The sequence below is a fragment of the Panonychus citri genome, unplaced genomic scaffold, assembly GCF_014898815.1.
Source record: "Panonychus citri isolate SS breed McGregor unplaced genomic scaffold, ASM1489881v1 Contig00005, whole genome shotgun sequence".
In the NCBI taxonomy this organism is placed as follows: Eukaryota; Metazoa; Arthropoda; class Arachnida; order Trombidiformes; family Tetranychidae; genus Panonychus; species Panonychus citri.
In genome coordinates, this window is record NW_026515410.1 from 1 (window position 1) to 72089 (window position 72089).

The window sequence follows — 72089 nt, forward strand, 5'->3', positions numbered from 1 at the left end:
AATTGAGTTAACACAATTAAGGTGGAAAATAAGATTAATCACTTACCTGCCGAATCAACGTCATCAATAACAATGGTGATATTTTCGCCCTCCGGGGCCGATGCTCGTCTCTGAGGCTGATCAGTGTTCGGTAAATCAAGTGAATGTGTACTAAGGGTTCGTCCTGGGGTAATTCGAGTAAACTTCGAGACTAGAATAGTATATATTTAAGTGACGAGAAAAAGAAACAATATTAAATAATTAATTATCTCCATCTAATTATTATTATTATTATTATTATATTATGATAGATATAAAAATCAGACTAGAAACTGAAATGATTATTAGACAATCTTTACAATTATCACTTGGAAGGGAACAGAAAAAATTATAATGAATATTATAATCACTTGATTAATTATAATAAATACATGATAATCATTATGATTAATCTGATTGAGACTCAATTATAATTAAAGTTAATTGATATTTGTAAACGTAATACCAATTACATTTAATTTTAGCCTTAATCATTTTAATCACTAGATTATAGTCATGATTAAATCTCGATTGTGTATAATAATATTAAATTTGGAATCACAAATTATCATGTAATCATATTTTTCTCTCATTTTGATATATCATATCATCATCATCATCTCTCTCTCTTCTATGAGTATCATGATAATAATAGGATTTTGTTCACACCCAACTGCTTGAACAACAATAATAATCAACAAATCATGTTGATAATATTAGATTCAAATCAATAATTGGTTTAGTTTGTGATAAAATTGATTGGATACTTTTAGATTTTTTTTCTTCATGATTTTCTTGTAGATGATAAAGATTAGGATGACAACGATGATAATGATGATAATTCCTGATCCTTTATCTGTTTCAATGGTTAATGGTGGGAAAAATAATGAACGATAATGGTGATATCATGTTAAGAACTTTTTGTTTTCTTATTCGAAATTATTATCAGTTCTGAGTTCGAGAGAAAAATCTCTCTCTCTCTCTCTCTCTCTCTCTCTCTCTCTCTCTCTCTCTTTATTAGATTTATTTCTCCTTTATATCATCATCATTATTCGAATTAAATCAACAACAATCATGGAAAAATGATCATGATGATAATTGTAACCTTCCACAATTCATTCAACGTTGATTGTTAATATATTATTGTGACAAATCAAAGTTAATCACGAGATAGATATCATTAGAATAAGGTGAAATTAGGAATCGTATATACTTTTCCTAACGTGATAAAGTTCAATATCATATGAACAATATATGAATAATACGATAATTTGAGAGAGAGAGAGAGAGAGAGAGAGAAAACAATTTATAACAAAGTTCTAAACATATTCGATGAGATGTTCGAAATGATTATCATTATTATCTAATCTAATTCAATTTACTTTAATTCTAACAGTTTGACTTTTCTAATATTTATTGATTCTTAAACAAATTAAGAAGTTAATCTTGACCAATGGTCAGTGGAATAGTGTAGGTGGATAGTTGATTCATGGAACGTAATGAAGAAAAGAAAAGTTATCTTTAGATTATATTTTTTTCTGCTTCTTTTTTCTTCAGAATTCCAAGAATTTTTCTCCACCATGAAAACTTTTCCACCACAAACTTGTCAATCTTTTTCTCAGCCTTCTATTAATATCAATCCTATTACCAATCAAATGTTCATCCTGATCATCATGAAGAAAAAAGGTAATTTAATATAAACAATTTACGATTAAATAACAATCATAAGTGTATAAGTAATAATCATCATGATCAATCAATGTAATCATTACTTATTTCATTGGTTCATTTTTACAATAATTCAATTACAAATATATAAATTGAGGCTACAATTAAATCAATAAATCGGATATTGTATTATAATGATAATACCTGATGAGCAATTGAAAAAGTTTTAAATAAAAGTATACAAGGTGATTAAGTATATATAAGGTGGGAAAAAAAGTTCTGATCCAGATTAATGTAGTTCTGTTGTCGTTAATATTATTGTTGTTATCGTTGTTGCTGTGATAATCATTTTCTATTACAATTGGTTTAACCAATCACTTACACCAGGATGAAGATGAGTAAATTTGATTCCAATGTTGAATATATATAAAGAAAAGGATTCAATGAATTCAATGATGAAGATACAAGTATTAGCAGGGAGAGACTATGATTTATAAGAGAGTGAGAAACATTTACAGAGTGTGTAAGTTATTTAAAGTATTACGAATATAATATAAGACATGTACTAAAATTCATTGGGAGGGTATTCACAGTTTTGTTCACAGAATTTTCAATTTTCTCTCCCTGTAGAATGTAAAACAAGGTAAAGAAAAGGAAAGAATAAGAAAAGCAAAATGATTGACTCATTTAACTTATACACAACCAATTGAATCTGTTATAAATTGCTCACTGAACAACACTGAATATCAATTGTCTCTCTCTCTCTCTCCAACAAGTATCATCTTCACGAAATTCAACATGATTCAATTCATGAAACTCATTATGATTTACCTGGTTGTCTCTTTTACATGTTTACCTTTTTTTTCATGATAGTTTTTTACATTCTAACGGTAAAATTGAATATGAATTTTATAAGAAAAAGTCATTGGAACCTTTTCATCTCGGTCACACGATCAAAACAATACTTTTCACTGACCAGTGTAATTAATATTCTCAAATAATGACCAAGCACATTAACATTTGGTCCATTTTATTTTTTGTCTTCTTTTTTTTGGTTCATCCTTTCAACTGGTCAACAGATTGGTCATAAGTATTGTTTACTATTATCTCTACAAATGATTCACAAGATTGATAGAAAAAAAAGAGTTCCATCATCGCCATCATGATGACGATGATGATGGTCAACATTGGTCATTGATTTCATTGGGTGGTTGTAGGGTTGATGATGTGTCTGTCAAAGACTCAAAGAAGAGAGAGAGAGAGAGAGAGAGAGAGAGAGAAAGGTGTGTGAAAGTAGGTGGAAATGATTTTTTGATTCATTTTGATCGAATTCATTTGTGATTCATTTCTTGTCTTTCCCATGAGTGGTCACCTTGTGTATGTGTGTGTGTCCACTACCAATGTGAGTAACTCAATCAATCCTTTTTATATTAACAATACACATTCACATGTACACATGATTGAATCACTTGCCTTTCATCATTCTCATCATCATCATCATCACCATCGACATCAACAACAACATCAACTGACCAGGTTTCAAATCTAAATTGTATAATAATAATTTTCCTCATGAGTCAAATTATTATTTCTCAACACAACAATTTACTGACGATTACAATAACCTGGTCAATGCTGTTTTTATGTTTTTATTCAAATTGCATTTACTTTATCCCATCATACATATTAACATTTGGCTACTGTATATTATAATGTATATATACACATATATTAATATCATTGAAATTCAGTTTCCTCGTCATCATCATTCTGAATATATTTCAAGATATTCACCATTATCATGGGATCAATTTTCAATGAAACATAATGGTCAAGATACATTATAATAGTTAAGATGTTGTTGATTGACCTTTTATTGTCTTGATGTTGTTTTTAACTTTTTTTTTTCTTTGCTTCTGTTGGTGACTGATGAATCCACACACACATACACACAGGAAGAAATCAAGGAAACAGATTAATGATTTTGTTTGAATGATTAAATGGCTAATTAGGAATCAGGGTGGGGTAAAGTGGGTGGACATTTGGAAAGTGAATCTAATCAGGTTAATCAGTTTACCAGAAACTTCCGGACTTGAATTGCGTGTATGTCCAATTCGGGCAGGGTCATTGTTGGACTTGACCAGTTTTTCATTCATGTATAAAAATATTATCAACTTGAAACTTTTTTTTTTCTCTTCTTTTTGAGTGAATGGTCAATATGTATTATTAATCTACAGATTATTTTTATTCAATAACAATAATTATAATCTAAATAGAAAGAGAAAAGACTAAAATTCATTGATCCATTCAGTTCAATTTATATTACTTATCATCGTGATTGGAAAATGATTAACGAAAGATTAACCAATTACCTCAGAAACTAATCTCTGTCTCTCTCTCTCTGCTTTATTTTTAATTAGTTTAAGTTGATTAAAAGATAATCCGAAATGGATTATGTATCTTTAACAGTTATTTTTATCTTGATCCAATTGTTTTTATCTCAATTGATTATAACAATTAGAATCCGAATGTATTAATTATATTTGAATTGATATGTAAGGTTTTTGTTAATATCCTCTGTTTGTTTGTGGGAAAATCTTTACCATTTATCTTGATCGATTGAACAAGATAATCCTCATCTTCATTTTAATCATCATGATCCATAGGAAGTTCTAGTATATATATTATTTGGTGGAAGTTTAAGACTTTTTTTTTCTTTTCTCGAATTTCAGCTTTACGCTCGAAGCTACTGAGTTCTAACGATTTTCTGTCAACCTTTGACGATGAATCAAGTTAAGATGAAAAAAAAGACGAAAGAAGTGAAAAAAGTTGAAAAAGTTTTTGAAATTGTCAATGTATCACCCTTTCTATCAAGTGAATGAGTGAGATGAAAGTTCAGCAGGGAAGGAGGTAAGAGAGATGAAAGTAATATTGAATGAGAAGAAAATTCTGCGAGAGAGAGAGAGAGAGAGAGAGATAAAGTATCACAGAATAGAAATGACAGTTTTTTTGAGTTTAGAAGAAAAAAACTGTTGATTTCATCGCTCCCAAGAGATCAAGAAGAGAAAGTGAGAGAATCAGAGAGAGAAAGAGAGAGAGAGAGAGGAAATGGGAATGGAGAGGAGGTAAAAGGTGTAAAGTGGGTGCTGGCGGTGTCAATGAAGATGGAAAAGTGATGAAGTACAAGAAGAGAGTTAGAAGTGAAAATGAAATTGATTAATGTTTACCATTGGAGGTAAAATGATGTTCATCTTATCAAGTTGTTTTTTACTCATCATTTCATGGTGATTCTGAATCTACAGTGTTATTTTTTTCTGCCTTCTTTGGAATCAAAGTCAGGGTGGGAGGTGGAAAGAGAGAGAGAGAGAGAGAGAGAGAGAGAGAGAAACGGGAAAAGGAAAACGGAAAAAAGGTATAAATTGAGTGAGTAAGTGAGGGAGAAAAGGAGAGAAAGATGGTGAGATGTTAATATTAGTTTGTTATAATATTAATAATATTAAAAGGTTACTCATGCTCTTATCTAAAAGTCAGCATGTTTGTAGTTGATGATGATCATGATGAGGATGAAAATGAAGATGATGAGGGAGGTAAAGATTCAGGAATAAATATATGAAAGGATAATAAAAAATACATTCAATCCTCAAAACTACAACTACTACTCACCCACCTACCCACAGTCTCTCTCTCTCTCTTTCTTTCTTTCTTCTTTTCTCCTTTTCTTTCCACTTTCTATCTACCTGAGATTCTGATGCTTCTGAGTATTATTATTACAAGAATTACTACCTTCCTCTGAGAATGCGTGACTTTGGAACTTATCGATTTACTATTCTTATCCGGTTTCAATGTTATCACATTTCATTTTTACTAATAATTTTCTTCTTCTTTATCATCATTCTCATCCTTTGTTCAGTTGTTATCTGAATTATCATCCTCATCAACCTTGTTGTTGTGTTGCCTTTGTGTTACTCTTGTATTACCCTGAATTCACACACTCAAATGTTGGCATGTTAATATGATTTTTTCTCTCAATTCTATCCACCCTGTATTATAATATTATTACTTTTACTGTTGTTACGTTTATATAATATACATACACTTTCAACCCATTGTTCAGTGTTCATTCATTCAGAATTTGAAATTATCATCATTTATTATCATGCAGCATCATGGTAACTCTTGTTGTTTGGTAATAAAAAGGAGGAGGATGTTGTATATTATATATGGTTATAAATGAATTTGTGTTAACTAAACGTATTCATAATTTCAATTGTGTGCTAATTTTTATCTTTAATTTAAATTCAGTTGATTAAATTTATCATCAAAATTCACGAAAATCTATCCTGATAATTATTAATAAAATCCCTTCTTTTGGTATCTATTCAATGAATACATATTTATGTTAACCCTGAATCATGTATCATGAACTTTTGGTTAGCTTATTATTTGAACTTTTCTAATTATTTCCTTTAAGATAACATGATGTTTAAGTAAAGTTCCAAGAGGAAATTTTCAGGAGAAAAATTTTCTCAACTTGTAACATGAACTTATTTTCTTACTTGAAATGGTAAAGATGAAAAAAACTCTCAAGTTTTCATGGAAAGTTTCAAAATTATAAGCTGATTACTTGGTGACGGTTCTATTCATTGAATATTGCTGATTGTTGTGATATTAATTATGAAATTGAGCAAATATTCATTTGATTATTAATGAAAATGAACTAATCAATTGTTAACTTTCCACCATCATCATGGTTGATGATTTCTCATGTCTCATATGATTTATTCAGAATCGATAGAAAAATAAACCAGTCAAATAATAACTGAACCAAATCAAATTGTTATCATGTAATGTTCAATAAATTGTTAATTATCATGATACTAATCATCACCCTCATGATGATCATGAACCCAGATCTAATTGTTGTTGAAAGTTGAGCCTAAAATTTAGGAGTGAATTTGGAGTGAGGGTTTTGACAGAATAACAAAATTTTTATTATATGAACATATCATCATCTTTATCATCACCATCATGAATCAAGGTTTTAGTAAAATAATTTATCATCATGATGATTATTCAGTCAACTTGGAATTTAGGGGGAAAAATTATTATGTGCTTACAGCAAGGTGAGTTTTCAGGTGAGTAGAGCTATGAAGATGACCCAGTTTACCATGATGATGAGACTTTTGTTGTTCTAATAGATTTCAATGAGATACTCGAGCAGAAAACTGAAAGTAACAGGTAAACATTTTCGAGAGAGAATGAAAATTTATATTCTCTTCTTATCCTCCACCCACTACTCACCTTTCTTGATTCTCTACCTGATACTGGTTCTCTCTCTCTCTCTTCAATGATATTATCTTTATATATCATTACTCATTCTGACGAAACAATTATCATTTTTATCATGTGAAATTCATTCAAAATATCAACCAGAATAAATGAGTTTCCAGAATCTTTGCCATTCTCTTTTACCCTCCCTGAGTATTTATCATTATTTTCTCCTGTAAATATTACCATGAAGCTGGAATAAAAACTTTTCAAACACCTTGAAGCATTTTAAATATTAGAAAAAGAGAAAAGAGAAGAAAATTTTCTGTTCTTTTCTTCTTCCTCACCAAATTCAATTAAATCATAATTAAAATCATCATGTTTATCAATATTCTCACTTTAATAATCATCTCATGCATCAATTGGATTCTCTGAAATTCTGGAGCTTAAAAATATCTTGATAAAACCAGAAACTAAGAGAAATTATCAAATCTGTTGGGAAAATTATTCTTTCACCAAAAACTAAAGGAAAGAGAAAAAAACTTTCATCATTAACGTTGAACTTTTGACCATTACTGATGGAAAACTTCATCTGAGTTTCAATCATAATCATCAAGAAATTCATGAATTCTTGTTTCTTTTTTATTCTCACTTTTCCACTCGAGCAAAATTTATTCGTACCTAAACTCAGAGTCAAAATGTCTCACTCTCACTCTCTCTCTCCCTCTATCCGTTAATGTTGATTAATTAGTTTTAATTTGATCAAAAGCTCATTTAATTAATGATTTTGATCAAATAATTAGTGCAACTACAAAGGTAAAAGATTATATAGATTGATCTCAATTAGCTTGTAATTAAAAAGCGATTCATCATAATCAGAACTTTTTTTTACCACTCTTTTTATCTCACCACCGTCACCACCAACTACTCCAAACTTTTTGACTTGAATCTTGAGCTTTTTTCCTTGTTCAGTTTTCATAATTATTATGATGGTGAACAATAAGATGAAAATTCTTTCAAGATGTAAGATTGCTAAAGATTATTGCCTGAAGAGCTGAATGTTCATGGTATAAGCTTGAAGAAAGCAAAGAAAAAAATTAAGAGTCGTTTCAAGAGTAAAAAATTGAAAAGGAAGAAGTGAAGAAAAAAAAAGGAATGAGAGAGAGAGAGAGAGAGAGAGAAATAAATGTGCCAAGATGATGAGAAGAGAAATGATCTACCTAATCATCCTCATCATCGTCATTATAATTTTCATCATCATTTTCCACCCCGAAACCGTAGTGGTTTTTGAGAGAAGGTAAATTGTATAACAAGTATGTAACCACAGTTTACTTTTTCCACCTCCATGAAACATGATGAATTGAACAATATACAAAAAAATCTTCCACCAGTTTACACATCCCTATCTCCCTCTCTCTCTCTCTCTCAGCTAATGATGTTAATATCAAGGGATGAAGATGAAAAGATAAACCTTTGGGTGTGGATAATGATGAGGTAGAAAGATACTTTTGAGAGATAAACATTTGGATTTAGATTTGCAAAGATAACCAGAAATCAAGGAGCTAAAGTTTGTTGTTGTCTTTATTGAAAGTTCATCGTTCATCATTTCTGTTTTTTTTGTGTACTATTAAAACTGAATTGGATTAGGAATAGTAAATGGAATTGAGAATAAGAAAACAAAAGGAAAACTTTAAACAATTGGATATAATGTTCTGAAGCTCATGAAGATGAGAAATACAAAGTAATATGTACAAGATGATGATGAATGAAAGAGTAAGAGTGTCAAGAGTGATGATGATTTTTTTTGCTTTGAAAGGTGGAAAAGTACATGTATATATTATATGCAATGTGAAAGTATATTAAAGGTTAAAAGGAAAAATGAATAAAAGAAACATTAGAAGATGAAGATGAAGATGAAAAGGACGAAGAGATGAAGATGGAAAATGTTTACATTTAGAGAGAAAAAGTGATAGAGTAGAGAGAGAGAGAGAGAGAGAGAGAGAGAGAGAGAGAGAGATGAAATGATTTTCCTTCAATTGGAATATGTAAGATGGAAAATGATTGTAACTAATAGCAACAGGTAACTCGATTTCTGCCATTTTCATGGTGATTTTTATCTGTAGATGGCGCAGATTTTATCATCTTTATGTCATCATCATTTCTTATTATATAATGATATTAAATTTCTTCATCATGTTTACCCTCATCATTTCAATCATTTGGATTCTAAGTTCTAACCAGTGTTCAGTTTACCTTATTCCATAAATTCTTAGCAGGATTTTGTTTTCATTCCTCTTACCTTATTGATAATCTTTTCATTTTGTTCTTCATCATTTTTACCATCATCATCATTCAAAATGCTCATTTTCTCAAAAATTCTCATATTCATTCAGAACATTCTTCATGTTTTTTTATCTTTCTATGTTATTGAATAAACAGAAGGGATAATAAAAAATCTTTCTCTCAATTTTTGGATTCTACTCTTACCTTTTACTTTCTACCTACGCAAATTCAATGATCAAAGAGCATGAAAATGATGATATTATGATGATGATGATGTTGGTGGTAGTGGTGATGGTAATGCTGTAATATGATAAAAGTATATGAGTGAGAAATGAAGTAGGATTGAGTGAGAGAGAGAGAGAGAGAGAGAGAGAGAGAGAGAGAGAGAGAGAGATGAAGATAGTTCTTATTCATTGAAATGTGAAAGTAGAATTATAAAGAAATTGCAACGTGACCTACAACCCCACTGGACCTTTTACATGAGGGAAAAGATGAGATGATAAAGATAATGATGATGATATAAGAGGAAGAAAGGGGAGAGGTAGAGAGCATCATCATCACAGAAAGAAAGAAAATGTAAAAGTAAGAGGAAAAGACTTTTCTTCATCTGATCGATAATATTAACTTTTCAACATTAAGTCAATATCATTTTTCCAGTTAAGTATATAAGATGAAGATGAAGATGATAGAAAGATGAAAAAGGAAAAGAGAGAAAAGGAAACAGGTAACCTTTTATTGCTTTTAAGTATTTTTACCTTTTAGCATCTTTAACACCCATCTATCTATTTCTCTCTCTCTCTCTTCTCTCTCTCTCTCTCTCTCTCTCTCTCTCTCTCTCTCTCTCTCTCTCTCTCCTTCCACCCACTTTTCATCATCATCATTATCATTCTCATCGTATGGACAAGCATTAAACATGGTAAAAGCCTTTTCTCTTTTATATTCTCATCCTTTCTTTTTCTTTCTCTTCCTCTTCTTCTACATTTTATCTCATTATCAGAAATCCTCTGAATTCACCGATATCCGGTTCTTATACTAACTTCCTTTTCCAAGTAACTACTTCTCTAACTGTAAGTTTCACTCTTATATATTATGATAGAAGATTAAATAATATGAGATTGCTGTAATATCAATATTAACCTTGTAATTTGACCAGAAAATGAAAACAAATTAACTACTGGAGATAAACAACTGACCGAGACTAGAAAAAGGTATGAAAACCAAAAGGATAAACTGATTAACATCATGACCAAGGAAACTTGTAGCTCAATCAGGTAAATGGCCAATAATAAGAAGGTGGTAAGTGGAAGAGAGAGAGAGAGAGAGAGAGAGGTATCAAGGTAGGAAAAATACTCAACTACCTGTGTAACTAAACTGATACCCTGGTAACCTGGTAACATGTAAATTAGATGAAGAGAGAGAGAGAGAGAGAGAGAGAGAAAAGTTCTAACAATTTAATTCCTCGAAAAGTACAGTTAGAGTAGTTGATTCACATGCTAAACAGATTAACTTAATTGTTGATTTAACTTTTGCATTATAATTACTTTCTCTTGGCAAGATAATAATATATATAAATGTTGGACATTGGATTAAAGTGAACTGACCATTTCTGTCCAGTTGATTGGTTTTACTCCCTTCTATCACCAGTAAATACAACATGAGATTAATTTACTCAATCAATTGAAAACTTTTTTTTCATTTCACTAAAGTGTGTTGGTCAGTTTGTAGATATTTATTGTATTACAACTAATGGACAGTTCTAATAGTGAGATACTCAGGGTTATAATGAACAAACTAAATTGAACCAGTTCAAACAATTAGTTTCTATTTAATCAACTCTAATTAATATTAAATAAGAATCAATTTAAACCGATAATAATTAAGTTAATGGTCAATTATATATTAGTTTACATAATTATAATCATTATTTTCAGCATCAGTTTGCTTAATGATGGTTCATCATTTAGGTTAATCTGTGAACAATTTATCTTAACTCACCTTAATGGTTTACCCTTATTATTTACTAAATTTGGACAATTAACTGACCAAAGAAATGAAAACAATAACAAACAAACAAACAATTACAAGGGAAAAGATTATAATCATTATAAGGTTAAATCATTTTGCACATTGATGATTATCTTCATGATGATGATAATATTACCGTTAACTCCCACTGGATATGATGATGAAAATAATAATAGCTATACAATGATTAACTTGATTAGTGATAATATGTCAACATCATAATCATAGTGTTAATTGTTATGAAACACAGTTGACAACAATTAACTTATTGGAGCGACGATTAATCCTTGTAGGTGAATTTTCTTTAATACTTTTGCTTGTTCAATTTTCTCGTTAAATTATTCCGATTGGAATTAAATTTTATCTCTGGTTCTGATTGATTATCGTATTGTGATCATATTATTATTAACCTTTGAAAGTTATCATTTTGTGTCTAGACTTTTTTTCATGTTCATATTTCCATCCAAACTTTCATGATCTTTTTATTACTATTATGATTATCGGAATTCTGGTTGAATTATGAGAAAGAATTGATTCTCTGGTATTGGGATTAGAATTTATTATTATTTTCAACTACATTGATTGTGACCTTAATCTGTTGATTGTTAGTCTTTCGCAACCTTTGGTAAAGTTAATCTGATCAGATTGTTTCTGATGCTTATTATTATTATGATGATGATGGTGATGATCTGAGTGATGATAATGATTGATGATTGAAGATGAAATAACTATGATTTCGAGAGTATATCAAAAAAAAATGATGTTCAGTAGATGATATAAGTTATTACCATCATTATCTACTAAAAGGTACTAAGGTCAATAATTACGGCGATTTATGAGTTTCTATGAAAATGTACACATAAGATATTAGTTGTCTATTTATTAAAAAAGATGACCAAGAGGATAGAAAAGTATTAAGAGAGAGAGAGAGAGAAGATGAAAAGGAGTTGAGTGGGTAGTTTTATGTATTGTTCATTAAACCGAAAGAGAAAAGAGTGAGGGAGAGAGTAATGGTCAGTCCATTGTAGTTTATCAATTGACCAGAATCTCATACCACCATTTTCGAGTACAATATGATTTTAGGTAATAATGAAAATAATATAACTTGACATGAAAAGATGAATGAAATGTTTAAGGTGAAGAGGTAAAAATAAGCAGAGAGAGAGAGAGAGAGAGATAAAGATGAGGCATAAAGATTTTGTGGTCAATAAATGGGTGATAAATGATTACTGGTCATGATGATACTGACCAGTACAACTTTACTAGCAAATAAAGATACAACGAATAGTAAAAGAGTGAGAGAGAAAATCTGAAAAAGATGATGAGAAGGCTAAAGATGAAACGATTTCAAAATGATAAAGATAAAGTGTACTTTCATGATGATGGTGATGGTGAACATGATGATAATCATTTTCTTTATCTTCATTGAGTTCTTTAAAGATTCTTATCATACGTTAAGAATCCCTGGAGACATTAAAAACTTTTTTTTCTAACAACCTGAATAACCATGATGGTGGAAAGACATGATAGAATGAGGAAAAATAAGACATTTCATGAAATCACCATGAAAAGAGTAAAAGAAAGACCATGAAGATGATGACTAAAGGTGGATGATAATGATGTGAAAGAAGAAGCAGAAGAAGAAGGAAAAAGATGAAGAGATTGATTTCATGTGATTAAATAGCTTTCAATCGATTTTTCTACCTTTCCAACTTTGTCTCTCTCTCTCTCACTCACTCACTCACTTCATTTGCTCATCTTCATGAAATGAATCACCACCGATGAATATTTATCCATCATAGAAACGATAATCATAATGAACAATCAATTAACCAATTGAGATTCTGACTGAATTCATGATTTATCGTTGATGTTGTTTAATAGTCAAATTATAATCAATAAAATTGATTTAACCAGCAAGAGGTTAATATGATTATTATCATGAATGAAAATTTATCTCACACAGAATCTATTAACCTATTATAATAGTTGCACTCAAACAGAGATAATTTCAAATTCCTAATGAACTCGAAAATCATTAACTAAATTCAAATGATCATCATGAAAACTTTTTTTTTATATTAATACAAATAAAAAAAGATACAAAATTGAAAGTTAATCTTTCACATGATTCAGTTGTTCATCTTGATGGAAAGTGTTATGAAATTATCACGATTAAATGATATGTGATGATAATCGTTCTTATTGTTTATTTATATCGACGAAAGAACAACAAAAAAAAAGTTTCTTGTTATCACTCAGGTAAAAGATCTGAATGATTATTACTAAGAGAAATGATGAAGATGATGAAAGAAGAAGAGAGAAAAGAAAGAGAACAAATAAATCGTAATATTTGCCTCTTCATCTCTCAACCACTCCTTCTCCATCCTCATCATTTTTTTCCACCTCCACTTGACTGACATGATTGTCAGGAGAAATTGGAAGAAGCAAGAAAAGTAGAAGGAAAAAAAATTCTTTTTTTTTCTCTACTTTCATTTTCTTTTACAATATGTTATCAACAATTTCTTCCCATTATTAGGTATTGATACATTTTTCCTTTTATCTTCTTCATCATCATCAGCATCATATTAGTTTATCATGTCTACCTGTGGAAAGAGTGATGAAATTTCCTCTTCTAATGATGAAGATAAAATGATTATCATCATCATCATGATGACATAATCAAATTGTCATAGGTAATAAAATGAAAACTATACCAGAGGGTAAATTAGTTTTGTTTGTGAGACTATCATGATGATACTGATGATGAAAGAGACAAGGGAGTTGAAGGATGACACAGGTAAGAGGGTGGGGCTGGTTATCTGATATTGCATACTTTGAGTTTATTACAGATAATATTTGATAACTTTGAATAAATTGACTTGTAAATATTGATAACTTTTACCTCCTTTTCATATGAAACTGTAACTCTCTGAGGACAGAATTGAAAATTACATGGTAAGTATACATTGAGTTACATATGAATGAAAATTTATGTATTCAGAGAAAGAAACAAAAAAACTTTCTTTTTTGTTCTTTTAACAAGTTCGAGAAGAAAATATCAAGTTCGAAAAGTTTTTAATAATTTATGGTTTTTCTCCGTCTTGTTATTAATATTATTTTCGTCGTTAATATTATATTTATATATTGAGCAGAAATTTGGGTTTTGGAAACTTTGACTCTTGGATTCTCAGAAATTTTCTACTTTTTGTCTGAAAAGAAGAGAAGTCAAAGACTCATCTTACCTGTTCTGATGGTATTCTTGGTAATGCTCGTCCAGTGCTTGACCGGCGGGGGAAACAATCCTTGAGGGTTAAATGGTGATTATCGACAGCACCATTGTCCACCAATACTGAAGGTATGGATCGCCTTTGGGTTGGTAAAGGTCCAATTGTTGCTGGTGTAAAGAGAGAAAGGAAAATGTTTAAATATTTTCTGATGAGATTGATGATCAATATTATGGTGGAAAGAAATCAGAATGAACAAAAAAAAGAATTGATGATTGAAAGGAGGAAATTATTTCATCATCTTCATGATCAACTTTAGCTATTTATCGATAGATCGAACTGCAAGTGAAAAAAAAAGAAAAAAAAAGTTTTCAAATTTTGGGAGAAGAAAAAATTGTAATAATAATATTCTTGCTGGTGATGATATAACCATAGAGAAAAGTTTGTGAACCATGATGATAATTTAACATGGAAACATAAATAATACACATGATTTAGAATGAAATAAAATCGTTGATAATCATGATAAATAACATGATGATGAAGGTAAAGGTAAATAAAATGTGTGACATTCAAGAAACCAGAAAATGCAAAAAGGTAATAAGATGAAGACAGAAAAGTTTGATGATGTAAATGCAAGGATGATGATAACGAATGGAAGAGTGAGAGCGAGAGAGAGAGAGATGAAGATAAGAATGTAAATATCAATCAATATATATTCACAACCAGGAAAACTAGGTAACTAGTGATAAACATAATCATTTGGTGGTAAAAAAAACTAGGTGACAATGGATTTACCTATTGGAACTGAATCAATTCAGTGTAAATATTAATACATCTGAACAAATTATCAGAATCAATAAGAAGTGGGAATGATTTGATTCACTTTAACTTGGTATCATTTTACAGCTACATTGATGATAATGATGATAAATATATTAATATAACATTGATTATGATGATTAACTTGAAAGGTTGAGTTGCAATTTTAGTGTATTAATATATCAATTATAGTAATAAACATTTCATTGTTTGTGACTCATTAAAAAGGTAAGTATATTATCATCATTATTATTATTATCAAATCAACGGTGGCTATCATCATGTGTCTCATTGTGAGTATATAACATGATGTTGATTAATACATTGAATTGATAGACTGAACCTCATCATCTTTTAGATGATGATGATTGTAGGAGTTATAATGATAAGTGATAGTGAGTTAAAGTTATATTGATAAAATTATCTCTATTATTGATATAATAATAATAATAATTGTGATGATAATGAGGGTGAAAATGATGATGATTCTTATATTATTGTGTCATCATCTTCTTCATCAGTTTAGTTGATGATGATGATTAAAACTGGAAAGGAAACAGAATCATTATCATCATTACAAATACTTGATAATGATAATAATGAGTTATCATCTTTATATTTCTACCTTATATATTGATTGAGTTATAATATGCCGAGTAGATGAAGGATGAAGATGATAACGGTTTTCTGGATGATGGTTCTGTTGATAATTTAGTATTGATAATGAGGATGGAGAAGGTGATAAATGTGTCAAGATGATGATGATTGGAAGAGGGAGAAAAGGATAAGGTTGATTGTCGAGGTAAGTAAAAGGTATCACAAAGTTTACACTTTCTGATGGCTTAATGTCAACATGAGCTACGCTTGGTGGTTGATTATGACCTGGAAAATGAATAAAAATTAGGCGAAGGGGAATAAAAAAAGTTCCAGAGAGAAAGAGAGAGAGGAAGAGAGGAAGAGTTCGAGGAGAAAAAGTTCTTTGGTTCATTTTCGTAATTTTTTCACCATAATAATAATCTCATGAGGGTGGTAAGTTTTTTTTTCATTCTTTCAACTATTTTTCTCTTGCTGTTTCTTCATCATCATTATACAATATAATGATTCTGAGAAAGACATCACGGAAGTGGAAATCTAATCATCGTTATTGTGACTATTATTAATTATTTGCTTCAAGAAAAGAGAGTGAGTGAGTGAGTGAGTGAGTGTGTGTGTGCATGAGGAGTAAAAGTATAAATTGTGAGGTGGAGTTTTGAGTTTGATTGTTTTGCTTTTTGTTTCTGTTTTTGATTGAGTAAAATGTTATGTACTCACGTAATCCAAGCATATCTGAATCTGCTGATTCTCTTGGTGATCTTGAAAATCGGGTGATGAGGGTGACATTGATTCCTGAGGTGGGAGGGTATACGAATATCTGAAAATTCTGAAGACTGTGAATCACTTTTACGTCTGTTAAGGTCAGTTGTTGATGGAGTATACAAAGCAACATCAGAGGCAATATGACGTAAACCATTAAGATTACTGTTAGTATTTGATGAATTTAGTCCTCCCCCACCATTACCACTGCTTCCACTGTTAATTAAATTGTTCATATTATGATGATAGTTAGCATTATTCTCATTATAAATAATTGGTAAATTGTAAATGTTATTATTATTATTTTGATTGTTTCGCTTTGTTATTCCTACTCCTCCAATCCTACCACCAGGTTCCCATGATGATGAACTTTCTGAACTATTGATTGCACCATAAGAAGCACAGATTAATGGATTAGTTGAGCCTAACATATTGTTGTTGTTCGTGTTGCTGTTGGGATTATAATGAGAGGAAATTACTGAGGGTGGGGTTGGTGTATTAGTTAAACTGCCGCCGGGGTTATACTGAAGGTGATTATGTGGATTTTGTTGTTGATTATGTAAATTTGATGGATCACAGAGTTCATCTGGATTAACCAGCTTACGAGCACTTTGATGAACTGACCGTGACCGTTGAGATCGACGTCTTTTCAATGTACTAAGATCACTATTGGCTCCAAATTGTTGTGAACTGTCCAATGTTGTAGAGTCCATAATGTAATCTTCGAGTGAACTATCTGAGGCTGAAAACGATTTTCCTAAAACTCGACCTGAAGATTGAATAGTCTCGTTTGGTAGAGCAGAATGATTTGGGTTGATCATCATATTGTTACCTGTCAACGGTTGATTACCAATAATGGGTAATAGTCCATCACGAGATCGAAATTGATCAATTTCGTTACGCTTTAGACCATCGCTCATTGCGGAGACACTTCGAATAGCCTCATCAGAGGTTCTTCTTTCATCTAAACCTTCAGCTGAAGAATATCGAGTTTTAGACACTACGATTGAAGAGTAACGTCTCTGAGGCTGTTGTCCGGTCGTTAATCCTCCCGAAGTGGACATAAAGTTGCGCCCTGATGTAGCATCATATCGACCCGTTAATGTTGCATTAATTGAATACCCTGTTGATGGTTTAAACCTGGAGCTCTAAGAGTGAGTTCACTTTTCAAGTCAACAACCGCTGAACGATCAGTTGTGGTCTCAATGTTTGAAGGCCGTCTCTGATTCTATGTAATTCAAAGTTCGAAGGTACAGTTAAACTTTTGTGCAACAAAAACGACAGACAATTTTCTTCTTACCTGAAATGAGTCTTTCATGGTAACGATGGTTGATCGTCGACGTCCAGTTACAAGAGAGGAAGGAATTGTTAGTCCAAGTTCGGTTAAAGTTGCGACTGCAGGTTGAGTTCCTCTTCGACGACAAAATGAACACATCCAAAGCTATAAAGAAGCAAAATCGACAATAGAACATGAAAGACATACAAAGAATTCGAAGGAAAAAGAAGAATAAAAAACATCTCAAGGATAATGTAAATTCCATGCATATTTTATGTATTTCTATTCCCTGAGCACAATAATATTAAAGTGAATTCAATTTACGATAAAAATTACGAAACAAAAATCAGAGTAATTTTAATTTCTTTATGAATATTTAAGTTTGTTTGTTGGTTTTTCGTCTTATTCCAATTTGTTGGACTTTTATTGTTTTTATTTTCCAAATTTCGAAAATGAAAAAAAAAATTATTTGCTAACCTTTTCCTTTGATTTATCAGAATAAGATGAACAATCTTCACAAATCGGCTCAGAACAAGTATCGCAATAATTGCAAACCTCAGTGGTCAGTATTTTCTTTCTACAGGTTCGACAATTACCAATAAGTTGAGCACTTGCTGAAGGTGATTGAGCTGTTGGTGAACTAATTGTGAGTCCATCTTTCTTGTCACTTGAATTAGTTTTCATTTGCCTTAGTTATCCATAGTTATGGTCAAGCAGAGCAAAAAAAAGAAAGCAAGTAAAAGTAAACATGAAGGACAAAATAATATTTGAAGAAATAGACAGAGAGAGAGAGAGAGAAAATCCAAGTAAAGATAAAATAAAAAAGAGTTCAGTTCAATTCAATTTACAAACAGAAAATAAAATCAGCAGTTATCACAAAAGAAAAGCAATATTATATTAATAACAAACAATCAAGTTGTATGAGAGATGTTGAGAGAGTTCGGGAGGGGTGGCCAGTAGAAAATTAAATTTAGGTTAGGTTTCCATTGTTAGAAGTGACCAAACATAAGATTCAGTTGAAGTTGGTCAAGTTGTTTGGTCAAGTTTGTTGCGAGGATTTAAGTTATTATTACCATTGTTATTGTATTTGATTGATAATATTAGTGATGAACAAAAATTGGGGAAGAAGAGAAAATTATAAATCAACAACATGGTTATTGTTAAATAGTGAATCAGTGAGGTGGTCAATAGGTTGACCAGGTAGTGGAAAATAAGAGGAAGAGGAAAAGAGGGAGAGAGATAAAGTAGAAATCATTATATTGAACATAGTAGATTTAATGAGATGGTAACAGAATTTTCCATCAGAGTTTATGATCCATTGTCATCAGTAATTTTCCACCATCATCATCAAGTGATTATAATGATCCAGTGATAGTTTGATAATAATTTTTCCACAATTGATTATCATGATGACGATAATTAAAGGTGTCACATGGAATTGTGGATGTGTTAAATTTTAGAGAGAGAGAGAGAGAGAGAGAGAGAAAATATTGATCAGAACTTTTTATTCTGTATCAGAATCGATGAATAGTAGAGCAGAAAAGTAAACAATTTCGAAACTTTTTCGTATTTTCCTCATTCTTTTAGAACTTTTATTTAAATTTCTCTTTCCCTGTTTTTTTTGGTCGAATTTACCTAATCGTCATGATTACTGAAGAGTTAATTAACCATTCATCATGATTAATTGATAATTAGAATTAAAATTATGTTAATTAGTTTGATTTTAATAATTATCTTTTTTTTCCCTCTTCAATTCTTTCCATTCAAAATTCGAGAAAAATTTTACATTACAAAAAGAGAGAAGAGAGAAAGAGAAAAACTTTTTTTACTTTCCGAGTTTCGATTGAATTAGTGTGCTGAACTTTTCTTGCTTTCATAGTGATAATTTGTCATCCTCATTAACATCATCATGTTTAACTGTTACAATATTTTTCTCTCCAAATTAGAACTTGAATCAATTTCCATTTGTCTAGAGATGCGAGTAGATTGAACATAGAGAGAGAGAGAGATCGAGTATATGATTTATTCAGATAATCATTAATATCGTATACATGGAGCATACAATTCATGATATTAGTTGGTTATTATGCTTAGTGTGTTCAGGGAATAAATTCACTCCCACTCAGTGAGTGTGTATATGTGTTTGTATAACTGAATAACCTCCTACTCATTTTGAAGAAATTGAAACAGAATTCAAATGAAAAAAAGAAGAAACTTTTTTTTCTATTACTTTTCTAACTCTTTATCCTCTTATTGATATTGATTATTAATTCAATCCGCATCCTCATCTTCAACTTATCCCTTTTAACTTGTTACTTTCATGAGTTCATATTGAAGATTGAGAGTAAGAGTAAGAGAGAGAGAAAGAGAGAGAGAGAGAGAAGATAGGAAAGAAAGAGGATGAGAAGCTGAGAGTAGGAACAGTAAAGATTATCTCCTGAAAGAAACTTTTGTTTCAATATATTGGATATTTTCCCGATTTCTGGTTGATTTTTTTTTTCGAAATAGAAAACTAATCAATCCAGAAAAACTTTATCATTTATCGTTTTTATCTTCAGGCTCATCTTTTATTTGCTTTCTCTTAGTAAGCTCTTCACACCAACAATATCACCACCATCATGAACACAGTAACAACCATTGAGACAAAAGTTGATTTTTAGATAGCACACAATTTGGTGTTTATTTTACCTTAAGAGATGCAGAAAAAAAGATGCTCAAGATGATAACGAAAAGATAAGCAGAGAGAGAGAGAACTGAAGGAAGATAGAATTTTTTGTATGCTCATTACCTCTCGCTCTCCCTTTTCCCCTATTGATCTTCCCTCTTCATGATTTTGGAATTTCATTAATAATTCTCATCTTAAGAACTCAGACTTTCGATATATCTTTCATTCATCTCTCTCTCTCTCTCTCTCTCTCTCTCTCTCACCTTGTAACTCCTATTCTCCAATCATTTATATTATATAAAGATAAACCTGAGTGAGTTTGATAATATCTCACATAGAAAAAAAGATGAAGATGAAAAGGTTTGATGCTAAGGAAGAGAACAGATCAATATTCAACCTTAATCTGATTTGATGCTTCACCAAATTTACTATTCTATCTACAACTTTATCTTCATCTTTAGCTTTACCTTCCCCATTTTCTTAAGAGTCTCCCCTGTATTCTAGATACAAGAAAAATAATACTCTACACATTTTCCACCCTCCACACTCAGCATAAACTCCTCGTTCCCCCTTCACTGTGTGTATCTATTCAATTCAATAATACTTGTGAATACTCTTTATATTTTTCTCCATGGAAAAGATTATGTTAGAACTAAATTTTCTTTTCTCCTTCTCTTTTTACCTTAGGTCAATGTTCATATGGATGAAAAAGTAAAATTTTCATCATATTCAGATTTAATTCATTCCTCATGAGCTCAGATTCCAGTTCAATATATATTTTATCATTTCCTCTTTCTCATTCGGAATTCTCTCCCTCTTACTCTTTCTCGAGAAAATAATAATAATAATATTTATTTTATGCTTAGAACTTGAAAATTTATGGAAAATAAAATGATTTCATGATGATGATTAGAATGAAATGAAATGAAATCAAATCAAAGAACTGATAAACTTTCAATCTTTTTTTCCATGAGTTTGAGTTGAGAAAAAAACTGAGAGAAAGAACAAAAAATAATAAGAAAACTGTTCGATTGATAATAATAGTTTTATTAATGTTGAATTTGATTCCTCATGATTTAATGTTATCATGAACTTTTATTTCTTGACTCACTCACTCACTCTCTCTCTCTTTCTCTATCAAAAAAAGCAAAAAACAGTTTCCATGAATCAACCAGGGGATACATGGATAGAATTTTGAAAAATGAATGAATGATACATCTAATGAAAAGATTGATTAATTGTATTGTATATTCAATGATGTTCATTAAGAAATTACTTATAATTCAACCATGATGATGATGACGGATAAAAGTTTCAAGTTTATTTTCATTTTTCTTTCCAAAAGTTTGATAATCATGATAATAGGAAATTCTTTGTTTTTTTCATCTTTCTCACTCTACTTTTCACTTGGATGATTATTCAACATATGGAACTAAATGAAATTAACTCATGAAATGTTTACCTTTTCGATGAAGCTTCTCGGTGAAACTCTTCCTCTTTTGGAAAACTTTTGTAATATGTTTTCCTCTTCCGTTAGGTGAGCGGTAAGTTGATCATTAGTAAGTGATGATTGGGATTTTAATTTTGGAAAAACGGAATTCTGATCATTTGGCCGACCATTTAATTGTACACTATTATTACGATGGCCACTTACACTTGAACGTCCACTGTTGGCACTTGTATTACCTCCTGGACCGAGTAGATTACTTGTTGACTGTGAATGAGATGAAAAATGAGGTGGTTCATTTTCACTGTTTCCATTTCCAGCTTTAAATCCTAACATTCTAGAGGCAACTTTATCACGAAGTTTATTAATTAAAGGTGAACTATCATCAGAATTGTGAAGTTTATTTAAGGTGGAAAGTGGATATGAATCATTGGACAGGGAGGATGATGATCTTCCTCTATCAGAACGATATCTTGATGAACTACGAAACGAGGAAGCACTTGATGGACGTTGTATCCTTGATGGACTATTATTGTACGATGAGACACCTGATGATGAAGTAGCATTTCGATTTCCCATAATTTTCCAGAATTTTGGTCTTTTCTCTCACTTTCTCGCTCTCTTTCTCTTAACCAAAATTGAGTTAAAATGATCAACTTATATTCTAGTTTCACTTTTTTCCCCTGTTTCTTAAAGAAATAAAGGTATAAAATTCAAGTTAGAGAAGAAAAAAGAACTTTTTTTATATAAAAAAGAAAAAACTTGAAAAGGGAAAAAAATATTCCTTCGAACTACCAAAAAAAAGAAACTAAATTGTTCTAATAGCTAAAAATGTACAACAGGTAATTCACTTTGCAACACTTGGTTTCCAACATTTTGCTAACAAATAAATGGCAAATTCATGGGTCACATGAATACTCTTGAGAAGCTCTGGATTCTGTCTGAAAAAATTTCGAAAACATCTTGGTGACACCTAGCGAACTCTCTTTGAGTTACAAGTTCGATTAGAATTATGAAACATTTCATATTATCAAGTTTATTAATATGTTGTTGCTCACATGTTGGATTTTATTGCTTGTTCACCAACACTCTCACCTACCTGTTCACCTCTGCATCTTGGATAATATCCAATGTTCCAAATGTTCTGCTTGGTGTTGCCATCTGGTGAAGCATTTATCAACTACTTCATTGATAACAGTTTTTCTTGTTTTTTCACACATTATTTCCCGATTAACACGATAGAGGGCTCGAACTTTCGAGTTTAACCTCAACAGCTCCTTTCATATGTTCAAGCGCTCTTTGTGATGTCCTCTCTCTCTCTCTCTCTCTCTCTCTCTCTCTTCTTTCTCTCTGTCTTTCCTTCTATTAGGGTAACAACCATTTCCAAATTTACCATCACAATGTTAATGTTATAAGTTCTACACGAAGAAGAAAAAAACTCATTCCAAGTTTTTTTTATCGAACTCTAGATCAGTTTAGCATCGAATTTAAAATTCCATGTTTATTAACAGATTAAAAGTTCATTTTAAACATAATGTGATTCTTAATAGTTAAATAAAGAAACTCAATAGATTTATCGACAATATACAAAAACAGCGAAAAAAAGATTCCAAAGATTAATCAGTTTGATTTTTTCTTTTCTCTTTTCAAGTTTAATCTCCATGTGATTCGTGTTCTAAGTGATACTTTATTACATACTCTCTCTCTCTCTCTCTCTCTCTCTCTCTCTCTCTCTCTCTCTCTCTTAAGTGTTTATCTGTGTTTGCGAAAAAAATAATTATATAACTAAAGGAGCGTTTTCTTCCCGTTAACATAACCACCATGTCCTCGTTTCACCAACAATTTACATGGAAAGTTTTAACTGTCTACCTTTTCCTTTGTGTAAATGTTTCACTTTGCCTCGAGATTGATTGTAATCGTACTTATACCGGAACAATTGGTACAAAGTACCCTCTTTATCTTAAAGAGCCCATTCAAAAGTTTGCCGCTTTCAACTGTCAGGTTACATTTTCAGCACTTGGGTCAACTCATGGAGATATTATTGAACTTTCAATTCTTTCATTTCAAGTTGGCTATTTTCCAGTAACGAAGTAAGTTCACTTTGTAAATAATGATTTCTTTTTTTCCTTCACGATACGAACTCAGTGGGATTTATGAATTTTCATTACTTCATGATTGCTACAATCAGCAACTGATTGGTCACTTTGATAAATTTCTTGGATTCCTTTTCTCTTTGATTTGGATAATAATACTCTTATCATCTAAATCATCATCATTATTAACTAGCGAGGCTTTTATCATCATGAAATAATCAGAAAATGAGGGTTAATATTTTCATTCTGTAATCAATCAAGTCTCTACTCTCTCTCGCTCTCTTTCTCTATCATTTATGTAATATTATGGATATTGTAACTTTTACTTTAGTTTATCATCATTATTAATGTTTGACAGACTTTCGATTCCAATGAATTCAACAGATTCATGGTGATGATAATGAACACATGATAACAGATGATGAGAATCATATTCTGATATCATAAGGATAACAAGATGTAATGTCAAAGAAAAGAAGAAGAGAAAAGAAAAGCAAAAAAGCAAAGAGTTGTCATAATCTTCATTTATCACTAATATCACATGGAAATTAATCAAGAGCTTTAGATTATCATGATAATAAACATGATGATGACCAGTCGATGGGTAAAAAAAAAGAAAAGTGAACAAAAGAAAATTTCAAGCAAGTTCATGATGAAAATTCGATAACAAATGATAAGAAGATTTTAGATTATTTATCATCAAACAACTACAAGAATTTCAAGTTATCATATTTATTTCATGTTTCATTTATTTCTTGTTTTCTTTGCTTAGTATTTATAAGTTATGGTCACTTGAAGATGAAGATGATGATGATGATAAAGATAAGAGTTGGATTGGTCACTTTTCTTTTACACAATCGAAGAGAAATTGTCATACAGCTTATGATGAATGTTACTTATATTCCTTAATGTTTAGAATCTGTGTCGATATCAATTCATATCTATGGAAGTTCTGAGATATTGAGTTTGTGTGTCTCTTCATTCAGTTGAAAATTGTCAAACTCTAAGCTCAAGTTCAAATTGAATAGAAACATAAATAAACAGAAAGTTCATTGATAAAGATGAGTGAGAGAGAGAGAGAGAAATATACAATCCTTTTATTATCATTTATCTTTTCATTCTTCATGATAAATTCATCCGAGTAACGAAATCACTTTATTAAACTTAGAATGCGATGAAAGAATCATACACAAATGAATCGCAATGAGTTTCGAGCAAATGAAAAATTGAACTTTTCCAATCTAAGGAATTCAATTTTTCCTTCATAAAATTTCCTTCATCACTTTTTCAATCTTGAGCTTACTCATCTTACTCTAACCTATTCAATCACTTCAATAGTTACATGGAAAAAGAGAATAAAAGACAAAAAGGAAAATCAATTGACATGATAAGAAAATAGATTCTAAATGTAGATAAACAATCCAATTGAACTTTGAATTATTTATCCAACTTGTTCATCCAATGAATCAGAATCAATTGTTATTGTTTTTTTCCCACTTCTAAGATTATATTCACCTTGTTATCATGTTAGATTTTTTCACTAATCATGGAGAAAGCAAATAAACATCAACATCATGAGAAAAACAAGTAAGGTGATAAAATGATAATTTTCTCAATCTCATGTAATATTCAGATGAAATAAACAACAGAAATTCATGTAATTCAGTGATTATTATCAATTCTCTGACAAACAGAAAGTTAATGATATTTAATTTAATCATTCGATCATTAATTATAATGATAAATAAAACATCCCAATTACAATTGATATATCATAATATTAGCATTTGATATTGTCCTAATTTAATTAGTAAAATCATCTAATTATTATCAGTGTTCATTGAGAAAATTTTTAGCTTTTTGTTTGCTAATCACGAAAATGGTTAATTATTATTACGTCAATTAAATTTAATTGGTGAAACTTTTGTTGTCTTTTTTATTCTTCACACTTTTCTCTACAACAATTAGGCCTAGTAATTAAATTTAATTGTCTTATTCAACAGATTAAACTTAAATTTATCTTCTATTAAATCTTTATGATGTGATTAAGGAAAACTTTTGATGATAATAAACTTTAATGGCTACACAAAAATGACCAAATTACCGAGAGCAATCAATTGATTCATGGAAATTTAATTAATCGTTAAAAATTATTCCAAAATAATTACCTTCCTCTCTTAGTGAACATTATATTCATTTCACTAAAAAAAAGGAGACAGACAAATAGACAAAAGCATGGACAGTAAATGTCGAAAGAGAGAAAATAATATTTTCAAACTGTCTTTCAGTTTTAGAATAAAAAAACTATCATTACATTAGATAGATATAAATAACATTGACTTTAAATCTCAGTGGGATATCATCATGATGTTCATGGGATAATATTTATATATAGAGACTGAACTTTTGTTCAGGTTTGAAAGAGAGAGAGAGAGAGAGAGGCAGAGAGAGAGATAAATGAAGATAACAGAACCTCAAAAAAAGTTCAGTTCAGTAGTACGTTCATGTACACAAAGAAACCAGAGATGAAGTAAAAAATCAGCTAATATGATAAAAAGTACAAAAGGATAAACAGTAATATATTTCAACTCCCACACCACATTACCCACTCCCACCTCCTACTAAATCACCATTATCCTTCACGATGCCTCCCAGTATCCATTGTTTATCATCTCTCTCCATTTAGTTTTCTTTTATCATCACCAACCATTATCATTATTGTCATCAAATTCAATCGGCTAAAAGAGTAATAAAAAAAGACAGAATTGATAATTTCTGCTCTTTCCTGTATCTTGGTGAGGTTTTTTACTCCATCCACCCTGCCATAAGTTTCCTGTTATAAAGGTTTTAAATTTCATTTTTCAATTTCTAATTCAATGGTTAACACAATCAAATTTTGGATGACGATGATGATAATTTCTCTATCCCTCCCTCACTTATACCTATTATTTAATCTTTACACTCGGCAGTGGGTTTTAAATTTTACATATTTTCCTCCTTCAACCAAATCCATTTCCCATTCTCTCTCCTTAATATTATTTGTCATAATCTTTTACACGGTTATGATCATTATTTATTTTACCGTTTGTTTGATTTGTCGCACAATATTATTAATAATGTATGTATTCATGGAGAATTGCAATTAGTTTGTAAATACAGCATCATTCAAACCGCTCGAACCTTTAATGTTAGAAAAAAAGTTTCAATTTATCATTTCTCTAGGTTTCCGTTTCAGTGGGTGGGTAGTTGAATTGTTACAATTGTGATTTATATTAAATTTTGTGATAAATTTGATTCTAATATTTAATGTGAAACAAATTATCAAATGACAGACACACAAATTATCATAGTGATTGATTGATAAATTGGTTTAAAATTATATGTATTGAGTTAAATTTAAAGAGCTGATATTAATAAATATCAGTTTTATTTTCTTCAGGTAAAATTAGCTATTTGTTATCATGGCTTGTTAGTAGTTGGTCAGACACGATCAGGACCGATAGTCGATAGTAGCATAAAATGTATACCTCAAATATCAATGTCACTTCCACTCCACCCCATTTAAAATAGCGCACACGCATCATTTGACTCGGCTGTTTATTGTCTGGAAGTTTATTTGATATGCTTAAAACAGCTAATTTATAGTCTTTTATTTAAAAAATTACTACGTAAGACATACTTGTTACTTTAATCTTTAATGTGATTGGTTAAAACTTGTTTGTTTAATTTGAACATTTATAACATAAGATATTATCGTTATCCAAACAACTATCCGTTTTGCACAGAGCTATTCGGCTATTTTACCGATGATTTTTGCGATATTCTCAGTAACTAAGAGTTGAAGAGACTCGAGACTTGAGTGGTACAAGTTTGAGCGATATTCAATTTTCATATTGAAAGATCAAGGTCATTCAGGTCATTGTTTAAAGAGAGCGTTTCAAGGTCATCTGAAGGTAATTCAACAAAAAAGAATGTTCAGAGCTACTAATGGCAATTAAACTGTAAAATCTCAAGAACTGTGACAACAGGAATCTCTCAACTCATTTCCAAGGGCTGAAAATGTGCAGAATAGCACCTTCAGATGACCTTGAAACAATTTTCTTGGACTTCAACTTTCTGGGATGGAAGTGGCATTGATATTGAAGTTAAGATTTAATTTTATTCTAAGATATCAATACTGGACCAGCTTTATGGGTCAAATGTTTTTGGTGACTTTTTTAGCGCCAAAGCCAGCTCATTGTTCATCTGTCAAAGGTTAATCAGCTATTTTTCTTGACAGTCATTTGCTATGAGCCATAACAATGATGAAACAATAGCTTTATCCTCTTGCAACACTCTCTCTGGTATTGATTCAATAGTGTATCAATATTCATAGATCTTGAATTGTCATGACATTTAATATAATCTTTATTGTTGGATTAATCTCAATATCTTAAGTAGGAGTTTTTTTCTGATGATAATTCACTTCAACTTTGATGAAATTCTGAGTTTTTATGGGTCCAGTTATACTATCCAATCGGTAGATGGGGTTTAATGGTAGTTTTAAAGTTGATTGGAAGTTGGAAAGTGTTGGTGTATAAGTGAATCTGTCTTCATAATCGTGTAGAGGATCAAATTGATCCCTCTCAAAATTTTGAAATCGGATTAAATCTTCCAACATCATATCTCATTCTGTTTTTTTACTTCTCGATCTTCAATCATCATCATCATCATCTCTTCTTTTAATCCTCTCCTTTTATCTCCCTTGTTCCTCTGGTGTATGTTCATCATCATCATCGTGAGAAGAGATAGTTTTAGAATAGAAATATAAAATTGGAAACCTTTAGACTTTTAGAAATAGTAATGATGCTAAATGAAAGGTTTTCTTTTCACTCCCAATTTCCACTCTCTCATTCTCTCTGAAAGGAGGATAAAAAGATGAAGAAATGATGATGATGATGATGACCATGTATTAGAACCTAATCTGATTCTAATAAGCTCAATTCTAAGGACTAAGAAGCATAAAGGATAATATCTAACTATGAATTCTTTATACCATCATCATGAATAAGAAGATGAAGATATAAATATCTAAGCTTTATTATTGTTTCCTCATGATGAGAAAACTTTGAAATTCAAATGACTATCATAACGATATTGATTTTAACTTATGATGACCAATGGTCATGATTAAAATACAAAATCTAAATCATTGAATTACCATAAAGCAAGTAAAATGCTGTTGATTAAATAGCTAACCAACTTATAAAAGTAACTAATTAACTTACATGTATAATCACTAATCAATAGACTAATCAAGCTTTTCTGTTTGTTTTCTTGTTTTGTTTTACAATTATTTACTTAAATTTAATATATTTAACTAATTATTATCAACATGAAATCTCATTCAAACAAAATTAAAACAATAAAAAAGGATCATAAATTCAAAATGATGAATTATCTGTTCAAATTTTAACCTCCCTGTAAATGTATACCTTTAATAATATGCTAATTGTTTCAACTTCAATTATGTGTACACATTTGATTAACTGAAATGGAAAGACAAAGATGAAATTTCAAAAGTTCTGACGTATCATTGTAATAATTAAAATAATTATCATGGTAACATGATAATGAAATTGCCTCGGGGAGTTTTGAACAAACAAAAAATCATAATTCACAAAGTTTATTATTCAAATTATCTAACACTGTTATTATATTATTTAATTTTATTCATTTTCATGGTGATAATTAGTTGGTGACTCATTGATTTTCATGATATGATGACAATTTTCAACTTATATTACATATTTAAAAGTGAACTTTATTTTATTAGTAAACATTAAAGTTTTTTTTATTTCAATTTCAAAGAGTAATCAGAAAATAATTCAACGGTTTTCAATGGTAATCGGTTTATCCTGGTGTATCTAACACTCTGTTCATTATCACCATGAATAGTTTATGATTTTCAGGTACGGAAATCAGTTCTGAAATCATTGATAATGTTAGTATTATTATTATCAGCATCATCATCATGGTGAAAATGATTATATAAATAAAATCACATAACCATAATCATGAAGTATAATAGGAAATTCATTCCCACTGAGTTCATGTATCTGAATAAATATATACTTTTATTATCCATTATTGAGACTGAATTTTCATTCAGAATCATATAAATACAGAATTTTTCAATTCTTTTGTAAAGGTAAAAGAAAAAGTCTCTAATCACAGTTTATTTTCAATCTTCTCTTTTCAACTTACAGGGAGTTTCCAGTCTGCGAATATGGTTATGTAAGAATTCATGAGAAACAGATCAAGAAACCTGCCAATGTATCATCATCTTCATCTTCCCCACTTTCTGAAGCTTCATCATCACAACCATCATCATCATCATCTTCTTCTTCTTCTTCATCATTTTCCTCACAAGCGATACCTTCAGTTGCAGAGAACTCAAATGTTGGCAAATTTTGTGGACAACTAATGGTAACATTTCATGAGATTTTTCCACCCTCTCCTTGAATTCCCACTACTGTTCTTACTCATCATCATCACCAAATTTTCTATCGATATCAATAATACTCTGACTTCCCAGTTCTGTAACAATTTGTCAATGAAAGAGACAAATGTGAAAATATTTGCAAGCGAATACTTTCAACACATTTTTTCATTAATGAAAATTTTTCTCCTCAAAATATCTCAAACACTTTGCTATCTATTCACATCGGAATTCTTGAAATTGAAACAAAAGTATTATCATGATAAAGTTGTGAGACTTTCCCTTCAGCATCATCATCAATTATCGAGTGATAGACTTAGAGAACTCCAAGAGGAATGTTTCATTTTTATATAATCCATTCACATTTCTTCCAAATGGACAATCATTGTATCAGAGTCTCATTCTCACCAACTTGCAAAAATGGAGAGAGAAAAATGCAACTACTATCATTTACTTTCGATTCTTTTCATTGTCATGTTCAACATTCATTACAAAAGAAGTTCAAAGTAAAATAGAACAATTTTTTTCTCTCTTTTCTAATATCTGTTGCTTCATCTTCACCATAGTCTCTTATGTCCATTTGATTTCTCTCACCATAACAGCTTATTAGTTTATTCAGTTCATTTCGAAAGATTTTCCACCCATAAGGTTATCACTGTGTGTGAGATTATTACAATCCACTCAGTTGTCAAACTTTATCCACAGAAAATATTTACAGTTAATCCTTGTCCGTTTACCGAAAAAGGGTTGAAGGTATATCATGTCTTGAGATTGATTAATCAACATTTGCTAATCCAATTTGAAAGAAACTGTCAATCTTATATCGTATTGGTGATTTAGAGACTAAGAGATAAATAATTTATTTATTATGTATCAATCTGATTACTAATCTATTGCAACTATTGGACAATAATCAACTAATTCAGTAATCAGAAATTATTTTATGACCTTAATGCTTTTTTCCACTGAAACGGACTATGGATTTAGTTTGTTGTTGCTTTTCAACATGAAAGGATGAAGATAAAAGGAAATTACAGAATTCATTGTGTGGAAACAAAAAGCGAAACAAATGAACAATTGATTCAGTCTTTTGAATTCATACCATGAATGTTATCATAGAGAAAAAGAGTAGGAAGAAGATGTAAAGGGATGATAAACAGGAAGAAGAAATACAGAAAGAGAGAGAGAGAGAGAGAGAAAATGATAGCGAGGTGAAGATGATGGGTGGTGGTTACATTTTCTTCTGAAATTTCTGCCATGAACCTTGAATTCTTTCTCCAACTAACTGTCCATTTGGAAGCAATGAAAATGAATTACACGAATTTTTAGAATTTAAAATGGAAAATAAAAAGAAAAAAATTACCATGAAATGGAAGCCAAGGTGTTTATTCATCAGTCCCATCAACTTTTAGAAATACTCTTGATATTAACATGAATATTTTCGACTCATTGTTTTCCTACCTCACTGACTAATGATAATTTAGAAAAGAAAAGAGGATAAAAGAAAGAAAGAGAAAAAAAAGTTCATCAATCGTAAAACTTATTGATTAAGAAAAAACTTCAAAGAAGAAAAGTTCAGAGTTTTCAACAGATTGAATTCCAATTCTTATCTGTGAAGTTTTATTATTAGTTTTTTTCTTACTCTTTCTTTCAAATTGAACTATTATCACCAACAACTATCATGATGAACTGAGGAGGAAAAAAAATTATTATTATTATCCAATGAATACAATAGGTGTGATAGCAAATGAATGACTCTGAACAATATCAATATTGAAGTGGGAAATGAGGATGGCAGTGGGTTCGGTGTTTCTGAATAAATCTGTTACCAGATGATATTCAATTTAATAAATTAGTCTTGTTCTTGCCTCGAGTTGAAACTCTTTCCCACTCTTACAACCGGCGCAATGTAATTTGCACCCTTCGGTGTGTTAATGTAATAAGTATCACTCCCAGTCTAATACCCTAGTCATTGATTTTTCTTGCTACTAAATCTATTGAATCAGTTTTATCGTTGAAACTCATGTTGTTCTGAGGGAGCAGGAAAAAAGTTCCATATCCCCCATTCAACCTCCTTCTATTCCTCCTTCTCATTACTTCCTATCTCTTAGTATATATATTGATATCATAATTTGATAATAATCTGATATATGATTTAGTAATTGATGCTCTATCATCATCAACGTAATTCCAACAATTTAACTTTCATTTATCATTATTATTTAACAATTAGAGGTTATTCTTGGTTGGAAAAGAGAAAAAAAATTTTTTTCTTCTTCTTGATGAACAGAACTTTCTCTTTTATTCATCGAGCTATTTCATCATCATGAATATCATTAACTAATCATCAGGGATAATTATTATGTAATTTTCATTATAACTTTGAATGAAATTCAATCTATCACAATTAACGACCTTAAGTAATCATATTTTTCTCCCTCTTCTTTTTGTTTCATTATTAGAGTAAACCTTTTTTCCCTTTTCTATTTGATTTCAATGAGTCTCAATTGTAGTTGAGTTTTGATGAAGATTTCATGATGAATTGATTTCAATCCCATCGAGGGTATGATATATTTCTCTCTATATATATTTATGCGTATGTGTACACCATGAGTTGAATTGTCTTTGTCTAGTGTTAGTATTTCATGAGGTTGATTGGATTGATTAATTCAATAATCGGTTGACACTTGATGGTTTCTACTCTGATGGAATTTTAATTTCACTTATATTTCCACTCCCAATAAAGTCCTCCAACATAAAGGTGAAAAGAGTAGTTGAATTTTATCATCTTCATCGTCATCCTCATCTGATTAGTTTTAATTTGAACCATCTTTTTAAATTCTAAGCTTGTTCTCTTTTCAAAACCACCAGAATCACTTTTCTATTTCAATTGAATTATCGTGAATGACTTTTGAATGAACAAAATTATCAATACCCTAAGTATGCGGAAATCGTTGGTTAGTGATAAATATAAAAAGCCACAAGGAATGAAAATTGAATCAAATTCTGATGATTCAATTTGTAAGCCTTAAGAACGAAAAAAAAAATTCAATCTAATATTTATATATCATGAAATGAACAACTTTTAATATTGAAGAATTAAATTTGGATTCTAAGAAAAAATATTTTGCTTCTAATTGATTTACTTGATAAATATCAACTCGAAATCATCAACAAGTTTCATTTCTTTGATTATTCATGCTTATCTCATGTTGCTATTATATTATACATTATATTATGTTAAACGTTGAGAATTGACTTTAACAGGAATTGATTGAATGTTTCTAGTCGATCATTAATTGTTCATGAAATGGATTCTTATCATGTTGCCTCAAGTATATTCAGAGGTTATAATATTATATTGGAATAGCAAAAGAAGGAAAAAAAAGTTATACAGGAAAAGTAGTATACTGATAGTAAATGTATTACACTTTTACAGTAGTTGGTATATTGCTATTGAAGAGTTGAGACTTTGGGGAAAGAAAAAAGTTCATTATCATGAAGACTAAGGAAATTCAGGAAATCTTGGTTGATTAAACAAAGGCTAAGGTACATTTACTTATGAGGCGATAGAGTTGATTGTTGTTATTGATTGTTATCATGATCATTTTGTGAGATGGTAACATCAATTAAAACATGTTAATCAAATGGTAACTAATCAACTAGAGTTAACTATCTGTCTGTGGAAACAAGTAAAACTTTTACACTTTTTTTGTTTCTTGCTGTTGACCGGTTATTTGTTATTGTTGTTATTTCTGGTGATGATGATGATGATAAAGGTTGGATATTGGAGGAGGTGATGATGGTGGAAGAGTAATAAAATAATAGGAATGTTGTATTCTGCAAGATTCTGTTATTATTGATTCTGTGTTCAATCAAAATGGTTAATGGTGATTGTTGGGGTTAATTTGTCACGGAATTGAAAGAGAGAAAGAGAGTGAGTTGTAGAAGGAGAAAAAAGTTCTGAAGATGAGATGAGAGTTGAGTGAAGGTGATGATAGATAAGGTTCAAGATGTTACTGTTAAGAAATGATCACCATCATCCAGGGAGAGTCCAGAACAAGAATTGAGAGAGAGAGAGAGAGAGAGAGAGAGAGAGAGAGAGAGAGAGAGAGAATGCTAAGAAAAAGTTAGCAGTGTCAAGAGTATTTTCGAAGTGGAGAAAAAAAAGTTCCAATAATAATATTGATGGTTTATCGTTGTTCGATCTTCATCCATTACTTTTTTTTCACTCAGGATTCCTTCACATTTTCATGATGATAACCATCATCTTGAAAGATCAAACATTATTTTATTCTTTCCATCATCATCTTTCTCTCTCTCTCTTTCTATCTTCCTTTGTCTTCTCACCTCCAATTGATATTAGCAACTATGATACTGTTACCGTTAGAATTTGTTTGCAAAAGTTTACACTCTAGTTTAAAGCTTTTGTTAGGCTTAAGGTATTAGGAAAAACAAAGTATCCAAAAAGGAAGGATAAAAGATGATGCAAAAATCGTGAATCATGAAACTGATTCTTGAGGTATATTTTATTGAATATCTTTGACTTTCATGATTAAATGTTGAGTTTCAGTGGAGAAAAGTTCTTCCGCCTAAAAACAACATTGATTTTAGCAAAAGCAAACAGAGGAAAATGTTATTTTTCCTTCATCATCCTTCATCCTTCATCATCATGATCTTGTAACTGAAACCTAAACTTTTCACCGAATCACTGAATAAACAGTGAATGTGTAAATGAACCAGAATTTTGAAGCGGAAAAATATCATATATATTTAGGGGAGGGAACGATAAAAGTTTTAAATGAAATAACAAATTGTTTTATGCTAATCAATTCAACTTTTTGAATTGAAAATTTTCCCTTCTTCCTCAATTTACCCCATTGGAAAAACTGGAAAACCGTAGTAGAATCGTTGTCACCATTTATATATCGTCATTAATATAAATATAAAAGATTTCTGATTCTCTCGCTGAATCTGACAGTTTTGATTATCATCAAAGTCTCAATGATGAATATAAATAACTTTAGTATCCAACAGGTTCTGGTCAGTTTGGTGTTTGATTGCTCCATCTTTTGATTGCTACCAAGCCCATCGACGGAGACTGGATAAGAATTCATCTTCATTTTGCTTGTTTAGAATGACATAAAAAAACACAATATTCACTGTCCAGCTTTTGGTCAAGGTTCATCTGAATTCATCTAAATGAGAATGATGATATTATTTTATGAAGATTTATATTCATACAAGTTGAAAATTATTCCAAAGAAAACTTTTCATTGAGTTTTTTGTCAAAGATCTTGTTTACTCCTACGCATCATCGACCATGACGTTGGAAGGTACCACCAGAAGTAGGACAGTTGATCGTCATACTCATACGTTGTTAAATGAAGATTATGACAACTCTTTGCTTTTTTGCTTTTCTTTTCTGTTCTTCTTTTCTTTGACATTACATCTTGTTATCCTTATGATATCAGAATATGATTCTCATCATCTGTTATCATGTGTTCATTATCATCACCATGAATCTGTTGAATTCATTGGAATCGAAAGTCTGTCAAACATTAATAATGATGATAAACTAAAGTAAAAGTTACAATATCCATAATATTACATAAATGAAAGAGAAAGAGAGCGAGAGAGAGTAGAGACTTGATTGATTACAGAATGAAAATATTAACCCTCATTCTCTAATTATTTCGTGTTATTATATTTTATAAAAGCTCTGATAGTTTACGATTGTGATTGAGATAATAAGCAAAATTATTATCATTAAATAAACAATAAGAATCTATTAATGTATTGACTGTTAGATTTTTCGATAGCTTTTGGTAATTATAAATAGTTATACTCGTGATTAGCAAACTTAATAATACACAATATCTCATAATAATAATTCCTCATACGTTGAATTCTGATAACTCAATCAAATTATATTCATGCTGGTCAGTTTCTAGTGATTAGCATAAAATTAAATTCTTACTCTCTATCACTTGTTTTATCTTTTGTTATTTGAATACCTTTTAATGATTCTGATAATTAATCATTTGTGGATTTACTAATAAAATTGATAATTAATCTGGTTTACATAAGAGCTTGAAATAAACAAAAAAGGATTAAAGTTAATCGTTTATTCATTATCTTGGTTATATGTAAGTATTTGATAATAACCAACGCAAAGTTATTATTTCATTTTATTTGAATAATTAATTGTCTTGACAGAAAAAAGATAATATTAATTTTTAAACAGCTAATTAAATCTTAATCATAGCCAATTAGATAACTGCAATTACAGAATTGTGACAATTAAAAACGTATGAAAAATGTTGGCGAACAATCAAATAATTAAGCTAAATGGAACTACAATTGAAAGCAATTAATTAATAAGCATTTTAATCTTTCCAACAATCAGGCAACAATGATGATTATGAATGGAATGGTTAATTATCTATGGAGCCAGGAAACAGGAAGATTATCAATGGAATAGAGAAGAAGAAGAAAAAAAATTTCCTATCAGATTATCATCTTGATTGTAGTAATAAGTGAATGACAAGAATGATGAACAGGAGAGATGAAGGGAGAGAGGATTGATTAGCACTCTCAATCCATTTTTACTTTCAGTACTCATGGAGAGATGGACAGATAATGGTGAGAAAGAATCTAATATTACAGGAGAAAAGTTAGAACAGAGAGAATATAAGTAAGTGAGAGAGAAAAATATTATATTATCTTAATTCGAGATTGTTACAGAAAAATAATACAACATTAGATGATAACATGAAAGGATGAACATGAACAGCAAGCTCGATAAATGTTTCTAGATGATGAACATTTATATGAGAATACACATTTTCTAATGATGAAGATGATAACCATTCTCATTGGAAGATTTATCTTTTACCTTAGTTTTTTTCCTACCCAGAACTCTAAGTTTATCCCATGAAAATTGTTACAAGATCCTTGCCTTACAGAGCTACGATATTATATTAGATTGAGATGTAGTTATTATTATTATTGTTGTTGTTGTTGTTGCTTCTGTGTTGGTGATGATGATGTTACTCCTAATCATTTGATACAATACCACACTGCTATTGCTACTATTAATACTAAAATTTATCTTCTTTCTCTTCCTTTTATCATCCATCTTCTCCTCCTTCACCATTCAACATGATATAATAATTTATCGTTTTCATATTGACCACTGGGAATCACCATCATCACCATCAATACAATTTTCACCATTGGACATTTATTTTTTTCTTGGTCACTGTTTTTCACCCAAAATAAAAATAAATATAAATAAAAACTAAATGGACTTTACAACAAAATTGGACACTACTACTACTACTGTCACCATCATCATCATCGCCCCAACAAACCCAACAACTGTGTCAAAAATGGACACCACAAAATGTAATAAAAAACATTTTCACTCAATATTTGAAAATGTTTATATATTTTTTTTCATTGAAAACTTTGACCATTGCTCTGATCGTCACTTTGCCATTGAATTTCACTTTCATCGGTTGGACATTATCACTTTTTGGTCATTATTTGGTCATCATCATTAACAACAGAGTCGACGAGCAACTTTTTACAGCCAAGGAAACAATTTAACTCTGACCATTTCATTACAAGAGGAAGAGCTTTTTCAGCCAATATCTACCATTGAATATCTACCTGACGTACAGATTTTACCAGTCAACTTTTCACCTCCACAACCATCAACCCAACCTCAGCAATAATCACAAGAAAATAATAAATCACGTTCATCAAACACTCCAGGTAAGTAAACAACAATTAAAGAAACAAATTACAACAATCAACAATAATACAATTACAAAACTGTTACCATCAATACTTGAGTTTGAATTAACAATCAACTGCTAATAGATACTAATGTTTATCAATTTGGTATATACGAAAATCCAAAGTAAGTGCTTTTCTTGTTGGCAATTTAAATCCATGAAGATGAATAATTTTCTGGTTAAATTTTGGTTACCTGATTGCTGTTGGTGTAAATTCACCCAAATTACTCTGTGTGAGCTTGATTAAGTAAATTAATCATGGTTAATCAAGAAGTGAGTTAGATTAGTAAAAGGGAAAAAAGTTTTTTTCTCCTCTGATAAAAGATGAGGATGAATTACTTTTGGGATTGAATTTGCTACACATGCAACCGATGGATTTAATTAACTAATGAGTAAACATTTTTCAGAATGTTAAGTTATTTGTATGCATGTCTACATGTATGTGTTTCTGTGTCAGTTTTGAACATTTTCTGTACATCATCATGCTACAATTAACGAGATAATTGATGCTAATTGCGATGATTAAGTCTCTTCACCTTTTATGAAACGAACACCTAATTGTCTGTAAATTTTTCACTAGAAAATATCAGTTAAATTGGAAAATTTTTCATCCTCAATTTTTTGGAAACCAATGAGTTTGAACTCTTTTTTTTGCCTCATTCTTGAATCTCAGAGTTTCAAGGAGTTTGAACTTGAACAATGGAGTTGAAACTAAATCATACATGTATGATGATGATGATGATGATGAGAGGAAAAAAAGTTCTGGCTAGTAGTTGAATCTTTCTCTAGTTCTGGTCTGGAAAATTTATCTCTCATCTTTTCTTCCGCCTCTTCCAATTCTCTAACAAATTATTTTCTTCCCTAATAATTTCGAAACATTTTTTATACTAAAAGACATAACAACTTCATGGTAGAAAATGAACAGAGAAAAAGAAAGAAAAGTTCATGATACTTTAGTTAAATTCACTGGTGCGTTCATTTTTCATCTTCTTAGTAGTTTACTTTTAATCTTTATCCATGATGACACATTCATGATAATGATGATGATTTTTTCTGTATAACTTCTCTCTCTCTCTCTCTCTCTCTCTCTCTCTCTCTCTCTCTCTCTCTAGATTACAATTCTCATCTCTTTTGTCTCTCACTTGATTGTCGTTGAATAGTTTTTTTTCTAAACAATGAATTTTATCTTCAACTTGAAATGATTATCATCATGAAATCATATCATCATTATAGTAATTTTGGTCCAAAATACTGACCGAAAGTAGCCAATGTTTGTATTTGTCCATCAAAGCTTCAAATTGTGATTTTTTTCTCGTCTTCTCTTTGAGATGAAACTTTGAATCATTTTCCTTTCCATTGTCCAAGTCCTTTTGATGGAGCTTAACTAAAGGATCATTTTCCACTTCCACCCTACAGGAAAAAACGACCAACCTTTTCCTGTCCAATCAACTCCCCAGGTAACATGATATTAAATTTTAAACCTTCAAGTCCATAAGATTGTAAGATTTTTGAGAACGAAGAAGAAGCAAAAAGTTGTTCAAGCTTGGATAACCTTGAAAAAAGACTGGGAGGAGAAAAGCTCCAAAAGTGTAATTCAAGTTAGAGATAATAATAGATTCCAAATTCAGACTCATAGCATCAGGGAGGATTCCAAGTTAAAAAGAGATATCTAAAAGTTGAAATAATAGTTTTCCAATGGATTACAGTTTGTTAAATGTAAATGGAATATGCTGTTTAATGCAACTTTATCCACCATCATCATCATGGAAATGATATCATATTATGATTGACCAATGGCCAGTGGATACTTAATACTTTTAGCCGATTCATATCAAAGTGAAAGGTTCTGGATGTTCATTATCATACAATATTCGTGTTCTCAATCAGCTAATGATTTTTATCCTAAATTGTAATTCAATCTCGTATCGTTATTATATCAATACCTTTATGTTGAATGAACTTTTCAAAATAGAAATCCAATTCTGTAGCTTCACCTTAAATTCAAGAGAGTTTTAGTAAAACTCAGTATGGTGATGATGATGGAGAAAAATAATCAATCTGATTGGTTGAATTTAAATTTTCCAATCTGAATATATTATTTACTTTAACGATTGACAGACTTGTGATTGCAATTGAAATTAAACTTTTACACTTTGTATTTATCCTGCTAATTGTAATTGATCAAATGTCATGATCAATATGATGATTATCACGATCCAAATTTTCGAGTTGATTGTTAATACCAATTAAATCACTTGTATCATTGATTTGAAGTAACTTTCTGGTAACAATACAAAGTGGAAATTAAATTGACATCAATTGTAGATTAGAAAACAAGTTACAAACAATTACCCTTGAAATCAATTGATTGTAATCAGTATGGTCATCACAATGTCCTCTCTCTCTCTCTCTCTCTTTCGTATGAATGAATCAATTATCCAATCAGAAGACTGGTCAGCTTTGTATTCATTTTAATGAGATTATTTTTTCAATTCATCCGAATGATATTGACCATCATCATCATCATCATCAAATGTTAATCACTCACAATAAATAATGATTATTGATAAAACTGTTAATGAGATTTTTGTTACTATCAAATTGAATCTGATCCATTTTTTTTGTTCCTTGATTACTTGATTAATACTCTTGACCAGTACAAAGAGGAGTGATGACCATCGATTATAACCATTATCTAGGTTAAATCCAACTAGTTAAAAAAAAGGTCACCAAATACATCCCTATGATATTACATGATGTCAAAATAATCTGTGTGACTAATATACTGATTATCTTGACTTGTATTATTAATAACTTGCAAAAGGTAATACCCATGTAATATTAATAATATTTGTGATAATTATCATGTAATCATGTTGATAGATGATCATTTTTATCACAGCACTTTCATGCTCATGTTGATTATGAGTATTACCATGTAGTTCATCACCATGTTGGCAGGGATAAAAACTTCATCATTATTTACATTCAAATGAAAAGTTCACATGTAACAACAATAGCAACAAGAGAGTCTCTGGAACAACATGAACTTTTATACACATCAGTTCAGTCAAACTGAAATTTCAGTTTAGCTCAGCCCAAATTAATACGATATGTTACAAATCATTATTGAAAATACTTCCCATCTTAACGAGAAGGGAAAATCCTGTTATTTTATTCAGTAATATTGAAAATGTGATTCTTTGACTGATACTTATGGTGAATACAAATTCAAATTAATTGGTTGATACTAAAAGTTTGTAATTGCAATTGAAAGTACATTTCGTTGCTTTTATATGGCAACTACTCTTTATAAGGGACTGATTGGATATACATGCTTGGGAATTAAATAGTTGAAATGGGAAAATTGCATATTTTCAGAGATTAAGATGCAACTGCTGATGATAATGATGAAGATAATTATTATCATCATTATGTTGATTATTATTATTGTAAGAGGAATAATAATATAATTGTAATTGTATGCATATTGAACTGTTGCCAGTGTATTTGAAGAGTAACAATTGATTTCTGTTGGTTGATTACTCATGTGCTTCAAGCATATTGCTGTGTGTGTATGTTTGTATTTTAAGCGTGAGTGGTAACATTAAATGTCAGGTTAAATTAGATGTATGAAAGATACAGGGTCTTATGGATGAGAAGATCACTTTTTATATGCAATTGATTGTGAAAAGATGTTGGCAATTAGGTTGAAAAAGGATGATGATGCTTGAGAAATAGAGAGAGAGAGGGAGAGTTGATATCATCCAAGGGAAATGTTTCAGTTGATGAGAATATAAAGATAGAAAGAGAATGAGAAAAAAAGGGAAAGAGTAAATTTCTGAATCATGGGAAGAAAGAGTGAGAATGCTGAGAAAGACATGATGAGAAAGATGTAGAATTGATATTGCGTGTAGAATATATTTCTCTCGCTTTCTCTCTCTCTCTCTCTCTCTCTCTTTCTCCCTAATTTGCTGTTGATGTAATGATGAAGATGATGGAAGATATATAAAGTTATATTAATGAAGATGAGGAACGACAAAAGTTTCATATGCATGGTAACACCGAAAATCATAATGATGTGAATTCATTCAAGAGGTAAAATGATTATGTCTCTAGAATCACAATCAGAATCATTTGTAATCCGTTATATTTACATATTGTATTACAAAAATAAGAGAACCCGAAACACAATTCTCTCAACTTTTGAAACTTTTTCTCCTTCTCTAACATATTAATACTTTTACTTTATCGAATCTGTTGGAGGCAAGAAAAAGTTCTAAAATAAATTTACCACTTAATGGAAATCTAATTGAAAGATTATTATTTTTCTTTCTTAATCAGATTGATTTTATAATCATATTACCATTGATTCTGTTTATTGTTCCGAAGTTTATTATTATTATTATTATATTACAAGTTTTTTAATGAAAAACTTTTTTTCTATGATTTAGAATATGATCTGATTTGATCTTAAGAGAATTAAATTCGATAAAATAAATCACTTTTAAAATTAGCAAATTAGTTATCATTTTATTCAAGAACACAACTGAAATTACCTCATGTTACTACTTTTTCATCATGATTATTTTGTCAACCCACCGGTGGGTTGACACAGAAGAGAGAGAGAGAGAGAGAGAGAGAGAGAGAGAGAGAGAAGAAAAAAAATATAATCACCAGAATGAATAGTTTATCATCTTTATCACCCAAGGCATTAACACTTTTCCCCCTCTTTTATCATCATGATCTCATCATGATAATCATCATGAGTCAATAAGGTTCAAGTTTTCTGGATGACGAAACTGCAAACAACAACAACACATACAATAACAGGGAGGGAATATTATTTGATAACACTCGAAGCTATTTCCTGATTATTTCAATCAGATGAAAATCTCACCTACAAATAATAATAATAAGCAAATGATTTGATTACAAATTAACCCAACATCTGATTATCCTTTTAGTTGATTCTCTGTTGATTCAGTTTCATGTCTAAACAGTTAATCAAATACAATCTCTTCCAGGAGGATATTTCACTTTCTCTTTTTCTTTCTTTCTTTCTTTCTTTTCATCTTCTATTTATCTTTTTCTTCATTCAACTATTGATTTTGACCATTGGTCACTCAAAGAATCGAATGATTAGACAAAAGGTAAATATTTTCAGTAGAATAAAATTGAATGAAGCTTAAAAAGAAGAGGAAGAAAAAAATTCTGAAAGATAATGAATTATAATCCAAGATGCCCAATCAACAGTGTAATTTTTGAGGAGCCGATTTGATTTAGTTTTGATTCAGTACTGAATCAACTCATTGATTCAAAACTGATTCAACAACAATCAATTTTTAGAATTGATTCAAAATTAGTCAAAAAAATGAAAGAGAAAGGAATAAAAATCCAAAAGCTGAAAACAAGAGCATGAATCATCTCAAAAGATTCGTTAAGCCAAAGTCAAGCTGAATAAAGCTTCTTTCAAAGAAAAGAGAAAGCGAAATGTAAAAATCGAATTTGAATTTATTCTATTCAGAAATCAAGAAAATTCATCATATTGAATTATGAATATGGATATTATTCTTTAGAATTTCGAGCATAACAAGTGGTGAAATTGATTGTAATCAGAGAAAAAGAGAAATTATCGATAAGAAAAACTGTTGAATTTGTGGGATAAATATAAAGATACCAGAAATTTTGGTTAAGCTTGAATATATGAAGAAAAATCAAAGAAAAATATCATAATGAATGATCGTGAAAAATGGTAAGAAAAATATTAAATTTCCATTTCTTTCACTTCTTGGGAATAATCCATTTCTTCAAATTGGCCTTTTTGATCAAATTCATCAAATTTGTAATTGAAAAAAACTTCATCATCACTATCTTCACTGTCCTTTTTTTGTCGATAACAATTTGGTGTTGAAAATCTTGTTGTTGTTGAGAAAGATCTTGTTGTTGTTGAGAATAAGCTTGTTGTTGTTGATGTTGATGTTGATGAAAATCTTGTTGATGATGTTGATGAAAATCTTGTTGTTGAGGACGATGAGAATCTTGTTGCTGAGGATGATAAGAATCTTGTTGATATTGTTGTTGTTGGAGAGGAAAATCATTTTCGACGGGAATTGGACACCAGTTGATTTTGATTGTTGTTTTTGTTTCAATATTTACGCTAAATCCTTGTGATGAGAAAATAAAAGAAATAGATTTTAGTCGACCAATTCAAATATAATAAAATTATATTCGAAACGAATATTATGATTAGACTTACCGTAATTTTGATAAATTTCTTGATCTTGAGATTCCATTTTGAGATAAAAAAGATAAATTTCTAAACACAAAGAGAAGAAAAGAAAAGAAAAAGATAAATTTAAAATGTAAACAGAATGAGAAAATCATATGGAAAGCTTACCTTAAGAATAAATTGATGTTCTTTTTCAGTGATTAATCCAGTGAATTTAAATATTTTTTAGAAAGGGTTTAATGATGAAGTCTTTAGAATATTTGAAAAAGAAAGTTGTTGATTGAATAAAGATACACTTGGAAATATCACTATCAATATCGATGCAATCGAGATGACGACGATCTGATTCAGTTACTTCGTAGATGTGATCTAAACTGAATGAAAAATAGCCACTGAACCCTTGAAAAGCCAAATGAACGCGTTTAGAGGTAAAAAGCTGACAGAGAAAAAGAGTTTTTTCTCTAAATCCAACAATGGCTTTTATTCGGTAAAATTTTTCTCCAACACAAATAATGGAATCATTTCTCTGTTTGTCTTGACAATATTCAGCGATTGAATATCTTATTCCACACTTCGAGATTGATTTGTAATGAGATATTTGATTATTCACTAATCCAATTGGATCCAATTGATTTTCTATTGATTCGAAAATTAAATTTTTCATCGAATCGGAAATTGATCTGAAAGGAATTTTTTTAATCTCACTGTTTTTTTCGCACAATCCAAAGTTTCTTTTTTCTTTATGATTCAGCTGCCAATTTTTGAGTTTCACTTCACAAAGCTCTGAGAATTTCAAATCATTCAGAAAAACTCTAAGCAAAGACGGTCCGATATGAGAATATCGTCGAACTTTATGTTTGAGTTTACCCATGTGATCTTCAAGAGGGTATGATGATACACTAGCACTTGGTCCAAGGTTGCGAAGAGATTTAGATAAATGAGAAAGAATATGAAGGTTGTACGAAAGAAATCGAGTTCCAAAAAGAGTAGCAGTCCCAATTTGATATTCTTCCACTAGATTATCCATTTCGTCGATAATTGCCTGATTAACTGGTCCAATGTGAGATAAGTAATATATTCTACAGAGACAAGATATGTAGTTTATAACACTTTTCTTAAGCAGGCCTCTCACAGAAGAGAAGAAAAAGTAAGATAGAAAAGAATCATATTCAGAACTTTTCCATAGTCTTATTTCATCCATTCCTCTTACAATTCTTGCTGATTCGGACGGGACTTTGATACTTGTTAATCTTTCAGCAATTGAGGACATGAATCTATTAAGATTTATTTCTCTTTCAAATATACTGGTATTATTTCCAAGAATTCCTTTGATCACGAAATTTCGAAAAACACCTAAACTTATACAGTGCATTGGCTCTACACTTACTCCATCCACAATATCAAAGTCTAATAGATTTAGCAACGGTGAAACACCAGCAATACCTTTGAATCTTGGATTGAATTGAATATGATTCTGATTTTGATTCTCTTCTCTTTGCGCTTTGTAATGAAAAAAATCTTCTTTTTTTCTACTCAGATCATTAAGTTCAGCGCGAGTAGAATTTGCGTAGAGGCGAGCTCCATTAGCAGTTGTCGCTTGTATAAGACACCAGTCACAACCATTCACATGGTTGTACTGTCGGACATTTCTCAGGTAGGCTTTCATTGGAGCATCTGCTATCAAAGCAATCAAATGACAAGAAACCTTTCTAGATCTTTTTCCATTTATATCAATTTCCATGGGATCCGTTGATAATGATCTTATTTCGGTACAGATTGGGGTTAAAAAACTTTCAACGGTTGGTTTCTTCTTCCCAACATAAAGGCCAACAAGGAAAAAGAACTTTCTCCTTTCTTTTCTTCTCAACTCGTTAATTGAAATAAAAATTGACAGAATTTTTATGCTTGAACTGCCAGAACAACCCACTTCATCTGAGTGTAAGGTCATGGTCAATTTTTCGCAGGAACTTTCAGATGATTTGATTCTTCTCGCGAGATCAGCATTTGATACATCATCTGGTTCATATGGATCTATTTTACTTTCTTGCCATGCGGTACAAGGTATAGATGGTAGAAACTTTTCAAGCTGAACACGGAGAGGGAGATGAATGAAATAATCATCTTTATTCATGTTTACGCGAAATTGATCCCCTTCACAGTCGAAATATTCCTGGTCTTTCGATAACCCTGAAAATGGTCCATGAGAATGTTTTCTAGGGCACAAAACGTAAACATGAATGATATTTTCTTTAGCTTGACGATCCCAAAAGTGTCTTATACTTGGAAAAGTAACTGGTTCAGATGAGAAACGATTATTAGTTGTGTTGAAAAGATTGATAACTATTTCAGCAGCATGTAAATTTAAACCAGCGTGACTCAAAATGGTAACAAACACAGCTTCAAAATACTCTTTTGATCTTGGAATAAGATAATTTTCACTATCTTCTATTTCACTTCCGTTGGTTGAAGGGTCACTCTCAATGTCATTTGAAACAAAAGATGAAGTAATTTGTGATGAATGTGATGATTCTAATGAAGAATCATTATCAGGTAAATTATCAATGTAATTTTGTTGATTTAAATGATGATAACGACGTTTCCGCCGATAAAGATGTTGAAGAGATAAATTTCCACTAATCATCACTAACAAAATACAAATTAATCAAAAATTTCACCACAACAATTTAAATAAAAGGTTAATTTATTTTAATTAAATGATTTGAAGTAAATCACCAGAGTAAAACATGTGGAGATAAAACTCTTATCTTATGTTGGTTACTAAGAAATTGATTCGTCACGTTGCCATGGTGATAATCAAAAAATTCTTTTTCGACCAATTAGCTTGTTCTTTTTAAAAATTTATTCTATTCTCTTATCTCCTTGGTAACAAGTGTTTCCGCATTAATTCAAACTCATTTCATTTTTACATTTTTGTTTTTACTCAAAAACAATTGTTTCTTTTATTTTTTGAATATTTTTTTCTTGTTAATTGTTTTATTTTACCGAATGTGAACAATTTCGTGTATTCTTTTGATGGAAGAAAGATCAAAACGCCGAAAATCAACAGTTAAATTTCAAAAAAGTTCAAGACAATCTCAGAGTAATTTGATTCATAATCAAACCACATTAGTTGGAAGTTACATGAGTCTCATGGAGAATCAAAAGCTAGTGGTTGCCGTTCTACGGTACAAAACAAATGATGGTTCTAAGATCAAATTACCAGTTTTGTTCAAAGTGTCTTCTGAACAAATTCCCAAAGATCTTCGTCTTCTTGAAATTCATCGAGATAATCTCATTTATATTGAGATTGATGGTTGTAAGCCCTTAGCCGCAATGATCGTATCAGTCGGTGGTAAGTTTATTAAAGATTTTTCCTCAATTCATGGTAATAATTATCTTTTTCTTTCAATTCTAGATGACTCAGTTCAACTATCTGAAATTTATCAGACTTTTATAAATAAAGAGTTGAAATCTAATCCATCATCCGCTGAGAAAAAAATCTCGAATTGGTTAATTGTCGATAATATTTCTATTTCAAAATTTGAATCTCAAAGATTACCCATAACAAGTGAAGAAGATCTTACTGAAGTCAAAAAAAGGATTGAAACGCTGAATAGTCAAGTGAAAAATCAATCAAAAATATGTCAAGATCCTCAACCATCCACAAGTGCTCAATCTGATCTGATTCAAGATGATCTTTTTGCTGACGATGACGAAGATGATTATTTCGATGAATCAAATTCAGATGTGTCTCATTCACTCATACCTGATCAACTGAAAGAGAACGATTTTATGGACAATTTACAAAAGTTGAAAAGTCTCAATTCTACTGAGGTGGAATCACCTCAAGATATAAAACTGATTATTGACAAAGTCATTGATACTTTTGAATCAGTTTTTTATTCAAAAGAAATGAAAGATCAACAGGAAAAAAACATTATTCAAGTTGAAAAGAATCCTGGTGAGGTTCGATATATTCCTGAAGAAGATAAAACTTATTCGAGTGGTCAAACAACAATGATTGAAGGTATTCTACCAGTGTATACTAACAAATACAAAGCTGCGATCTCATCAAAATCAGAATATCAACCAGCTGCAATCATTACGAATATTATTCGATTCGCTTTTCCTAAGCATTGGCTAGTTGGAGTTACAGTTAAAGGCGCTGGTGGAAGAAAATCTCTCATTTCTATTTGGAATCATCAAAATCCATTGGCTAATCCTGGCGAAGGTCAATTCAAAAATGGCTTAGGAGAGAAAAGACTACGAGCTTTAATTGGTAAGAAAAAGTATTGATTTCTAGTGAATTTTTTCTAATTCTATTTTCCAAATTGATGTACAGATCATGTGGTACGAAAAGGAAAATTCAAAAAATATGACAAAGCAACAGAAAAGTTTCTTGTTGGCTGTCTCGCTAAGGCGATGCATTCGTGTAGACCAAAGCCTAACTTTCTCAGCTCAGCTATCAATCTTGATGATATTTCTGATCCTGATTCGGATATCGATTCAGAAATTTATCATTTGGATATTCAAAAGAAAGATGGTTCCAAAGTGATTAATCGATCCCATCAAGCGCTGAGAGTAGTAACCAGAAGGTCTTCACGCTCTCAAAAACAGGGAAATTCACCTCGTGAAAAAGAATCAGTTCAGGAAAAAGTGCCAAAAGTAACGTCAACAGAAACGAATCATTCCAAAGGAACACTTTCAACTTGCATTGAAAAACTACCTGACCATCAAGGTAAACAAAAAATTATTCCTCTACATGCAGATCCTAACCCTCCAATAAATCTTTTCGAATCAGAAAATGAAGATGAATCTACATCAGGCTGTGAGAACGAAAATCAAACAGATGTTAGTGAGAAAAATGGATCAAGATCAGCAGAAATAATTGAAGTTGATATGGGAAATTCAAGAGAGAGTGAAGAGCCTGAAAACAATGTTGAACCGATTTTGCCCAGTTTAAATCCAGGCTCAGATGGCAAAGTTTCAAATATTGTATCTGATTCTGAGAAAAATTCTCCAGCTGAATCTGATTCACTTCAAACATTGGATGTGTCAATAAATGATTCTGGAAATCATTCAATCTCACCTGAAGATGGGAGTCTCGAAGAAAATACAAATATACCAACAGCTGGAGAGAATACGGTTAACGATCCTATTCATGATGAATCGGATGGTGATTCATCTCAAATCGGAAGAAAAAGAACCAAAAATAGTGATAATGTGACAAAAAAACAAAGATCTGATGTCGGTGATGCTATTCCGCTTACTCAAGCTATTCCTGAAATAATTTCAGAAGAATCGATTGATTGCGATGATATTACGGAAGAAGATCGTGTAATTTTGGCCAAACTCAAATCAAAGGGTGTTTTGAGTAAATTCTTCAACCGATTGGCCAACAATTGAAATGTTGAGTAACTTTCAAATATTTTCCTATTATTCAGTACAAATTTTTCAATATTGAATTACTTAAACTCTCGATTTTTATCAAAATCGAAAGGAAAGTAAATCACAAATAACAATCGAATTGTATCAAAAGTACAATTATTTTTCTTTTTCAATTTTCTAAAATTTTTTCGATTAATCAATTTACATTTACAATTTTGTCTAAAGAAACTCGATCATTTTAATTTGCTTTTACCCAATTTTTTGTGCACAGATCTTGTGAAATAGATCTTTTACAGAAATGCTTTTTGTAGCTTTTAGGGAAAAGCATCTTTGATTGATTTCTTTCCCATGTTTAATCTCGAATCAAAATAAACGATTTTGATCAATATCCGTTTCCTTTTGTGATTTATAAAAACAATTCTTCTTTGCTACTTGCATTCATTTTGATCATAATTGCAAGTCTGTTAACTGTGTTAATCATTCAGAATGAGTTCACAACGTGTTTATAAAGCCGTGAATCCTGAAAAGATTCGTAGATGCTTTACTCAGCCAATGATGAATTTATCTAGAGGCGAGTCAAATAATTCATCCAAAGTATCTCCATTCAGTGATAAAGAAAAGTTTCTTTTCAGTGATCCAGATAAAACATCAAGTAAAAGAAAAAGTTCATCAGATAATGAAAAATTATCTAAATCAAAATATAAACTTGTAATTGTGCTTCCTCTGATTTTAGACAGAGATTGTGTTCCCTCAAAGCAGCCCTTTTCGTTTCAGATTGATGAAAATCAGCTTTCTGAATTTGGATTCGATTTGCCATTCAAAGCTTTTTTCGATGAGAAAAGGAATTATTTCATTTTCAACATCTGTGAGCAAAAACTAACCATACAGATAATTGCGATTGCTGGTGAGTTGAATCAGATCTTATTTTGAATTTCAATTAACTGATTTTCTTTCTCTAGATAACAAATCTGATCTACTTAAATGCTTCCAAAGCAACGTAAGACAGAATCCGATGTGGAAGAATTTGAAAAAGATCTTTTCTAATTGGAATTTAAAAGTTAAACTTCAATATGCTCCACTCACTGAGGAAGAAGATGCTCCAGTTCAACATGTTCTTGGTCCAAAGATAATTGCAAATATTATGAGCGAGTTCAAGCGTGATGTTAATTTGGGTGCTGAAAAACAAATTCAAATCAAAAAAACAAGAACTGAAGGTGAAAAGAATATTTTTCCCGAAGTCACCGAAAAGAGTCCATCGATTTTGAAAACCTCCAGTAAACAAACAACAAGTGAAAAGCCTAAAGGATTGTTGATGGACTCAGATGAATGTGAAACGGACATTGAAAATGATCCCTGTAGTAATGTCGATGAAAATGTTCAAAGAGACGAGAATATGAAAAGTAAAAGAACTAAATCAAATGACCAGATTGTACAAGATTTAGATAAAAAATTGAATGCTCTCGCTTCATCTACATCAAGGCTTTCTGATAATGATATTCTTGGATCGACGATAAAAACCACAGTGGAAATAATCCAAGAAATATATCAAAAGTTAATGAAAGTGGAGCAAGAGCCAAATACAATCGTGCATAAAGTTCCTGTGAAAGATGATACATATAAAATACGAAAAAAGGTAAAGAAAATACTTTTCCAAAATCTTTACTGAGTTTTTTTCTCTTGTTTTTCCTTTATTCAGAATTGGATCTTTTTGGAGGGTAAAGTTCAATTAGAATTAGATAAATATGAAAGCGCTTTGTGTAAATCAAAGCCTAATAATCCTTCATCTTTGGGCTACCAGCTAGTGAAAACAGCTTTTCCTGAAAGTTACATAAAAAATGTAACAATTGGGAAAAAATTCCTAACTGAAAATGAGCTTGCAAAGTTTCGTGATAACTTTCGTGATGAAAAAGTACCTTTGGTTTATGCCTGGAGTTTTAAAGATCCTTTCAGTGAGCCTTTCAGAGGATCATTTGAGTTTCATTTGGGTAGAAAAAGAATCAAATCACTAATAGGTGAGAATAGATTCGATTCTTTTCAATGAAATTAATCTAGCTTTTTCTACTAGATCATATCTTCAGAAAATCTGAAATATTTGAATACACTGAAAGACAAGAATATGATGTCCGTGAAAGAATGATCAAAGAAATGAGCAGAAAAAATGAAGGGAAAAAGAATAAATTCACTGGAAAAGAAAAGACTGATCAAGATGATGACGACATTTCAATGAATGGAAATTCTGATGGTGACTCAGGCGAATTTCACGATGCCAACAGTGATATTGGAGACGAATCTTTTCAATTGAATAAGCAATGGGATGACTGAATATAAAAATATTATTTTCTTTACACTTGAACGTTAAAATTAAAATATTTAGAATTTGATATTAATTACTAGATTCTAATTCTTATCGCGAGAAAATTCATGAATCGGATTTTCATTTAATTGATCTTATGATTTTTTTCAAATTACTTAAATATGAATCAATTCGGCTTCAAAAAGAGTCAGTAAAGTCTCAAATTTGATTCAAACTGCTTTCTCAAATTTGAATCAAAAACTCTCAATTTTGATTCAAATTCTCATCAAAATTGAATAAAATCGCGTCAAAAATCATTGATTCAACGTTGAATCAATCGTCAACTTTTTTCTATTTTTTTGAATCAAGTTTGAGTCAACACTGTTGATTGGGATGTTTACACCATTAACTTTAAGTATTGTTGATTTGGAGAGCACATTAAACAGGGAAGATAAGCAAAAAGTTCAATCTCTCATGATGATGATGATGATGACATTTTGTTTATCATCATTCAGAATCTCCTCCTTTTTTCCTCATCTTCCACCCCAGATAATCTTATATCCCTCGAAATTTTTACAGATAAAAAATAAGCAAAAGAAGAGCAAAAAAATCACCTGATAAATTATAAGAGAAACACGTGAGGAAGATAAAAAAAAGAGAATAGAAGAGAAAAAGGAAAGATAAAAAATTTATCTTCTACCATCACCTTATCCTCATCCTACTTTCGAACTTTTTTTCGCTCTCTTCTTTATATTATTTATGTATCTTTCATTCCCAGTTCTCTGAAAGAAAAAGAAATTCTCTCAATTCTGTCATTGATCAAATCGCTAATCACTAATCCACTTCAATGTTCAGTTAAACTTATTAATAAATATTAATTCAGTTTATTACTCATCTTTCTTTACGCCTCAACACCAACCAAACATGCAACATATTTCATGACAACGGGAGGTGGGAATCTGAGTCTGAGAAATACAATAATAAGAATCACCTTGATGATGATGATCATCATCATAACCATTAAATGTTATATTACAATAGTATTGATGATGTAACTGCAATTGTAATTGTATTGTACCACCTTAATCATCATTATCATCTTATTGTTTTTTTCTGTCTCTTAACTATTATCATTATTGTCATTTGCCTTTGAAGGTTCACCACCCACAGAATCCAGAATTAAATTACCTGGAATAATATCATCACCATGTAACCAAATTTTTGATGATTGTCTAGATTCCAATAATAATAATAATAATAATAAATGTCGCCTTTTATCACCCAATTATCCTGGATTCTATCCTAGAAATGTAACCTGCCATTATCTTATAAAACAGAAACTAAATCAAACTCGAAATGTAAACGGATTAAAACCTCGAATCACAATTAATCAGGTAATCAAAGTTATTAATCTTCATGAATTTATTACCATCTAAATATTTATATATCTAATATAAATATTAGTTTCATTTTTTTCCGAAAAAAAAATTCTCATGGTAACAAAGTTATATTAAATTCTGACATTGAATATTCATGAAAATAATTCCAAGATTCTAACATGATGAAACAAATTAAGATTTATAAATCTCATCGAAATAGATATAAAATAATTTCGAGCATGAAAAATTGATTTCCAAATTCTTTTTCTTCAAATACAATTTCAGATTCTCTTTCTCTTTCTTTCTTTCTCTGGAATTGAATTTTTCCTTCCTACCTTTACTATTTATCTATTTCCTCATTATTTGTGTATCATTAAGATGAGTTCGTGATTATATTGAACTAATTACTCAGAATTTGTGAGCTAATCTTTCCGCCTAATCAGTTAATTCTGATGATTCTTTGTTTTTCTCCTGGATTTTCCTTTCATGGTTATAAAACAACAATTTATTCTGATCCTTTTTCTCATCATCATTATCATCAATTCGAGTAACATTTTTTCATTCCATGGTACTTGTTGACTCTAATATATAATGTTCACCCATGAGAATGTCCATTAGCTTTTAGACTTTATCCTCCTTCTCATCATCATCATCTCTTTCTATTTTCATCATCATCTTCTTAACTATTCAGTCGTCAATTAAGTTTCTTCACTTTCTCTTTGCCAGAGTCACAATCAGAGTCTCAGATTTCTACCAAATAAAAAGAAGCAAAAAAAACCTTCTGAATCAAGAAAAGAATTTTCTGTCCAACTTAATTCTCTCTCTCTCTCTCTCTCTCTCTCACACACACACACACACACACACATATACAGAATTTTCTTCATTTATCATCATCTTTCTTATCCTCTCTATTTCATCTTCCTCATCAATAACTATTATTAATAATGATACACTTTGTATCTTCATCATCCTCATCATGTAGTATGAAGACAAACAAAACATAAATAGACATCATTTCAACATAATCAACTAGAAAACTCAACTTTCAATATGATGGAAAAATCATCATGATGGAATCATTTTTTCCTCTTCTTGTTCTCCTCCTTCCTCTGAACTTTTTTCGCTTCATGATAATAAATCCACCTCATCTTTTCTCACTTAAACCCTTTCATAAAGCTCATTTAGAATATAAAAAAGCAAAGTTCTAATCTCATCATTCCCACCCACTTACTCACTAAGAATACTTTCAATGAGATATAACTTATGTCTTCAGATAATCATTGGAGTAAAAAAACATTGAATTATATCTAATTGCATCAAATTAAATCTTCCATAGAATTGTAATTGAAGATGAAACTTGGGAGTATATTTTTCAAGTTCTCAATGATAATCATAGAGAAGCTTTTTTTTCTCATAGACAAAACTCCTTTTAATAACTTTTCTCCCTCAACAGATAAATAATAATAATAATAGTCTGAATATTGAATTTTCCCCCATGAAAACTAATCTTCATGTTAATCGGAGTGAATTAATTTTTTTTATCTCATTTCTGTTTTTTTCTTATCTATTTGCTTTTCCAGTCAAATGAATACAAAATTTCAATATTTTCCGGTTCAACGTCAACTTCCACCGGTAAACAAACACGAACTGGCCTCATATCAGATTGTCCATTGGACAAGGTAATCGTCTACGATGGTCCAACCACGAAATCGCCTCGTCTCCTTCAATTCTGTGGCACTGGTAATTTACCACCGATAACATCATCAAAAGGAGAAATGCTTTTAGTACTTATAAGTGTTTCTGATAATGCTTTGTCTGATTCACGATTCGAGATAGACATTAGTATAAAACTGACCAAGGAAGAGTCAACATCTTTTGGGTTATCATCATCTTCACCTTATCATTTATCATCATCATTGTCTTCATCACCTTCAGAGCCTTTTAGTTTACCACCGTCTTCAATAGTTAACGGTGAGAATGGTCAACCTCGACTACCTTTAAATATTAATCAAAGATACCAAGAGCAATCATCTATTAATAAATGTGAATATATTTACAATGGGTCAAGTGGATCTCGAAGTGGTCAATTTGAAGGTTCACTTCAACCATCAACTTCACAGAATACAAGTTGTACTTATCAATTTATGTCCATAAATAGTTTTGATAAAATTTGGTTACAATTTATATCTTATTTTACTGAGGACTCTCATCCTTGGTCATCAGAGGAAAAATGTGACTCTGGTGAGCTTCAGATTACTGAAATAGTGACCAATGGTCAACAATATTTACCATCATTGAGAAAAAAATCTCCCAATGGTAATGCAACCATTAGATTGATTGGTCATTTTTGTGAGAAAAGTTCACCCAAAATATGTGGCCGAGCTTCAGTTCATAATATCAACAATAATTATCGTTCAACGAATCATCTCAAGTTACCTGTTAATCCTAATCCAATTGATTCAGTTATTAATCCAACGGTTCCATGCTCATATCCTAAAGAATCATATATTTCCAAGGTTCTAATCTGATGATTAGTCAATTTCAACGTCGTCTTCCAGGTTTAACTTATATACCGACAAAATTTACCGCTCGATATGAATTTATAGATACTTATGAATCAGGTGATCCAATTATTGGTACACTTTGTGATCGTCGATTTGATTCAATTAAATCATCTACCGGTACAATCCGATCATCTCGTAACCTTTTCTTTTATGGTCGAGGTGGAAATCGAGATGTTTCATGTTCATATTATTTCAATGGTCGAGTAGGTGAAAAATTAATTCTCAAAATAACTTCACTAAAATTGACATCAGCTTCTCAATTGTGTCGACAATCAACTAATGATCCAATTCAAACCTATTCTTGTATCTCACCTTTAAATCCATCCTCATCTTCATCTCAATCAATTTCCACTTCACCACTTTCAACATTAACCAAAACTAAATCAACTTTTGGATTAAGAGGGAAAGATAATCAATTGAAACAATCTTCATATTCATCTAAAGGTTTTACTTTAACTAAAACAAGAGCTTCAGCATCCTTATCATCCGTATCATCATCATCTTTATCTTCATCGACTTTAAGGGTTTATGATAGTGTGACAAATGAGCTATTAAGTGTCGCTTGCTTCTGTGATTCAACCAATTTAACAGTTAATCTGAAAACACCAATAATATTGAATCTAATTGGATCACAATCGGTCCTTAATTTTACGATAATCGGTATGAACTTTAATCAAGATTATAATGATTTCCATTTTGAAGGGAAATATGAGTTTATTGATAACAACTATTGCTCATCTCATTCAATTGATTCAACCCAAACCGACCTTGAAAGTGAGGGTTCAATTAGTTATCAAGTGCCTTCTGACCTTGACTGGTCAACCAATAGTCAATTTAAATGTCGATGGATTTTCATTTGGTATCCAAATAAATTTGTTTCACTTCGGTTTGATGGATATCGTCCTAAAAGGTAAACAAAACAATTAACATGATAAACAAATTTCCAATCAAATAGAAATTCACTCATCACTATTATCATCATGTATAGAGATTACGATTAAATGTGTTACTTGTAACGAATCAGGTTCCTAATCTAGCATGGGTGCTAGACTATCCAAATTTACGTAGACGAAACCTTATTTATATATAATTCACTTATTCAATTTCATCGATAGATTCAGTGCAATCAGAATTCATTGAATTAGTATGAACTTTACATCAAGTGTTTTCTCAATGAATCAACAATTTCTATCTCTTTCTAACACACATGTATCTCTATCTGATCATGAATACAGTTTAGTTGTAATAACAATATAAAATCCATTATCATGATACCATGAAGATAATCTTATAATGATAAGTTTTTTCCCATGGAGTGGATGAGGAGAAGGGGGAAAAAAGTTTCAAGGGAAAATGTTTACTCAATCTCATCTCTTTGGGTTGACATTCAATGATAATGGAAACGTTTCCCTGACAAGTTATATATCAATAGATGATTAAATCAATTCATCAGCTAAATATAAAGTATATTATATAAGACTGGCAATAACAATTAACTGTATCATCATCATGCATCAATTTTGACATGAAGATGAGGAGAAAAAAAAATAAAGTTCTCACCATAATAATCAAACAATCAAAAGTGCTCTTGAAAATTAGATGAATGAAGGTTCAACGAGATGTTCAATTCATGATGTAATATATATTTGTCTTTGACCTTTGAAAGGTTTACTACAAACATTTATAATACTTGGTGACAATTGTAACTACCATTGGGAAGGGATTTAAGCTTTGGGAGTGGATTAAGTTTGAAAGTGGAGGTAAAAGATTTGGATTGAAAGAGAGAGAGAGAATGAAAATTGTTCCAGATATTATTGACTACAATGAGAAAAAGGTAAAGTTTACCCATGAGAAATTCATTGTTGTTGAAATATTGAGCTTGTTCATTTCTTTTTTTGTTTCGTTCTTTGAAAAGTAAGTAGAAGAAGAAAAAATTGAGAAAAGTAAAGTTCAAGATTCTAAAAGATAAAGATGATAATGATGAGGATGAAAATAAATATATTATTGAATCAACTGAAAACTTTCCACTTCTCTTTGGTTGTTACATGAATTATTATTATTCATAAGGATGAAGATGGAAGATAAGGAAAAAAAAGAAGAACAAGAAGGAAGAAAAAATATTCTGAGTAAATGGAATCTTCTCTCAATTTTCTAGCCTCAGAACTTTTTTATCTTCATCTTATCTTCATGATGCTTCATTTTTGTTCACATCAAAAACATGAAACCTTTTCAAGACGAAGAAGAAGAAGAAGAAAAAAACATCAACATGATGATGAACAGCAATGGAATATGCAAAAGATATAAAATCAAGGAGGATGATAAAAAAAAAGTTCTCTTCTCAATCTGTCTTACATGAGAAATAGGTTCAGCTTCACACCCATGATAAATTCATGACTTTTCATCATCATCTTAATACTGTCATTCTCACTTCCTATTCCCTGAACATTTCAACCTGTAGCCATTGAAAATACTTCCACGATCATGATCATTATCAGGATGGAAGAGCTTCTCTCTCTCTCTCTCTCTCTCTCTCTTATTTTCTTTTTCATTGTCAACCTGTACTTACTTGCGTATAGCTGTATGATTTTCAATAGAATTCAGTATAACGAGCAGCTGAGTAAATTCAGTTTCTTGTTGAACTTTTTTTTTATTCTTGATAAATGAGAAAGAAAGGTTAGATTTTTTCTTCTCCAAAATTTTCTCATCGTTTTCTTTTCTTTCTTCAATGCCTACTAACAAAACACTTTGCAACAAGTCGTCTTTTCACCATAGATTCAGATCTTCTCTCACTCTCTTCTGAAACTCTATTGTCAGTATCAAGATGAGGATAAAGGTACAATGGAAACGATTACTCAGAATCAGTTGTAAATTACGAACAAACATTTTTTTCTTTACCGGATACTCTGGATAGTGAATATCCTGAATATGTTTCATCATCTTATGTACATCATAATATACATTCAAACCTCTATTTTACTCATCAAAATCTTGACAAGTTCTTTATATCTCCTCCTTCCCTCCTCAAACCACCCACTAACTCACCGAGCCTCTTAGTGTGAACCATTCATACACTGACTCGTTTTGAAACTAACTCAACATGAGAAAAGAATGAAAAAAATTATCTCTATCAAATAGAAAAAGTTTTTCATTTCATGATGAAATTCGCAAGGGAAATGAGTTGCTTCATTTTCTATCTCTCGAGTAGTATTTCTCTCTGCATCCTTACAGCATTCTCATCTCGATTTCATCTACGACTTTTATACGCATACAAACATATATCTTTCTCTCTCTCTCTCTTTTTTCTTTTGAACCATCATGAAACTCAGAGTAATATATTATCGTGCATCATGAAAGATACACAAACAACTGAACAATCAAGCTCATTATCATGAGAAATTATCTCTTACATATCTTTCGACCTACTTTCTTGTTTAAATTGCTGGTTCCAATTGCATCTCTAAATTGCTAATCATTAACCATCAGCTGAATCAGCATCAATTTAATCACAAAAATAACAGGAAAAAAAATATTTCAAATTCATGAGGCTATTCAATATATTGAATTCAATCAGTTTCCTTAGATAAGACTTAATGTTTTATTCAATTCATCATCATGATTCATGGTAAATTAATCATACGATCAAATCAATGAATCACTTGAAATCTGAAGAGTAGCAAATGTTGATTCATCTTTTTTACTTCTTTCTCTCTCACTGACTTAGTATAATTGCTAAATCGTATATGTATCATCCCCTTAGGCGATTATATCATTTCAAATCTATCACTTACTTTTTCCTATTGTTTACCTTTACCTTTTGTGTATTTGAGCCAAAAAAAACTTGATAAGTGAATTACTGTTGCTGCCTTTTTTTTCATTCTTATGAAAATTTTATATCATGAATTCAGGTTGAATAAGATTGATGAATACATGAGAGAAAATAGTAAGAGATGAAATGAAAAATTCTGATTCTGATTTTTTTTTCAATCGCTCGATAAATGATTTGCCATCATGTCTGCTTGATCCAGCTTGATTCCAGTGGTTCCAAATAACTAATTCAATCAGTATGATGATTGATTTTGTATTGAGATTACATGATTTAAATGATAATAGTGATGATTAAGGTGAAAAAAAAGTTCTAGCGTATTATATACATTGATAGCTTTCTAATTAACTAATTGAACATTTTTCTTTTTTTTCCTGCTTCTCTTTTCATTGGTCATTCTATCAATTATAAATATCCTGAATATACAGAGATCAACGATGTGAGGGAAAAAATCGAATAGTAATTTATTGGGATTCACCATGGAGGCCAATGGCCACAGTCTGTGCTCGTAACAGTTCAATTGTTCAACGAGTTGGAGGAAACGGAAATGATCAAGTTGAGACTATCAACTTATCTCTATCATTAATGCAATCATCATCATCATCATTTGGAACATCATTTCCATCCAGCCAATCAAACAGTTCAACATCAATGAAGCGTCGACCATCATCATCATCATCATCGTCATCAATTTCATCCTCATCATTATCGACATCATGGAATCATAATGATAACAATCATTTATCATCACTATTATTACCTCAAGATGTTAATCGTTTCCAATGGAAATCACAAGATAATCTTTATCCATCCTCAGCTATATCCTTTTTCAATTCCTCTTCCCTTAGGGTGATCATTGAGATTATCGCTGAAACACCTTCAGCTCACTTTAATTTCCACTGGTTAACTCATAAAAGTCCACCACCCACCCACCAGAAAGCGGAAACAAGTGAAACCTTACGAAACACTGATTGTCTCTACAAATGTCCAGAGCTTAACTTTTGTCTAAGCCCTGATCTACTCTGTGATGGAGTTAAACATTGTCCCTCCGGTTATGATGAGTCAAATGTATTTTGCTCCTCATCTTCACTAATTGCTACACTTTTTTTTACTCTTATCATAATGATACTTGCAGTCGGTGGCATATTTTATAGTATTATCCGATCCTTACGCCGTCGATCCTCCCAGTCAACATCGATTCATGATATTGGCTCATGTTTACCTCCGACAACAATTTTTGGCTCTCTAGAGGAAACTGCAAGCGGTTCAATAGGTAGAGAGTCAAGTTCAGTTTCTTCTGGATCATTTTCAAATTTTACTCATTTAACATCTTCATCAACTAATCGTCCACCCTCATTAACATCCAAATATATGCTACCTAATCATCAGCTACAATTGCAAAATCAGCAACATCATCATGGTTCCACTCTATCAACTATCGGTGAATTTGAATTCCACTCTTCCTTGGGTGGACCGCTTATCCCCTCTGGTAAATTGAATACACAATCAACAGATTTCTCATCACTTTTATCGTCCAGTTCTCCCTCATCATCTGAACATTCAGCGAATCAAAGACCTTTGACACTTTCAATAACAAACCTTAAAAATGACTCTTACTGCGGAAATGTGAATTTTCACCCTTTCGATAACCCAAATAATAGTCAAAATTACACAAGTCACCATCTGAGAAAGCATAACAATAAGCACACTCTCTCATACCGGCACCTCCATCAGCACAGCCATTACCAGCAGTCGTCAATCAATACGATTCAATCTCCCACCAATTCAACCTTTTCACCTCACCACAATTCACAAACAACATCATTCACCTCATCATCGTCAACATCAACCTCTTAAAACTTTTTGTTTAAATTGATGTTATAATATGATTATAAGAAAACTTGATTATTGCTTTTCGACAGATTTTAACTCAATCAATTGAGATAATTTACCAAATAAAATTGCAAAAATTACCATTTAATTCTTTCATATTGGTTAATGTTGTTTTGTTAATTTCAGTATTGTTTCGGGAAAAAGACTCTATTAGATTGCAAACTTGTTTCATTATCTGTTAAATTGCTCATTAACAAATTTCTAGATTGAAATCAATAAATAAGTTATTGAGAGGGAAAATAGATGGCGTTAGCTTCCTCTATTCTTCCTCTAGTTCTATTCGAGTGTAAATTCTAGTAAAAAGGTAACATAGTGCAACAAACTGGTTGTAACCATTTTAAATGTAACAACCAGGTACCACCTCTCACGTGGTACTTGGTCTATCCTATTGGATGATTTTTGCTGATGAAGATGATGCTGGAATTGAGAAAGAAACTTTTCTCACTCTTTACCAATAAAATGGTCATGTTTCGGCCATTTAAGAAATCATGGAGAACTAATAATAAACATGTATTATGAAATTAAAAGTGAATTTCCTCCATGATTGGCACCCTTACGGGGATACGAGTTTTCTTCTAAACAGTGATTTAATAGTTAAATTTACAGATTAAAGTTTTAAAAAGTGCAATTGGTGTTAACCAACAATTAATCTTTGTTAGTTAGAAGTGAGTTCTTTGTTTAAGGTTGAACGTTCACCATCATAGTGCTTCTGGTACTTAAGTAGCAGACTTTTAAAAGGTAATAGAAAATTTGTTTTTACCCAACACAGTGTATATTAAAGTGTTCAGTTTTAAGAAATAATAGGGTTCAACTCGACATTATATCACTTTTGGTGATCAGTTAATTAAAACTAATTACAATAGATTACTTAATAGTGATCTGGGTTATGTGTAGCTATTGTTATATCTCAATCAAGTACACACTAAACACGAAGATTAACAAAAAAAAGAGTACCCAGGTATATGGTAAGCCCAAATAACACTACAAATAAAGTACATTTGAATAAAATACTATCAAAACAATTATATATTATAAAATTTCATCCACTTGACCTGGTGAATACGGAGGTGCTTTTGAGGTCCTTGATCAATTTGTCTACATTGGTATCGCCAAGTTTTGGTATCAATTCCAACAAAATCATTAAAACATAAGTAAAACATAACTTTCTCGATAATAACAATAAATTCTATTCGAAATGTAATAAAATGACAAAGAGATAGAGAAAGAGAGATTAAGTTTATCGTTTAATTACTTTGTTTTTCTCTTCTCTCTATCTCCTACTTGAAACTCACCTTGTAGAAAAAAAATTTTTATTTAAGCGAAAAATTAAAAATTAAGAAGTGATCCTCGATCAGTGAAGATCAAAGTTTTTAGTCAACCGAATAAAATCAATTAAAAGTGTTCAAATGAATAAAAATTTCATTTTTTATGTTCCAGTGAAAAGTCAGTGTAAATATTAATTGGTTAAATCACCTAATAACTCAACAAATTGGTGATCCCGTATGAGGGATAAATTCAACCCTAATTCAACAAAAAAAGTGAAATCCCCTTTTCTTTTCCCTCTCTCTTTGAAAAATTGTAAAACGAATAAATTGTTCTTTCTCAAAACCTTCTCACTATCAAAAATCAAATTTGTTGACAGCTAATCAACAATACCAAACACAAATACTTACCTGAAAATCTCTTCAAATATCAAATTGGTAAAGGTAAAACCCTTTCTTTATATATTTACACTGTTTCTTTACCTAATTCGCAATAGATCAGTGATGCAGGGTTATTCAGCTATTTTTACCGTTGTTTTTTGCGATTTTCTCAGCAACGAAGAGTCAGAGAGACACGAGACTTGAGACCTATGAGTTTGGGAGAAACACGGTCACACTTACAAGTGGAGTTGATATCAATTAGCTTAATTGTTTTTTTAATTCGTTTCTCCTTAGGAGAAATTGATGAAGAGTTATTTGAACTTAATTTTATCTCTTCACTATCTCTCTTAGAAAGATTAATTTTATTAGAGTTCTTAGAACTTCCAATTAACTCAGCAGCTTGATGATTATCAGGAGTGTAGCGAAGACTTGCAGCTCGATTAATATCAGCAAATGTTGGAATTGTTGAATATGATTTAATTTCCGATGAGCAGCTTCTTTTAACTGGACTTTTTGGCTCACTTGATGAGGGCTGGATGGAAAAACTTTTGATGCGTATCGATGTAATTATCAACCTTTTGTTTTACATAATTATTTATTTTTTGGTCAGGTACCCGCCCCTTGCTAGTTGGTTGATTAAGACTAATTATGACAATTTCATTATTAGTGAGAGTGGAGTCCAATTTGAAGCTAAGATAAAACTTTTCAATTTCAGCCAATCGAGTTGTTTTATTGCGAGCGAAGCCTTAATTGGAAATTCGTTTTCATCGATCTCTTTAAGGGCGTAGCTAATCTCTTTAGCATAATACCCTTTATTAAAACTTCTCACGTGACCCTCGTAATCAATCAAAATACACTATGGCAACTGTTCTTAGGACATTCACCATCCTGCCTGGGTCGCCATATGTCGTAGATTGAGACTGAGAAAACTCGGTAATTCACTTTAATATTCGGATGTTTGAAACCGTTAGAGTTTGAATATTCCTCAACGATTCTCAGGATGTTACTTCCCGTTGCCTTAAGATTGATAAAAATAACCAAGTGGCAATTTAATATTTATTACCCAAAATCAAATATTTATTGTGATTAAATGACTACCTCTTGAACTGACAAAACCAAATTAACTGCGAGTCTCAAAACGGTACATATGAAGGTGATCAAGCATAAGATTAAATATGGGGAACACAAATGGGAACAAAAAAAACAAGGTAACTTAATTAAAGTTAATTAATTAAGACAAGGTTATCATGAGATACAATAATTTCTCTAAGAGAAATTTAACACAAATTAATCTTAGATTAATAAAAATATTGATCTAATTTTCCTAAGGAAAATTCTCTCTTTTATACCCATTTTAAAATATTATTAATAACTAATTACCTTTGGTTAATTGTTACAATTTAATGGGAGAGAGACCAAATTATTCATTTGATTAATTGAGATTACGGTTGATAATTAATCAATGGCAATTGTTGTAGTTGAATTGAAATTATAAGTTAATTAAAAAGAATTAATTAAATTGAGGTTAATTAATGGGTTATTGCTTTTGAAAATAATTTTCTGATTAGTTACTCATCTTTGGTTATGAGAGATGATGAAATAACTAATTTTGTCTTTCCCTCTATGGGTTAGATAAGTAACTGTTTTGGAGAGTGAGTTGAAATTTCACTTCACCAAAGTACAAATAATTTGCAACAATAAACAAAATGCAAAAACTAAATATAAAATTGAGTTTCACTAGTAAATTGTGATATCAATAATCATGTGATATTGATAATCACTGTTACAGTGATTGTTAAGTGGTCATCAATTTGCTTCTGCAATCTTCAATTGCCCTATTCTTACGTACAGTTAGGTCAACTTTTAGTACAGGTAGATACAGTTATTGTTCACCAATTAGATGAAAATAAAGTTATTTAAATAATAGCTCTCTTTAACTGTGAAGCGCAAGAAATTCAATCAATCAAATTAATTACCGAATCCAGTGTTTTATTATAATTAACGATATTGAAGGAGAACCTTCAAGGAAATTTTTATATTGTTTTTTGTTTTAGTTAGTTAACAATAAGACAATAAGATGCAAGAAATTTTGTAAACAAAAAAAATAGAAAAATTTCCTCGAGGCTCCTTGTCATTGTTCGCTATTATCAATTGATTTTAATTGTTTACAGTGTTAACTAGAACGTTAGACAATAAAAAGATGCTTGTTCAAATAATCAAATTAAAAACATTATCATAGAAAAATTTTTTTTGGTTCAACTTTAAACTCTTTTAAGTTTAGTTCGATCTATCATCCAATGTTTGAAAGTTCATTCAGTCAACAGTCATTTCACGTAAGTGTTTTTCATAAATATTCCATAAGCTGAACTATGGCCATTGTGGTGGAGAACCTTCAATATCGCTAATTATAATAAAACTCTGTGGCTATATTCTAGAACAAGAACCCTGGAATATCGACTCCAAGTTTCTTGTGCGTAATCTTGGCACACATAGCAATGCACATGTTGATGGAATGAGAGCGAGCAAAAAGATGCGGAGCGAGAATCAAATTTACTTAATTCAAATCACGTTAATATTATAGGTTAAGTTTTGGGTCCGTCATCTCGCTCCTCAAAATTTATAAGCTAACATGTGCTGCCTGTACTAATTATTCTTATTATTAGAATAGACGTTCAAATTGTAACAGGTTCGATTTCGAGATGAACAATTTAGCGAACAATTTGAAGGTTGATTTGAGGTTTGAATGAAGAACCAAGGATCCAATTTATTAATAAAGAAGAAAATGACCAAGAGATAGAACCATCAATAACCCTTCCTCATCGTGGGCTCCAATGTAACAGGTTCGATTTCGAGGTGAACAATTTAACTTTTATTTGAATAACTTTAAACTTAGTTCGAAAACTTTTATAACTTTACGTGGGTTATTTAATTTTATTGATAAACTTGATTGTTGATTAAATAAATTTGATTAGAATAAGGTATTCGATAGAATGGAGATAGAGAGAGAGAAGTTAACTTCGAAATTGAAGTTTTTCTTCTGAAAGGTTTTAACTTAATGAATTTTTAGATCATTCTCATTTTCTTTTATATATTTCTTACAAGGGAACTTCATGAAAAGTCAAATCGATAATGACCGGAAAAGCAGTTTTTTGGAAACGGCGTGAGAAATTATGCGGGCCATTTTTATTCTGGCCTGCCACAACCCGATAGTTTCCGAGAAAACTGGTTTGAAAGATCGGAAGCCGTGAACATTAATTGTGTGGAATGGCAATGTTTGGTTGAAATATGCAACAATATATCGACCTATCTGTTATAAGTTCGTGTGTGCTAAAGACCGTAAGGTTAAGAACCATGGATAGGTACGGAGAAAATAAAATAGTATGACTACTACCATAGAGTAAATTGTCAGTTAGAAAGCGTGAGGTTAAGAACCATGGATGGGTACGGAGAAAATAAAATAGTATGACTACAATTATAGAGTAAATTGTCAGTTAGAGACCGGTAGGTTAAGAACCATGAGAAGGTACGTAGAAAATGCATTGATATGACTACTAACATAGAGCTTATTGTCAGTTAGAGACCGTGAGGTTAAGAACCACGAGAAGGTACGAAGATAGAAGGTATAAGGTCGAAGAAGAGATTGAAAGGTACATCTATGGAAGGAGATAAATTAATGAACAAATAGCAAGAGAAAGAGATAGAATTGGAAGCCAATGGTAAGAGAAAAGATAGAAAAGGAAACCAATAGTGAGAGAGAAGATGGATAAATAAACAAATAGCAAGAGAAAAGATAGAAGAAGAAACCAATGGTGAGAGAGGAGATGGATACTTATAACAAGAGCGAAGATAAAAAAAGCCAATAGCAAAAGCAAGTGATAGAAAAGGATATCAATGCCAAGAGAGAGTAAGAAAAAATAACAAGAGATGGAAAGAGAATTAGCATTACACAGAGCCTGTAAACACCGTAAATGATAAAAATAAACACAAAAAATCAAGCCCCATATACCTATTTTTATTCTGTCATTTATAAAAAAAACTGTCATAGCAATATCTAACATATGGATCTGAAAAACATGTTTTTCAAATTCGTTATGTTATAAATTGTATACAAAAATTAAATTCAAATATATTTAATTATATTATCATAGACGCTTTGGTCTTCCTGTTTTTCCCAACTTTTTTCCGCGCCTACTATCGAGTGGGGCAGCGTAAGCAGATGATCCCTTACATTTCTTCGGACATAATCTTTTGCCGTGGGGAGAGACACATTTGTGTTTTGGTCCTCGTGGAAATGAACAGGATTTCAGATGTCTAGTATGCGAACATCGTGAACCCTGAGTTACACCACAAAACCTACATCAAAAACGCTTGAACTTTGGCATTACATTTTTTGGGTTTGAAACGTCCACCCCTCCCGAGTTGAATTTTTGTATATTTCAGGAAGACCCCACTTTATTGGTTTATCGGTAGTGATGTTGTGTGACTTCAATTTACTGTTTTGCCATACAACCACGCTTCGCATGCCTCATGTGCCCTTGTTGTCGATTTCAACCCAGTCCTGCCCAATAACGTAATCGACGTTGAATTCTCCGACTGGACATCTTGCGGTGATTTGAAAAGGTGCAGAAGATTTGCCATCTGCTCCAACATTGGTAGCTTCGTCTGAATCAGAGTCTGTTTCGTATTCTGTTTCGATCTCTGTATCTTCATCCAAAGCATACGAGGTAGATCGATTAATGGACGGATTTGATGTTCCTATTGATTCTACGATTGTTGTTAGATTGTTATTAGATGGAGTTGAATCAGTAGATGTAGACCCGTTGAGTTGTCTGTTGGCCAAAATTTGTGCTGGTTGACTGGTTTGCGTTGTTGTTGGACCAAAGAATGAAGACGCGCCTGATTGATTAGCGGTTGAATTAGAAGATGGTAACGATCCCGTATAAATTGGTTGACTGGTTTGAGTTGTTGTTGGACCAAACCATGAAAACGAGCCTGATTGATTAGCGGTTGAATTAGGAGATGGTAACGATCCCGTATAAATTGTTTGACTGGTTTGAGTTGTTGTTGAATCACTGAATGAAGACGAGCCTGATTGATTAGTTAATTGTTACTTAGTGAGAGTTGAACAACCAACAATCAACACCAATCAATTTAACCTTAATTCATCCTCATTAATTGTAGTAACAACTATTAGTTAATTATCAGTGAGACACAAAAAAGTTATCAATGATTAGAAGGAAATTTTTTTCTTCACAATTAACTAATTAACATAAATCAATTCAATTAATTATCATCATTATAATTTACTCAAAATTAACTTGAAAATTTGAATGGAGGATTTGATAGTAATCAATTTTCTAGATTATATTAATTATCTAATTAAAGATATGATTAATCAAATTACTTACCGAACTTAGCGTTTTATTTTAAACAACGATATTGAGGGTTCTCCACCAATGGTCGAAATTCCGTGCATGGAATATCTATGAAAAACACTTACTTAAAATGGCTGTTTGACTGTAAATTATTGTGATAAACAGGTCAACAAGATACGGTAAAAATACGGTTGATCTGAAAATTCTTTTCTGTTAGCTTTCTCAACATTAAATGATAGATCAAACTAAACTTAAAAGAGTTTTAAGTTGAACCTGAACAAAAGTTTCCTATGATAATATTTTGACCTCGATGATCTGAACGATTATCTTTTTATTGTCTATTGTTTTAGTAGTTATCTTGTTAACAAGCAAAAACTAAAAAACTAAAAAATTGGAAATTTTCCAAGGGTTTGTTTACAAAGTTTCTTTTGATCTTATCGTCTTATTTTTAACCAACTGAAGCAAAAAATAGAAAAATCCACATGATTCCCATTGATTTTAATTGTTAACAAGATTAACTAAAACAATAGACAATAAAAAGATAATCGTTAAGATAATCGAACTCAGAATATTATCACAGGAAACTTTTGTTTAGGTTCAACTTAAAACTCTTTAAGTTTAGTTCGATCTATCATTTAATGTTGAGAAAGCTAACAGAAAAGAATTCTCAGATCAACCGTATTTTTACCGTATCTTGTTAACCTGTTTATCACAATAATTTACAGTCAAACAGACATTTTAAGTAAGTGTTTTTCATAGATATTCCATGCACGGAATTTCGACCATTGGTGGAGAACCCTCAATATCGTTGTTTAAATAAAACGCTAAGTTCGGTAAGTAATTTGATTAAGCGAATTTTCTTCTTATTTCGTTAATTGCGAGTAAATCAAAAGAAACAATTGTGACTTTACTCGGAGATGTTGATTATTAGATCATAATTCTGTAATGAAATAATCTTGATCACTCGTAGAGATCCTGATACTTTTGCAATAAACAAAACTCTTGAAAAGTTATCTGTTCCCATGGTTATATCTTACGATATAACCTGAATTAATTAAATGTAATAAAAAAGATAGTTAGTAGAAAACTGGTAATCGACCAGTAATAGTTAATTTCTAATTAAAAATTACCAAAAGCTTCTAAATTGTTCCTAAAATTAATTGTCCAATTAGTTACTCAACAACTTGGTGGCCCGTGTGAGGGCTCGTTTAAGCCGAAACGTGTGATAAACTTGTGGTTGTGTTGTTATTTAATTGTTTTTCAATTAGGTAAACATTCAATGTGAAAAAAAAACTCAACAATTAATATTTAGCAATAATCATATTGTTTCCGCTCAAACTCTGGAGTAATTCTGGACAATTCTTAACACTCTTTGGATAACTTTGAATACGCTTTGGCTAGTTTGTTTTAACCTTTTTTTCCTCTTTCATTTGAATAAATAAAATTAATCTAGGTATATTATTACCATCAATAAGATATCCAGATAGCGAATTGTCTTCATCGGAAAAAAGTAAGTCAACGACGACAACCATTTCCTTTCCATTGTCAAAAAAAAATTGCTCATCATGTCGAGGATATCAGGTCAGTTTGTGAATAAACATGAACAATCTTTTTCCCTTTTGATGATAACATGAGACAGTGAAGTCTAAGTTATCTTATTTACCTCGCTCGAAAAGTGAACCATTGACTTGAGTGTTGAGTCAGTGAAGACTCATAAGCTCTATTACCTTTAACCCTACAACAAACTTTAGATTACTTGATCAAGTTTCATTAACTCAAACTGAAGATTCAGTCAGCGTTTATCAAATCTGCCCTATTCTAACATAACTGAGTGCAAATAGTTACTTTCGTTTCTACAACTTATCCATTAAATTCACCTCATCTGAATCGATTGATTCTTAACTATTGATAACCTTTCGTGGAGAGAGATAAGCTAGAAGCCATTTTAGAGCCAGTGAAGGCTTTAAATCTTACTAACTTGAGTCAGTGAAGACTCGTTTATTGTCTACCGTTGTCAGTGAAGACACGAGACTAACCTATCACCTATTCGAGTCAGTGAAGACTTTATTCTGGTGAACTTCTTGTATATTCTCTCTCTCTCTCTCTATCCATTGTTTTAACTTTGACTTCTTATGAATATTCAATCAACAACCACCCAATCAAACTTCTACGTGACATTCTAATGACTTTGAATAAGCTCCCTATCAGTTCATAAATCAGTTGCTTCAAACAATTAATCTAGATTATTGCTAAGTATTTACTCGTTTGATTCATTATCAGATCAATTTTGCTCTCATCTTTCAATTACAATGACTTCTAGACCTGAACCTTTGGATTCTGAGTCCAATGATAATCAGTTTAGTCGATCAGATCAATCAAATCAATCAAATCAATCAAATCAAGTTAATCCATCAATAATGAGTGTTAATCTTTCAAACCTTTTAAAAAATCATGTGACTATTGAACCTTTTAAAGGTGACAATGAAGATGTAATTGACTGGTTGTTACAATTCGAATTAGCATCTCGAGCTTTAGGGTTAAACGCTGAAGAAATGTTTAAGATTATCCCCTTTTACCTTCAAGGTTCAGCTCGTCGCTGGTACAATCTTACCTTCAGCTCTTATGCTGCCAGCGTAAAACCTCAAACTTACGAAGAGTTAAGGGAAAAAATGATTTTAGGTCTTTGTCCAGCTGATTATCGAACTCACCTCTCTCAGCAACTTCACAATAGTAAACAGAGGCCAGGTCAACCAACCACTAGCTTCATCTACGAGATACAAGAACTTTGCTTCAGCTTCAGCCAACATTACATTTCGAACCATGGGATTGACAAGGAAATGTTGTCATATAAAGATCATATCCGTAAGAACAAACGTTATCCCATCTTTCACGTTTTGATATCAATATCATTTAAAATAACAAAAGATGGTCAATTCGAATGAAACACGCAGCGGTTTTGCAAATTGACAAAAATCGGGGCAGCCGTCAATGATTTTGAATAATTAATTCAATCTTGGACCATGGAACAATTTTCTGTTCTCCTTTTAAGGAAAACCTTCAAATGACCA

General features: G+C 30.9%; 7 protein-coding genes and 1 pseudogene across 7 annotated transcripts; 6 read left to right on the forward strand and 2 right to left on the reverse strand.

Annotated features, from left to right (window-relative positions):
* Positions 1-46: 46 nt before the first annotated feature.
* LOC128388706 (putative uncharacterized protein DDB_G0277255) lies at positions 47-22660 on the reverse strand (annotated as a pseudogene).
* Positions 22661-23441: 781 nt separating this feature from the next.
* Positions 23442-38368, forward strand: LOC128388715 (uncharacterized). The gene is made up of 3 exons (XM_053348160.1): positions 23442-24142; positions 30394-30613; positions 38201-38368. The coding sequence occupies exons 1-3, from the start codon at positions 23874-23876 to the stop codon at positions 38366-38368; spliced, it is 657 nt and encodes a 218-aa protein (XP_053204135.1). The 5' UTR covers positions 23442-23873.
* Positions 38369-44215: 5847 nt separating this feature from the next.
* On the reverse strand, positions 44216-44936 carry LOC128388720 (sex-determining region Y protein-like). The gene is made up of 3 exons (XM_053348174.1): positions 44832-44936; positions 44691-44750; positions 44216-44598 (listed from the first exon to the last, which is right to left on the reverse strand). The coding sequence occupies exons 2-3, from the start codon at positions 44725-44727 to the stop codon at positions 44216-44218; spliced, it is 420 nt and encodes a 139-aa protein (XP_053204149.1). The 5' UTR covers positions 44728-44750; positions 44832-44936.
* Positions 44937-47553: 2617 nt separating this feature from the next.
* Positions 47554-50188, forward strand: LOC128388730 (uncharacterized). The gene is made up of 4 exons (XM_053348187.1): positions 47554-48015; positions 48079-48942; positions 49006-49401; positions 49465-50188. The coding sequence occupies exons 1-4, from the start codon at positions 47697-47699 to the stop codon at positions 50067-50069; spliced, it is 2184 nt and encodes a 727-aa protein (XP_053204162.1). The 5' UTR covers positions 47554-47696; the 3' UTR covers positions 50070-50188.
* A 349-nt stretch (positions 50189-50537) lies between these two features.
* Positions 50538-51364, forward strand: LOC128388735 (uncharacterized). Its single transcript, XM_053348196.1, has 3 exons — positions 50538-50955; positions 51011-51265; positions 51327-51364. Exons 1-3 carry the CDS (start codon positions 50538-50540, stop codon positions 51362-51364), a joined length of 711 nt encoding a protein of 236 aa, XP_053204171.1.
* Positions 51356-52438, forward strand: LOC128388699 (uncharacterized). The gene is made up of 3 exons (XM_053348135.1): positions 51356-51684; positions 51748-52063; positions 52117-52438. Exons 1-3 carry the CDS (start codon positions 51364-51366, stop codon positions 52371-52373), a joined length of 894 nt encoding a protein of 297 aa, XP_053204110.1. The 5' UTR covers positions 51356-51363; the 3' UTR covers positions 52374-52438.
* Positions 52439-53080: 642 nt separating this feature from the next.
* On the forward strand, positions 53081-56251 carry LOC128388745 (uncharacterized). The gene is made up of 2 exons (XM_053348205.1): positions 53081-53738; positions 55304-56251. Exon 2 carries the CDS (start codon positions 55499-55501, stop codon positions 56249-56251), a length of 753 nt encoding a protein of 250 aa, XP_053204180.1. The 5' UTR covers positions 53081-53738; positions 55304-55498.
* LOC128388688 (uncharacterized) lies at positions 56251-62085 on the forward strand. Its single transcript, XM_053348123.1, has 2 exons — positions 56251-57197; positions 60539-62085. The coding sequence occupies exons 1-2, from the start codon at positions 56251-56253 to the stop codon at positions 61965-61967; spliced, it is 2376 nt and encodes a 791-aa protein (XP_053204098.1). The 3' UTR covers positions 61968-62085.
* Positions 62086-72089: the final 10004 nt, after the last annotated feature.

Excerpts from the sequence above, each read along its gene's own strand:
- LOC128388735 (XM_053348196.1), top strand. The coding sequence starts at position 50,538 with ATGAGTTCACAACGTGTTTATAAAGCCGTGAATCCTGAAAAGATTCGT. Across the intron at positions 50,956-51,010 it reads ACAGATAATTGCGATTGCTG|ATAACAAATCTGATCTACTT; the intron begins GTGAGTTGAATC and ends TTCTTTCTCTAG. Across the intron at positions 51,266-51,326 it reads CAAAAAAACAAGAACTGAAG|TAAACAAACAACAAGTGAAA; the intron begins GTGAAAAGAATA and ends GAAAACCTCCAG.
- LOC128388715 (XM_053348160.1), top strand. The coding sequence starts at position 23,874 with ATGTCCTCGTTTCACCAACAATTTACATGGAAAGTTTTAACTGTCTAC. Across the intron at positions 24,143-30,393 it reads GGCTATTTTCCAGTAACGAA|GGAGTTTCCAGTCTGCGAAT; the intron begins GTAAGTTCACTT and ends TTCAACTTACAG. Across the intron at positions 30,614-38,200 it reads AATTTTGTGGACAACTAATG|AGTCGACGAGCAACTTTTTA; the intron begins GTAACATTTCAT and ends CATTAACAACAG.
- LOC128388745 (XM_053348205.1), top strand. The coding sequence starts at position 55,499 with ATGCTTTTAGTACTTATAAGTGTTTCTGATAATGCTTTGTCTGATTCA.
- LOC128388699 (XM_053348135.1), top strand. The coding sequence starts at position 51,364 with ATGGACTCAGATGAATGTGAAACGGACATTGAAAATGATCCCTGTAGT. Across the intron at positions 51,685-51,747 it reads CATATAAAATACGAAAAAAG|AATTGGATCTTTTTGGAGGG; the intron begins GTAAAGAAAATA and ends TCCTTTATTCAG. Across the intron at positions 52,064-52,116 it reads AAGAATCAAATCACTAATAG|ATCATATCTTCAGAAAATCT; the intron begins GTGAGAATAGAT and ends TTTTTCTACTAG.
- LOC128388730 (XM_053348187.1), top strand. The coding sequence starts at position 47,697 with ATGGAAGAAAGATCAAAACGCCGAAAATCAACAGTTAAATTTCAAAAA. Across the intron at positions 48,016-48,078 it reads AATGATCGTATCAGTCGGTG|ATGACTCAGTTCAACTATCT; the intron begins GTAAGTTTATTA and ends TTTCAATTCTAG. Across the intron at positions 49,402-49,464 it reads AAAACTACCTGACCATCAAG|AAAATGAAGATGAATCTACA; the intron begins GTAAACAAAAAA and ends TTTTCGAATCAG.
- LOC128388720 (XM_053348174.1), bottom strand. The coding sequence starts at position 44,727 with ATGGAATCTCAAGATCAAGAAATTTATCAAAATTACG. Across the intron at positions 44,599-44,690 it reads AGAAATTTATCAAAATTACG|GATTTAGCGTAAATATTGAA; the intron begins GTAAGTCTAATC and ends TCTCATCACAAG.
- LOC128388688 (XM_053348123.1), top strand. The coding sequence starts at position 56,251 with ATGATTAGTCAATTTCAACGTCGTCTTCCAGGTTTAACTTATATACCG. Across the intron at positions 57,198-60,538 it reads GATGGATATCGTCCTAAAAG|AGATCAACGATGTGAGGGAA; the intron begins GTAAACAAAACA and ends CTGAATATACAG.